The sequence below is a fragment of the Bactrocera tryoni genome, chromosome 4 (genome assembly GCF_016617805.1).
Source record: "Bactrocera tryoni isolate S06 chromosome 4, CSIRO_BtryS06_freeze2, whole genome shotgun sequence".
NCBI classification, from domain to species: domain Eukaryota; kingdom Metazoa; phylum Arthropoda; class Insecta; order Diptera; family Tephritidae; genus Bactrocera; species Bactrocera tryoni.
The window spans coordinates 63,455,495-63,527,583 of NC_052502.1; the positions used below are offsets into that span (position 1 = coordinate 63,455,495).

At 35.6% G+C, this 72,089-nt stretch overlaps 7 protein-coding genes, 1 long non-coding RNA gene and 1 pseudogene across 8 annotated transcripts; 6 read left to right on the forward strand and 3 right to left on the reverse strand.

The window, feature by feature from the left end:
* Positions 1 to 4,831: 4,831 nt before the first annotated feature.
* On the forward strand, positions 4,832 to 5,337 carry LOC120775854 (putative glycine-rich cell wall structural protein 1). Its single transcript, XM_040106223.1, has 2 exons — positions 4,832 to 4,933; positions 5,057 to 5,337. The coding sequence occupies exons 1-2, from the start codon at positions 4,879 to 4,881 to the stop codon at positions 5,209 to 5,211; spliced, it is 210 nt and encodes a 69-aa protein (XP_039962157.1). The 5' UTR covers positions 4,832 to 4,878; the 3' UTR covers positions 5,212 to 5,337.
* Positions 5,338 to 10,617: 5,280 nt separating this feature from the next.
* LOC120775190 lies at positions 10,618 to 10,962 on the forward strand. The gene is made up of 2 exons (XR_005705299.1): positions 10,618 to 10,696; positions 10,803 to 10,962. It is a non-coding gene; the product is annotated as an uncharacterized LOC120775190 (long non-coding RNA).
* Positions 10,963 to 23,911: 12,949 nt separating this feature from the next.
* Positions 23,912 to 24,769, forward strand: LOC120774727 (glycine-rich cell wall structural protein 1.8-like). The gene is made up of 2 exons (XM_040104478.1): positions 23,912 to 24,039; positions 24,329 to 24,769. Exons 1-2 carry the CDS (start codon positions 23,967 to 23,969, stop codon positions 24,730 to 24,732), a joined length of 477 nt encoding a protein of 158 aa, XP_039960412.1. The 5' UTR covers positions 23,912 to 23,966; the 3' UTR covers positions 24,733 to 24,769.
* Positions 24,770 to 29,252: 4,483 nt separating this feature from the next.
* LOC120774652 (putative glycine-rich cell wall structural protein 1) lies at positions 29,253 to 29,543 on the forward strand. The gene has a single exon (XM_040104376.1). The coding sequence runs from the start codon at positions 29,253 to 29,255 to the stop codon at positions 29,541 to 29,543; it is 291 nt and encodes a 96-aa protein (XP_039960310.1).
* A 5,574-nt stretch (positions 29,544 to 35,117) lies between these two features.
* On the forward strand, positions 35,118 to 36,085 carry LOC120775989 (glycine-rich protein 5-like). Its single transcript, XM_040106420.1, has 2 exons — positions 35,118 to 35,280; positions 35,383 to 36,085. Exons 1-2 carry the CDS (start codon positions 35,193 to 35,195, stop codon positions 35,973 to 35,975), a joined length of 681 nt encoding a protein of 226 aa, XP_039962354.1. The 5' UTR covers positions 35,118 to 35,192; the 3' UTR covers positions 35,976 to 36,085.
* A 3,612-nt stretch (positions 36,086 to 39,697) lies between these two features.
* Positions 39,698 to 40,230, forward strand: LOC120776089 (annotated as a pseudogene).
* A 15,933-nt stretch (positions 40,231 to 56,163) lies between these two features.
* Positions 56,164 to 56,673, reverse strand: LOC120775006 (rRNA 2'-O-methyltransferase fibrillarin-like). The gene is made up of 2 exons (XM_040104939.1): positions 56,565 to 56,673; positions 56,164 to 56,502 (listed from the first exon to the last, which is right to left on the reverse strand). The coding sequence occupies exons 1-2, from the start codon at positions 56,617 to 56,619 to the stop codon at positions 56,309 to 56,311; spliced, it is 249 nt and encodes an 82-aa protein (XP_039960873.1). The 5' UTR covers positions 56,620 to 56,673; the 3' UTR covers positions 56,164 to 56,308.
* A 3,552-nt stretch (positions 56,674 to 60,225) lies between these two features.
* Positions 60,226 to 60,696, reverse strand: LOC120775589 (calpain small subunit 1-like). The gene is made up of 2 exons (XM_040105825.1): positions 60,586 to 60,696; positions 60,226 to 60,474 (listed from the first exon to the last, which is right to left on the reverse strand). Exons 1-2 carry the CDS (start codon positions 60,638 to 60,640, stop codon positions 60,317 to 60,319), a joined length of 213 nt encoding a protein of 70 aa, XP_039961759.1. The 5' UTR covers positions 60,641 to 60,696; the 3' UTR covers positions 60,226 to 60,316.
* A 3,224-nt stretch (positions 60,697 to 63,920) lies between these two features.
* Positions 63,921 to 64,456, reverse strand: LOC120774926 (calpain small subunit 1-like). Its single transcript, XM_040104803.1, has 2 exons — positions 64,317 to 64,456; positions 63,921 to 64,194 (listed from the first exon to the last, which is right to left on the reverse strand). Exons 1-2 carry the CDS (start codon positions 64,369 to 64,371, stop codon positions 64,037 to 64,039), a joined length of 213 nt encoding a protein of 70 aa, XP_039960737.1. The 5' UTR covers positions 64,372 to 64,456; the 3' UTR covers positions 63,921 to 64,036.
* Between the last annotated feature and the right edge of the window lie 7,633 nt (positions 64,457 to 72,089).

Sequence of the window (72,089 nt, forward strand, 5' to 3'; positions counted from 1 at the left end):
AACGATGTGCTTCAGCGAGTGAATGGCTTCGAATTAGTTTATTTACATAACGAGCTATAAATTAAAATATTTGAGACTCTTGTTAGCATTGAAAGTAATTCCGAAAGTACAAATGGAGCCGAATGAAGGACAACTCGCCTCACAGCATAAAGCAGCAACTATCCATAACTCAGTAATTCCTAATTCGAATTGTTTATCGATTGTTTTCAAAAGGAGCATATTCTCGTGTTAAACCTAGTAAGTACAGGATAGGGCATGTAAATTAATGAGTCGATTGAAGGTTGTGTGCTAAGGCGCCAACCGTGTCCATAGAGCAGACGAGATATGGAATATTGTGGTTTCCTTAGCCGAGGAGGACAAAACATAATTAAATTTTCCAAATGTACTTGTTTATAAATTTCTTTTGACTCGTGAAAAGCTCATTTTTTGAAATGACTACTATTCTGGCTCAAAAAATAACTGGTGCAAGTGGTATTCTCTCTGAGGAACTATGAACAATGAATTGCTGTAAAATTTTACTGTGAACTTACTAATATCACAAAATTTTAAGGTATCGGTCGCTTATAATGGAGAATTGCTGACAGGGAGAGTCCTTATCCCATTTTTGGTGATAAAATGGAATTGCATGGAACTAAAATTCGTATAGGGATTGAAACTTAAGCACAAATGTAAAAAAAAAAAAACAAGAAAAAACGTTAACTTCGGTTGCACCGAAGCTAAATACCCTTCACAGGTGCATTTCTGTTAGTAACTATGTGTTCAGTTTGTATGGAAGCTATATGCTATAGTTAACCGATCTGATCAATTTCTTCGGAGATTACATTGTTACCTTAGAAAATAATATATTCCAAATTTTGTGAATATATCTTGTCAAATGTGAATGTTGTCTATACAAGAACTTGATTCCGATCGTTCAGTTTGTATGGCAGCTATATGTAATAGTGGTCCGATATCGGCCGTTCCGACAAATGAGCTGCTTCTTGAAGAGAAAATGCAAAATTTCAAAACGATATCTTAAAAACTGAGGGACTAGTTCGTATATATACAGACAGACAGACGAACAGACGAACAGACAGACGGACATGGCTAAATCGACTCAGCTCAACATACTAATCATTTGTATATGTATATACTTTATAGGGTCTCCGACGATTCCTTCTGGGACAAACTTAATATACCCTGTTCAGGGTATAAAAAACATAAATTGTAACTTGGAATAACTAACTAATTTAGCTAATATTGTGAATTCAGATATACCAAAGAAGCAGGAAAGTTTTATGTCTATGCAGTGCAAATATCGATAAATCACCACCTAATCCAAAATTATTAAATAAATAGCTATGTAAGTCTTTCTTATTGCTCAGATTATTTATTGTGTAAAATCAAGACATGACAATCATGACATTTAATAGAAGGTGAACCCCGGAATATAAATACGGTTATAATATGAGCTGCTTTTATCTATTATTTCACGATTTGGAAAACGACCATCGAAGAAACCGCGTTCAGTACTCTCCTCGCTGCTGCTGTCGTCGACCCTTAATATCATTTCACTATGTCCATTACGTGAGCCCCATTGAGCCGAAACCAAGCTGAATATCATCAGACAACCGAGAAGAACCATTAGGAATACGGAGAAGGTTCTCATCTTACTGCTATATGATGAATTTCCAGGCGTGTGATTAGTAGGCTTACTATGTATTTATTCAGGTAAAGCGTGTTGTTTTGGCTCCACGTCAGGTCCGACTATTCGCTATGCTGTAAGGTTGGCATTGAAGTTGTGCGGTTTTATAATCATCGATAAGTATTAACAAGGCACTATATACACTATACAAGGAAACTGTTACCATTACTTAGAGTGTTCAGAATGTTGTAAAGTGCCAGTAATTTGCACTGAGTACAGCAAATATGTGAAATTAAGGTTTTAATACGTGCTTGTATGCAGGTTTGCATGGTGGAGAACGAAATTTAAGTTGGTATGCTCGTCGATAATATTATTTACAACTGTGTTCGAAATAATAGCAGTGGTTTGTGAATAAAAGCAGTGGCTTGAAGCGCACCTGCATTGGTCAGTCGAAAAATGGGGCAACATATTGTTGTCCGATGAAACAAAAATTGTTTTATTTGGTTGTCGAGGACGACGACAGTATGTACGAAGGCCAGTAAACGCTTCATTTGATGCTAAATATGTTTCACGGACGGTAAAACATGAAGGTGCAAAAATCGATGTATGGGAGTGCTTGTCTTACTATGGTGCAGGTCCGTTATTTTGGATTAAAGAAAACATGAACGCCAAATTGTAGGTTGAAATATTATAGTCGACTATGCTATGAGTATCACACGCTGAATGGAAAATGCCGTTGAAATGGGTCAAGATAACGACCCCAAACATACAAGCAAGTTGGCAAAAAATTGATTTGCTCTAAATGGCGTTGAGGTTATGAGTTGGCCGGCTCAGTCACCGGACCTTAATCCAATTGAGAATCTTTGGGCAAAAGTCAAAGAAGCTGTCTTGAAAGAGAATTCGTCAAATACGAAGCAATTATGTGTGCTGTGAAGAAGGCGTGGAAGGCCATGCCCCTCGAGAAATGCAAGCGTTGAGTGGGCTCCATGCCTAGGAGATGCGCACCAACGTTCATTCGACGAAATACTAATTGTTTAAACTGTATTTTATGTTATTATAATGAATTAATTGATTTTTGATGTAATATCGTCAATTTTGCTATTATTTATCACAGCTGAAATTTTCATTTACAAACTTTTTTAATTATTTAAAGATGAACTTTATTTTATACTTAAAAGAAATCATATTTCTTTTAAGATTGAATATGAGCAAATCAAATACAATAATAATAACCCATAATAAAAACCAATTACACGTTTTTTTTGTTTCATTTGAATTCTTAGTTATGCCACTGCTATTATTTCGAACACAGTTGTATTTTTATTGAATTTCTCTGCTTCTTATTGCATTTCGTTTTTGCCGTTATTTGCTCCGATTTTGTGTGAAGCGCTTACAGTTAATTTTTCATGCTTTTTAAATTCTTGAATCAATTCAGAATTGAACTACATTACTAGCAGGGAATCTTCGAAACAACTTCATTTTTTCAACAACAACACTCAACTGGCATACTCACTTAAATCTGGCCATTACAACTGCCATAATAGCATTGTCAGACGGCAGCGATAAACCAGATTAATTGCATTTTTCGAGATTAATTCAGGAGTTACCACAGCTAACTCTGTTGCTGAATCCAAAAATAACTCTCAAAATTTTAGGAAGTTTGTGAGATTTTCGTTGGCAACATTGTTAAAAATGGCCAATTTTCATCTATTGCGAATGAAATACAAGCAACCCTGACAGCTGTTTATCAAATTCTCAATATAATATCAACAAAACTTCTATGTTATGATGCAGTTTTAAAAATAATGTGTTGATATGCTTTTGTAATAAAAAATGGTTGGGTAAAAATTGGTCGGCTAACAACCGTAATGTTTATCTTCTATCAATTTTCATTGAAAATACTATAAAAAGGACAATGAGCTGTTTATGAGAGTTTCAAACTCGCATAGCTGCCGTCTGTCACCTACAAATTTGGATCTGATTAAGTGCGCCGTTAATCCGGATTAACGCTGCCGTCTGTCAAGGCTATAAGAGAGTTGGTGAAGTTCGTGTTAGTAAAAATATACACTCGGCAGTTCAGGTTTATCAAAGAAGCAAGAAAGGATTGTATGAATCCCACAAATGTTAATGTCTTTTCCGCACGTTGTATAGCCTTAGTATACCTATTTACCTAATATCATTAAATATATACTAAGTCTTTCTTTTTGCATAAACATTTAATGTATAAAATGGAAAAGTATTTACATTATGTTATTGTTCGTGTTCTTGCTTCGGTTCATTAATATTTTAGTAGTAATTTGGACCACGTCCTCCGAATCCACCGCCACCGTTTCCAGGACGTCCACCGAAAATTCCACCGCCATTTCCACCGCGTTCGTGACTTTCCTCGCTGCTGCTGTCGCCGCCGCGTCCGCCACGACCTCCGCGTCCACCCCACTGTGCCGAAACCGGGCTAAAAAGCATTAGACAACCGAGCAGGACCATTAGGAATAAAGAGAAGGCTTTCATGCTGCTGCTATACAATGGGTCTCCAGGTGCAAGGTTAATACAATTACTATTTATGCAGTTAAAGCGTTTTGTTTGGCTGTGCGACAGGTGCGATTAAGTATTCGCTGTGTTGTAGGGTTGGCATTGGAGTTGGGTCTTTTATAGCAAACGGTTTGATCGATGTGTTGTGCATTCAACTGTTGTCATAAGTATTTACAAGGAAACTATTACCAGTATAGCACTTAGACCGTTCGAGCTGTCGTAATGTGCGGGAATTACTCGCTGATTATAGTGAAGATGTTAATTTGATTTTATTAATACATATGTACGTGCTTGTATGCAGGTTTTATGATAGAATTAATATGAACTTGATATGCTGGACGAGAATATTATTTAATTGATTTTCTCTGGGTCTTATTTCACTCGATTTTGCGCCGCGTTTTGCTTTGAGTTCATGCGAATCGCTTACAGTTAATTTATTTTTTTTTTGCTCAAGTCGGTTAAACCTGATGATAACACAACGAAGCCGGCAAAGTGAGGCAAAAACAACAATTGTAAAGTACAACGCAATACAAGCGCAGCAGCTGTAGCTACAACAACAAAAACGTTTGCACAAATTCGGATGTACGAAGTACGGTGGCAGCGCGAGGGCGCTAAACGTCAGCGATGGCGATCTTCCAGAACACCATACATTATCGAAATTTCGGTATAAATAGCTGATGTTGATTGCAAGCTGAAATTATACGACAACACACTACAGTCGAGAAATGAGAATCTTCGCTTTCGTGAGCTTCTTGTTGGGCCTACTGGTGGCCGTAAGCGGTGAGTTCGATTAGTCGTGATTAGCTGTTTGATTATAATAGCGATTTAAACCGCAAATAATCACTTTGCAAAGTATTACAAACGAATTAATTTTAAATGATTATTATCTTTGTATAATTCTAGCCCTACCATATCCCATGCCTGAGCCCTTACCAGGCGGTGGCGGCGGCGGTGGTGGCGGCGGTGGTCTCTGCGGCGGAGGTGGTGGAGGCGGCGGCGGCGGTGGCGGTGGTGGAGGCGGTGGCGGTGGTGGCGGTGGCGGCGGCGGCGGCTGCTAAATGGAATCATACACACACATACTTGCACAACCTCCAAGCTGAAACTGAGTTTCGGCCGTGACTGTACGCACTCATTCCCCTACACAAAATTACAATTCAATAAAAAAAACTTTTGGAAAACTCAAATCGCTTAAGGTGTTATTATTTAATTAATAATTAGGAAATGTGAGCAATAATCAATTAATTTCAGAGGCGTGCTTAGCCTGATACCGTTGCGAACATAGCGTAGTTAGGTGTGAAGAATATCACGCTGCTACTCGAAATGTTAAATACCGCTTTGGAAGCTTACTCAAAGTTATATGCAACAGTTTTTTCGGTACCAAATGTAATGTTCAGTAGATTTTACTTATACAGAGGAAAACTAAATATTATTTCAGTCAAGGGCCGCCAACTCGACATCATTCTTCTTCTTCTTAATTGGCGTAGACACCGCTTACGCGATTATAGCCGAGTTAACAACAGCGCGCCAGTCGTTTCTTCTTTTCGCTACGTGGCGCCAATTGGATATTTCAAGCGAAGCCAGGTCCTTCTCCACTTGGTCCTTCCAACGGAGTGGAGGTCTTCCTCTTCCTCTGCTTCCCCCGGCGGGTACAGCGTCGAATACTTTCAGAGCTGGAGTGTTTTCATCCATCCGGGCAACATGACCTAGCCAGCGTAGCCGCTGTTTTAATTCGCTGAACTATGTCAATGTCGTCATATATCTCGTACAGCTCATCGTTCCATCGAATGCGATATTCGCCGTGGCCAATGCGCAAAGGACCATAAATCTTTCGCAGAATTTTTCTCTCGAAAACTCGTAACGTCGACTCATCGGTTGCTGTCATCGCCCAAGCCTCTGCACCATATAGCAGGACGGGAATTATGAGCGACTTATAGAGTTTAGCTTTTGTTCGTCGAGAGAGGACTTTACTTCTCAATTGCCTACTCAGTCCGAAGTAACACCTGTTGGCAAGAGTTATTCTGCGTTGGATTTCTAGGCTGACATTGTTGGTGGTGTTAATGCTGGTTCCTAAATAGACGAAATTATCTACAGCTTCAAAGTTATGACTGTCAACAGTCGCGAGTGCGACGACTGTTTGTTTGATGACAGGAGATATTTCGTCTTGCCTTCGTTCACTGCCAGACCCATTTCTTTTGCTTCCTTGTCCAGCCTGGAGAAAGCAGAACTAACGGCGCGGGTGTTGAGGCCGATGATATCAATATCATCGGCATACGCCAGCAGCTGTACACTCTTATAGAAGATGGTACCTTCTCTATTTAGTTCTGCAGCTCGAACTATTTTCTCCAGAAGTAGGTTCAAGAAGTCACACGATAGGGAGTCGCCTTGTCTGAAACCTCATTTGGTGACTCGACATCATTCCTCAAAGTAATTCAGATAATGAATTATTATCATACAATAATATCAATCTATTTTATGAGTTTCATGAAAATCAAACAAGAAAAAACGATAACATCGTAAATATTTACGATTTCTTTCGATACTAAGCTACAGTAATCTAATTTGAATTGCACCATTGCTTAAAGCAAAAATCATTGAAAAACTCGTGAATATAACTCCTCGAATGATAAAGCTTTCCTTACAAGAATTCGATTCCGATCGTGCAGTTTGTATGACAGCTATATGCTTTTGTAGTCCGATATCGTGCGAAATTTCTCAAAAACTATTCGCGTATATAGAGACAGATGGAGATGGCTAAATCGCCTCAGCTCATCATGATGATCATTTACATATACATATGTAGGTATGTATTTTTGTAGGGTCTCCGACGTTTCCTTCTGCGTGATACAAACTTAGTGGGAAACTTTAATAAAAGAGGAGCCTTATTGATACTGTAAGAAGGTTAAAGGTATTTAAACATGGATGAAATAATCTAAAATACTGCATCTAGCATAAATTAGAACTGTTGACTTAGCATTACACCTTGATAAATATACTTGGTGCCTTCGCGGGTGGTCATTGCATATTCGTTTTAAGTTAAAATTAAAAAAATTAATTTCTCCTTTCACTGTTAACTTTGCACCGTTTTTTTGTAATATGTTACCATCCCAAATTAATGTAAAGCGCACAACATACATCCATAATTAATCCCTGTTTTTATTTTCTTCCACATAACAAGAGTTCCTCTAATCAATGTCGGCCATTAAGGTCATCCAAGAAAATCTGGTTTGGAAGATTTGCTCAGCTGCAATTTTATTTGAAACTGGCTTTTGTACAATACATTTTTTATACGCTCAATTACATACATATGTACAAAAATGAAGGAAGAGAACATTTATTGAAACAACCGGGTAAGCCTAAGAAGCTCAGTGAGAGAGAGCAGAAGGCAATCGAACGAAAAATAAAGGCAAACCCACTCTTAAGTGCACCAAAAATTGCCACAGAGATTGCGGAAGAGTTTGGTAAAGAGGTTTCGTCGTCTGCTATCAGAAGAACCCTTAATGCTAAGGGTTTTAATGGTCGAATTGCGCGACGTAAGCCTTTGGTGCAATCAAAAAACAGACAAGCACGTGTGAAATTCGCCAAGGAATATATTTCTAAACCAAAGAGTTGGTGGAATGACGTTTTTTTTTGTCGATGAGAGCAAATACAACGTCTTTGGTTCGAATGGACGCGTAAAAGTTTGGCGAAAACCTAATGAAGAGCTGCAACCGAAAAATTTGAAGCCCACAGTAAAGCATGGAAATGTTCACGTTATGGTGTGGGGGTGTATGGGCGCAAAAGGGGTCGGGAAACTAGTTTTTATTAATGGTATAATGAAAAAAGAGTCGTATCTCAATATCCTAAAAACCAATTTAAAATGTAGCGCAGAAAAACTTGGTATTTTATATTCGTTCAAATTTTACCAAGATAACTACCCGAAACATAAATCGCGGTTAGTGCAAGAGTGGCTTCTTTATAATTGTCCCAAAGTGCTCCATCCACCTCCCCAATCCCCGGACATTAACCCCATCGAAAACATGTGGGATGAATTAGATCGTCAAATTCGCAAACATATGATTTCTTCAGTCACCGAATTGAAAATTAGGCTGCAGCAGGAATGGGATAATATTATATATCGTCGGCATACACTGCTAAAATTGTTGAAAATATGCCAAATAGGTTGAATGAAGTGCTTAAACAAAAGGGATATCCTACCAAATATTAATGTTTTTCGGTATTAATTTTTTGAATAATTTTGTGCCTTAAATACCAAAAAACCGAATATTAATGAATGCTAGTTTTATGTGTACCTGAAGGTTTTTGCTTTTTTTTAGAATGGAATTCTGTATTGTTCTTTGCTTATGTGCACTACTTACTGCTGAATTATCCTAAATAATATAACAAACAAAACTAAATAATATTCTTTTTTACAATTTTTTTGTAGTTTGAATTGACGAGTTAGAGAAAACCGAATATTAATGACTCTGACTGTACATACTATACATATTTAGAATACCGAAAAAGACAAACATTTCTTTTCACAGTTCCTCTTTCCCTACTCCACCATACTATATTGTATAAACTATATTGAAAAAGTTGGATTTTTTCAGGGTTTTGGACTGTCCTAACTTCTTAAGAGTATGTTTACACTGATATATTTTCAATAAAGTTGTGGCCATGTGGGCTGAAAGCTATTGTTCTCTTAAAAACTGAGCAGTCCTTTTAGACTTATTTCTTCTTGTTACAAGCAACGTCGAATATCTAAAATTCAAATCGGAAAGTTGTGTTATTATATTTTAAACCTAAATTTTCTTACTTTTAATTGGAAATTTGCTATCTTCTTCTAAATTCTTCTTACTTACTACTCAAGGCCTAAACTTATTTTCTGATGAGATAAAAATATTGAAATCAAATACTTGTTTAACTCGACGATAACTGGTTTTGCTCCTCAAAATATATTCTATTTACTACAAGCATTTTGTGCAGTACCTTGAACTGAGATCAACGGACCAATAAGTGACAAATCAATTAAGGTACATATAGTATATAGAAACATGTTTCTTCATATTTCTTTGTAGTTACTAAAAACAGTTAACAAATAAATAAAAGTATTTATTTTCTAAATTCAAATATCTTAATTACAATTTCTAAAATGAAACAGAAGCTGCGTCAGAAATTCTGTGAACCGGTTAGATTAACCTTCATTGCAAATTTGCACCTATCAGCACGTGTAGATAATTTAGATAACTCTCATTTGTGCTAACGGATTTACAGTACGATGCATTAAAATTGCAAAGGAAGTATCTTTTGAATGTCAAAATGACCGCTAAATCCAATATTAACTCACAGCAGGTACATATGAAAAAAAATTATTATGAATGATGAAACACATAGTTTTGTAGGAAATTTACTGCTCTATAAAAATGGTCTACTATGATATTTCGATTAAGTTAAGCGTTTACGCGATATTCATCATCAAACATCAATGCATATTAGGGTGGATCAAAAAAAAATTTTTTTTTTCGTTTGGTACTCTGAAAAATAGGTTCCTAGACACCTCTAAGAAAGCCCTTCCAAAAATCTATTCATGATAATTTTTTTTCATTGAGTTATAAAATTATTAAGAAATAAAGAATTTTTCGAAAAATAGTCAAATTTCAACCATTAATATCTTTTAAACGGTTGGGTTTACGAAAAAATCATAAGGGACCATATTTTAGAGCATTCAATTTCCTACAAAACCTAATTAACAAGATATTTTTTCAAGTAGTTGGAAGCGAGATATAAATTTTTCTATCTGTTAATAAGAAAAAATAGAAAACCGTTAGGCGGAGGACCTTCCCGTTACAATTAAAAACTCATATTTGGAGAGGCTTTCTTAGAGGTGTCTAGGAACCTATTTTTGCGAGTAACAATTGAAAAAAAAAAAAAAAAAAATTTGACTCACCCTAGTATACATACATGCATATGTATGTATATAAAATTGCTTGGATTTCGATCCTCTGGTTGACGTTACACCTTAATTATTTCACTGGCAAAAGTATAAAATGTTCGGTTGCACCCGAACTTAACCCTATCTTACTTTTTAATCTTGATGTTGTGATTAAAATGAGATTTTTAGTTGTTCAAGATTAAAAATTTTGATTGGCATTGATTAGAATATCAATATTTATTTTGCTACTCCATACGTGTAATATATTAATCAAAGACTTCTAAAAAGGACGGACAGACGATTTATTTATTAACCTATCGCTTAAATACCAAATCTAAATTAGTTAATAAGTTGTAAAACATTAGTTTTATGCGAATACCAGCTCGAAGTTGATGGATTGTTATTGCGCTTTGAGTAAAAGTCTGGCAAGACGAGTCAAACGACTCTAGCTATGCGTTCATTATCCTCCCCCAACCCGACTGCCTGGCATTGTTTTTTTCCAGAACTTCAATATGACTCTTTCTATAAAAGCGACGGCTTATGAAGTGGAAATCATTGCAATTGCAATACTTTCAACATGAAGTTCACTCTTTTTTTCGGCTTTGTACTGGCTTTGATCGCGCTGGCTTTCGGTAAGTGTTGAACGGCTGATAACAGTTTGAAAGGACTCTTATACATATGTATGTGTATCACAATCATAAACTGATTTATTCATATTTTTCTTTTGTGTACTTATAGCCAATCCGAACCCCTTGCCTAATTCCAATCCTATTGCCGACTGCGGCGATGCCGGTCTGGAGCTCGAACATGGATGCGGTGGCGGTGGCAAGTAAACTGCTAAGCTGTGTGCAATGTATACTCGTCGACGTCTTGAACATTTTTAGTTTATATTTTAATATTTTAAGCAAAATACATTTTGTTGAAAATATCAGTTGAAAGGAGCTTATAGTAATCCTCTGTGCCATTCTATCAGAACTAAATATCGTTGCCATGATTCACCACATTACATTTTCGGTATCACTTGAAGAATAATGACAAAATTTGGGATTTTTGCTCTCTAGTTGATACCATTTTGCATGTTAGTTTAGATGATTTATCGAGACCTTTTTGAACTCTTCCAAGATCCTTGCTTATAGTAGTACCATTTTCTAAATGGAGAAGCTTTTTGGGTTCTCCACTATTAACACTACTCCAAAATACATTTTTTGTGTGCCCGAGCTACTTACATACATTCACACATCACGCTATATTTCGTGCAATCAAATATTCAAATCGAAATTTATTTAAAACAAGAAGACAAGAAACAAGAAGAAGAACTATGATCTTTATAACACAACTCCAAATAATGTACATACCTCATATTTTTGAATCTTTATAAGAATGTTAGTGTTCTTATAATTATCTTATTTGGGAAAACGGTACTCTTTCTTTTCAGATATTATAAGTTCCGCTAACATACATACGTTGATTGTATTTCGATTAGAAGTACTGGAATATCTAATTAATTTGACTTTTTTTGGCTGAAGCTTATCTGCAGTTGACGGGTAAGCGAAGCATAGCTGTTTTTGTTGTCTTTTAACTTTGAAAACCCGTCTCTTATCAGTGAAGACGTGATTTAAAACCAAAACAAATCTATTTAAATGCAGTTAAAGAGTATAAAATTAATCTCAATGTCAAAGTGCTTTCTTCACAACAATAACAAATAATAAAAATTAATTACCAAAGCTATTAATGCAATTACCATGTACAAATGTATAACTTTTTTTGTAAAGATTATTTTTCCTATATACGAGTATTGTACTTGTACATTGATAACGACATCTCATGGCAGGAGATCTTATAAGTAGTTGACTATAGGCAACTGATGCCAGGGTCCATGAACCAAGTCCAGGAAATACCAATCACACAATTTCACGTGCCATTTATTGTGAGATTTATCGCCGCTTTCAATCTCCCACGTACACATATACAAGCACAAACAACTCCAAGTGCTTATGTTATACCCTCAAAAGCCAAGGTGATAATAGTGGGCAATTCCCCTACGCATTAATTATCAATTTGAGGGTTTCCGTCGAAATTGTATTTCCCGTGAAACTGACACAAATGCACAAATATGTATGCTTTTGTAATCGCTGCTTTTATTTTGATTTGAATTTTCTAGACATTAATTAGAGATTTCCAATAATATTAGTCGCGCGTAAATAAAATGCATTGACTTGACCTCTTAGGACAGGCCTCTACCCGCTGATAGACATTTTCAGATTAGATTTCTGTTTCAACTTTCGTAAGCGTTGATATAAACATAAACAAAGAAAGTGGCGCAAAACAAACCTGTAAGAAATTGATTATAACAAAAAAAGCGAAATCAAATTTGTTGTTGTTTATTTAATACAGTTGTACAAATACATACTAATGAATGTATTCATTTCGAAAAAGTTGTTACGTTAATCTAAGACAGCTCTGTGATATTTTTTAGTGCTCTAGCGAAGAACGTTGATTTCTAATATACCGCTTATTATAATTTTTCTTATGTTTAAATTTATATATAATATAAATATATTTATATATACATATATATATACATATAAATTGGGACAAAAAAGTACCCGGAAATTGTAAATAAAACGCAAACTTAATTTGTCGCCTTCAAAGTAATCTTCACATTATGTAATACACTTATGCCAACAATTTTCCCTGTTCTCGAAACACTTTTCATAAGTACTTTTTGGAATTCCATTCACCTCCTTCAGCGAATTTTGTTTTATCTCCTCGATCGACTGAAAACGGGTTCCACCGAGCATCAATTTCTGTTTGGAGAGCAAGAAAAAATCACACGCAGCCAAATCTGGTGAATACGGTGGTTGATCGATGGTATTCATTGCGTTTTTGGGTTTATATTTGATCATAATTGTGGCTCGATGCGATTGTGCATTATAATCATGTAAAATCCATGAATGGTTCTTCAACAATTCCGGTCTCACGCAAACGCCTCAATACAGGCAAAAAGAACGTCTTATTAACCGCTTTTCCCTCCGAAAAAAAAATCCATGATGTACCAAACCACGAAGATTGTACAGATTTTACAATGAGCATCACCTTGATGGGTGGTTTTTTGGTTTCGGATCGTTTTTTCCCTCCATTCAGATGATTTGCGTTTTATACTCAAAATATCCATAAACATCATTCGAACATCACCTGCACAGACTCTCTTCCAGAGTCAAATCACTACACTAGACGAAGAGTTCGAGTTGCCGCAAGAAACGAGGGTGACCCTTGCGCAGCTTCGTTCTGCATATTGCAGCAGATTAAAATCCTACTTATCCAGAATAGACCCCGACATATCCTACATATGTCCAGAGTGCTATGAGTCTCCGAATGATATTGGCCACCTCTTTACATGCCCCGCCAACCTTACTCATCTACCGAGGTCGACCCCGTCGAAACAGCTCGTTTCTTGGGCCTCCCACTAGATGACCGCGACGACTTAGACAATCCTTACCATTCTAACTGGGATTATATAACCGTCAAAAGATCAGTATGTCAATCACGGATCCACGACCATTTTTTTCGAAAGTCTTTCTATATCCAGTATTTAATAGCACCACTTCGAGCGGTGAATAGGCCTTGAGAAGACAGTCTTCTTGTTTATACGTACTAATACTTCCCCATTCCATAGCCCATGCGTTAAAATCGCCTCCTCTCAAACGCGCTATGTGGGATGCTCAGTGGTATGCTATATAGAAGCTATACGAGTTGATTCCACAGATCCTGACTCGTGTGAAATAGGTCTTTCCTAATAGTGGCTTTTCCTGGAAAGCTTTGCCTCTACACGACCATATACCAGCTTCGCTGGTGGTGTTGGAGGCCCATGTTGCGTTGTCTAGGTTTTTATACTGTTCGCACAGTATTGCTACGTCCACCTTCTCTTCAAAACTGTTTGTTTAAGCAATTCTTGCGTAACATTTGGTGGTTTGAGTTTTCTTTACATCTGCTCTTGCAAGCCCCACAAGACAGAGTCTTGTCGCAAGTCTGGGCGAAGTGTCCTTTTTCGCCACATCTTAGACAGTTTGCTTATTTCGCTCTTTAGTTTGCTCGTACGTTCCTTTTGAGTTTCTTTTAGTTCCAGCAATATTGCACCTTTGGTTGTCTTCCTAATATGCGAAACATTTTCCCAGAGTTTCTACAGGTTTTCTTCTTTTCTGACTTTCATCAGGATATCCCTGTAGGACATATCTCTAGAACGCGCTATGGCTATAGCATCGGACCGTGGTGGTGGCCTACGGTCAATCTTCTTGTGGTTATGTGGCTTGCGCTTTACGTTTACCCAACCTTAATCTTTTTTGCAAATTTTTAAATATATGCTAGTGTATTTTCATCTGTTGTGCATTGTACCAAACCAATTATGGATACATTTTCACACACATACATACATACATATATTACTTATGAATTGTAAAAACCACTAGTAATGTTTTTAATTACTTTTGATTGTTAATTTCTTTGTAAATCTTTAAATAAAATACACCTTTTCTGCATGAGTTCAATAATGTGAAAAACCAAAATGACTGCCTAATTTAAGCTGTCAAATTCCCGAGAAAGCACGAACAAAGTAGAATAAATTAAACCCACTTGGCAATAACTGTATTGATCATGATAAATGTAGTGAACGCGAAAAGGTGTTCAATGCTAAAATACTGTGGATGGCGTAGCCGGTGTTGGACCGGCCAGGGTTATATTTTTAAAGCGCGGCCGAAGGCCGCCAATGCGGAAAGGAATGAAATGCTAAAATGCTGTGGAGGAAATCCTGGTGAAGCATTATTTTACAAATTTAAGTATAAAACAAATTAAGGCTTTATATTTCTTAACGATTTCAATAATTTCAATATACCATCTAATATGTGTACTGGGACGGTGGGATAATGGATAACGGGATATGGGATAACGGTACTTTTCATATGTTTACCCATATTTAAAAATTTGCCGTTATGCAAAATACGTTTTCGGTGTTATTCGGCGTTATTGAAAATAAAAATATTATTATAAAACAATGTGCGAAATTGCAAACGGTGAGTAATAATAATAAATAATAAGATATTCTAATATTGGAATATAGTATTGTTTTTAGGAACGCGGTCCACACGGTGTGAGTGGAGCCTTATGCGTGTTGGCACCGAGCTGCGCACGCATAAACAAGGAGTCCGTTTTGCGGAGGAAAACGGCCTAATACCGAGCGAGCAAATGTGCCCTGTACACAAGGTCCCAAAGACTATACGGAAAGGGGGCAAATTTGGGTATTTTGTGTGCTACCGGGGCACGTGCACAAAAAAGCCACGTGTTTCAGTAACCATCAGAACATGGTTTGAAAATGTCCGCATCAGTGTCTCTCAGGTTTACTTTTTGATGTACAGCTTTGCGTGTCGTATGTCCCGCGAAGAAATATTTGCGCGAAGACTATACAAATGACGGGAAAACTTTGTCATCTACAACAATAACAGACTGGTTTAGTTATTGCCGAGAGGCCGTGGTCTGGTATATTACCACGGACCACCAAAATGAACAAGGAAAAATTGGTGGTCCGGAAAAATTGTTCAGATCGACGAGAGTAAATTTGGGCGGCGGAAGTACAACAAAGGTAATACTATTTCCTTATACAATGAATTTAACTCTAATAAGGTTTTTTTTTTACATTTTAAGCAGGCGCGTAGAGGGACACTGGGTTCTTGGCGTGATTGAAGATGATAGCGAAGACATACGCCTCGAAGTATGTCCTGACAATCTTCGAAAGGCAGACATTTTAATTCCATTGATCCAGAAGCACGTGGCTGAAGGAAGCATAGTTCGGACGGACTGTTGACGGGCATATGACACATTACCAAATTTTGGGTACGTCCAGCAAAAAGTGAATTACAGTGACGACACCATTCCGAAGATGGTGTTCATACGCAGCGGATTGAGTCGCAATGGCGCGTAGTGAAACGTTTAAAAAGTTCGATCCTTCCTCTTTCCAATAAGGGGGTGTGAGAGGGTTATATGCCCCCCCCTTTTTTTTTCTCCATAAACAATACTTAACCGGCGCGATATTAAACAATCCCAGTTGTACGGATACATATACATATGTACATATAGGAAATTGCTTCACAATATCAGCTTTCATCACTATCTTTATTTTATGAAATAAATTTGTTTCTATTCCTGTTTTCAAATTTTTTTCAACACGAGCACCCTTTTTTTCAAGTTAAGTATTTTTAGCAAGTCTCATATTCATACATACATATGTATGTATATACAATTCAAAATTCGCGTTGTGTTTAGAAACCATATAATGATTAATGTTTGACTATTGTTTGGCTGTTGATGTCAATTAAACATGCTTCAATTTCACATAAGTACTTGTTTTCCTTTTTAAATTATTTAATGAGTCATACTTACATGGCTGTCAAATGCAGTCGCACAATATTTTGACGATATGTTGTTACTATTAAATTGTTATCCACATAAAAAACTTTTGCGGCTAGAATATGTACATACATACTGACTAGTCATATTCTAAATAATTATTCAAAATGACAAACGCCTTTAAATAGAATACGTTTACTTTACATACTTCATACATTATATTAGTTTCTTTCTATTATCTTTAAACTAAAATTACAAGTTGAACAAACAACTAGCATAAATCCAATATACCACCTGAAAACTCTCATTTAGATATTTTCCTCAGTGTTTCAAAATAGCTGTCAACTATTATGATTCTGTTAACGTTCCGCACCATAAGATGATTCGCTCTCAATATCAATTATGTTAGATTATAAATACTGTCTAAAATAGTAGTATACAAGATTTCCTGAAATTTTAAGTCTTCATTTTGTTTTTGAGTTGTCTGGAATTTTTTCAGTTTTAAGATCGAATAAAACACTAGCCTGGCCTTAAAAATTTAGTTCTTTGCTGTGATAGAAATTATCACGAAATCTTAAAAACTGACAAACTTTTGTTAAGGCAAAGTTTATACTCCCTAACAAAAAGAATGTACACGTAGAATGGAACAAGTAGTTTAGTTGATTTGCTGGTTGTGACGGCCCTCAAGTTTATTTTAATCATCTGGTTAATATCACAGCCTTAAAGGTAAAATATATTATTGCATTAAGATAGCGAGCTAATGAAGTAAAGCTTTTTGTATTACTTTGTTGTGGCCAATAAAATGAGTACGATGCTATATACATAGATCTCTATCTATCAACTCCAATTCTGAAAATGCCAATTACTCACGTTGCGTCGCGTATTTTTGACTGTATTGCAATATTTATCCTCCTCTGTATAATAATCGCACAGCCCTTTACCGCGTGAGATACCTTATTAAAGATCTATGCTTCTTTAATTAACCCACTAAAACTGAAAAATACCTAAAACCGTCTGTGTAAGAGAATATATAATAAACCAAACTATACGACGGTATACGGTATGTTATGCAATTAATTCTTATTTCAACATATTTGATTTAACGAACTTATACTTTAAAAAGTATATTGCCTTAAGGGGGTATTCTGGTCTAGAAATTAAAAAAAAATCGTTTATTTTTTATATTTTCAAAATTTAACTATTCAAGAATATGTGTACAAGAGGATTTTTAAAAATTCAAATTATTTTCGAAGATATAGGCATTTTTCTGACCCGGCATCCAAACTGGTTCGGCCGGAACTAATCGAACAGAAGACTTTACGCGAAACTTTAAACGCGTTTTTTTTCAAAACTGACTTTTTGGGAACGATACGCTCGATTTCTCAGGTTCTACTGGACCAATTTACTTGAATTTTTATAGAGTCTTCTTTATAGGCTTGTCTATAGTTGGAACTAGCCCCATCCCCACATTTTTATTTTTTAAAAATTCGAAATAGTCAGAAAAAGTGATCCAAAAAAACTTTTTTTTTTAGGCAGTCGCCATTTTGTAAAAAAAATTGTTTCCCACTTTTCCGTAGTTCCGGCCATTGCGACATTATTCTAGATTAATAATCTTTTTTTTTTTTGGTTTCAGATAACTAGGAGGGTTGACCCCCCACTTCGTCAGCTCATAATTTTTGAAATTTTTTTTTACTTTTTTAGCTTTTAATTTTTTTCTGAACTCTTCTAAAATTAACAAATAACTAATAAAAAAATGGCTAGTAAAAGTATTAATTGCCTTTTTTTACGACACTTTAAAAATTATCTGAAATTCATGCGTCTAGACCAGAAGACCCCTTAAGAGCGCAATTCTAAATTTCCGCTATTGGTTTTCTGTGGTTCAGCCGCTTTAAATCTCGACGATTAAGTAACTCTCTCACGTTTCTTGAGTGGTTAAATTTACCGCGTCATGCTTATCACGCCCCTTTAGTCCGTTGGATGAGAGGAGAGTTGTCAATGGATTTATGATTACAAATTATATTTTGATAATATAAAAATTTTAAGTGAATCATTACTTTTTTTTTGTTTTGGAAACTGAAAGCTTTTAAGATAAGCCAGAGGATAAGTTCGTAATAAGCCTGGGCTGGACACCTTTCAATGTCGTTTATGCTTGATATTTCGTTTTGCTCATTACAAAGTATGTATATTTCCATTATTATATTAGGTAGTATATGCCTCCATTTTTTCCGAAACAAAACATCAATTTTTATTCATGATTATTACTGATTTTCTTTGTTTCTAATCGTCAAATTACCAATAGAAGGCATTGAGTTGAGACAAGGGATCTGCGAGTATGTCAAGAAAAATGTAATTCGTTTATAATTTAATAATTGTCTATTTAAATGTTTAACGAATACGAAAAAAAACGTTTATCCGCAGAGCGATAATTTAATTTAATTTACTTTAGACTTAAAATACTGTGGTTCAAAGTCCATTTAGTTACGCAAAGTAATGTATATAATCTAAAAACAAGCTATGATGATTCATTGTCATGGTCATTCAGCAGAGAGTAGCATTGTACTGCGGGCATTACGGTACAATCGATGATTTTTTGACTGTTTGAATAAACGTGATGTCTTTAGTATTTTTCAAGAACCTGTTCATAATGCAGCTATGTTTTTACTTTGCAACACTTCGTTTCATTTTGTTAATTTTTCAGTGAACTTCTCTGAACTCTATCATATTTTATTTATTTTAACACGTGTTCTTTTGTCCCTCATTTGTAAGAGGTTCTTAATTTTGTAAGTAAGGCGCATAATTGGTTGACTACTGTGTTAGACTGCTGTGTTATGTGTATATGTGTTAGACATCATATGCGGGCGGAAATATGTATGAGTTGTATGTAAATGAGTTGCCAACGTTTTAATAATAAATCAACTTAACAAACAATCATTCGTCAGCCATTGTGAAGCATCTACTTAAGTAAATTATCTTTAGACATTAATAAATTAAAAAATATGAGTTGCATTTTTCTTCATGAAAAGTGCAATGTTCTGTAATCCCATGCGATTGTAACGAATATATGTACATAAGTATTCAGGTATTTGTTATTATGTACACAAGTGTGCAAACAATTTGGGGCTTGAAAATTGATTAGTGTGTAACCACAACATTCACTTTCAGAACTTTTTACTTTGTTCAAGATTTGCAAAATTAAAAAATATGACGCTTCACATTTAAAAAACCGTTTCCAAACATATTGTTATTGGATTTCACAAATTGTACTCGCATAATATGTAAAAATTTTGTTTAAAAAAGAACAATTATGATTAACAAGAGATTCTGCAGTCATCAAACTGATCTAAGTGAAATATTTGTAACATAAGATCTGAATAATCGGTTGTATGGGAGATATACATATGTTATAAAGTTTAAAGATTCCCTACTTTTTTAAAGAACGAACACAGAAACTTTAAATTTAATGTGGATTGTTTATTATCATTCGAAAGAATATTCTTTGGCATTTATTTTTTAAAGACTATCTCTTTCAAATGTTGGTCGTGGTTAAGGCTCAGATAGTCCATCCGTTGAGTCAAATCTTCGAGGACTCGTTCGAGCATTTTGATTGCTAACTGGCGAATGATACGTGTCATGTTTTCCTCCAAGGTCTGATTCAAAGCAGGATTATTTGCATAAACTTTAGACTCTGCATATCCCTACCTTGTAGGGATGTTTAAAAAGTCTAACTGTGTTATATCGCACGATCTTGGTGACAAATCGACCGGTCCAAGACGTGAAGTTATTTACCGAAATGTTGTCTAAATAAATCCATTGCTTGATGCGATCCTGTTAAAACTCAATGTCGACAAGATCAGTAGCCTCAATTTCAGGCGCCATTGACGGTTACGTTCTCACCAGCATGTTGATCATAAGTTGAGCGACGCGCGCGAAACACCTACTTTAAGGAATGTGAATTTTCGTAATGAAGTTGAGCGATCTGCACACTTTGTTCAGGCGTAGGTCTTTCCGTGACGAAATTTACTTGGATCACCCCTTATTTGTCGGATCTGCGCAACAAATTATTAATCGGATATCGAAACGCACCTACTACATATGTATTAAAATTGAAGCGAATATCTCAAAAACTGACGAACAAAAGTTTAGGTTTCTGTTTCTTATATTAGACCAAGTATCCTCTGGGTATCCAAAGAACATCCGTTTAAAGGCAAGCTAAAGTGAGATGTCGAAACATTCTCTCCAGAGGGTTGTGTCCTAGTTTTGAGACTCGTCACTTAAAAAGCAGTACCAATGAAAACTAATCGACAGCCTTGGGTGGGAAACATTTTTGATGACGGCATGGCAAACGCATTAAGAATAATGATTTCGGGGCATGCACCTGGAATGTCCGGTCCCTTAATTGGGAAGGTGCCGCTGCACATCTGGTTGATGTCCCCGTTAGAGTAAATTCTGACATCACCGCCGCCCACGAAATGCGATGGCATTTACTACATTGGCCATATAAAGGAGTGCAAATTCGGTGTTGGATTTGTGATGGGAGAGAGACTACGTACTGTAATTCATCACGGTGGATGAACGTTAACATATCGCTGACTTGCGCCCCTATGAGACCTGACCCCGACACGATGTCAAAATCGTGCTTGGCGACTTTAATGTCAGGCTGAGCACGGAAGGTAACTTTGGCACAACAGTCGGTAAATTCAGCCTTCAGGAGGAAACATTTGTCAACAACTCGGTATAAGGGAACTGTGGGACGTCATTTCAACCTCAGCTGTACGTTGCTATAACCGAAACCTCTTTGTCGATTTCAAAGCTGCTTTCGACAGCAAGAAAAGAGCTGCCTTTATGCCGCGATGTCTGAATTTGGTATCCCCACAAAACTAATACGTCTGTGTAAACTGACGTTGAGCAACACTTAAAGGGGCGTCATTATCGGGAAGAACCTCTCCGAGCTGTTTGATACCAAACGGCGACTTACTGCTGGAGAAAATAGTTCGAGTTGTAGAATTTAATCGAGCAGGTATAATCTTTTATAAGTGTGTACAGCTCCTGGCTTATGCCGATGATATTGATATCGTTGGCCTCAACACCCGCGTTGCTAAATTTGCTTTCACCAGACTGAATAAGGAAGCAAAGCAAAAGATTCTGGTGGTGAACGAGGGCAAGACGAAATATCTGCTGTCATCAAACAAACAGTCGTCGCACTTGCGGCATGCTCCCACGTCACTGTTGACAGTCGTATCTTCGAAGTTGTAGATAATTTCGTCTATCTTGGAATCAGCAACACACCACCAACAACGTCAGCCTCGAAATTTAACGCATCTTACCAACAGGTGCTACTTCGGACTAAGTAGGCCGTTCATATATATATGGTGCAGAGGCGTGGACGATGACAACATCTAATGAGTCGACGTTACGAGTTTTCGGGAAACAGGTTCTGCGAAAGATTTATGGTCCGATCCGATGTAACGATGAGCTGTATGAGATATACGACGCCATTGACATAGTTCAGTGAATTCAGAGGCAGCGGCTGACAGATGGTTGCTAACCTGATATTGAGAAAACCGCCCTTAAAGAATATTTGAAAATTAAAAATAGCCCAAAAAAGATATGACTAGTTAATGCTCACTTAGCTGATGGTAAGCTCTTATTTGAACAAAATATTACCAATTGGAATAATAAAATTCATAATATTTATAATCACAAGAACATATTGTAAATGAAATAAAAAAAAAATCAGAAGCTTATCAGAAATTTTAAATATGTATAACGTTAGAAATCAATAGTATAAAATTAAATTCTAAATTGTGTTCTATAATGAAGTAATGGCTTTTTTAGCTTAACTAACTGTTTTTATATCATTTGAAGATTGAAAAAAAATGTAGCATACTATAATATACTTAGTACTTACTAGAGGCAAAAAACTCATAGATCCATCCTTAGCCAGGAATCCAATTGGATATACACTTTGAGGCTCGATTTGAACTGTGATACTTATGCACAATCTGCTATTACTTGTAAGTGTTGCATTTTGTCAGGTTTTACTGTAGTCGTTATAGATATTTTATGCATTATTACTTCGCTTGTATTGCTTATACAAGGTCTGTCGCAAAAGAAACAGAACTTTTTAAATATAACTGTTTCTGGTGGCGCCAACTATTGGTGAGCATATGAAGTAAAAAGTTTGATCTCTTGTTGACATTTCGCAAAAATTTTAAGACAATTGAATAACTACAATCGATGTTATCGATCAAAAAGTGACAGCAGATTTTGGTCATCGGTCGTAAAATGCAAAGAGCAAATATTAAATTTTGTTTTAAACTTTAAAACGTTTACTGAAACATTTCAAATTATGGAAAAAGTTTATGGTGATCAGTGCCTATCCCGTAGTAATGTGCATGAATGGTTTAAGCGATTCCAAGAAGGTCGTGAGGACCTCTGTGACGACCAGAAGTCGGTCGTCTTCAGAAGTCAAAAATAAAGACAATGCTGAATTGTTTTTACGATTCCGAGGGTATTGTACACTGAGAGTTCGTCCCACCTGGCCAAACGATTGTGTTTTACCTTGGTGTTATGAAGCGTCTTTTGTCACGCATTCGTCGTGCTCATTGTGGTCGAGCAGGGTCCTGGCGCCTGTTGCACGTTATTGCGCCGTGTCATCGGTCGACGCTTGTCACTGATTTTTTGACAAAAAACTCCATATTAACCATTAATCACTCACCCTACTCACCTGATCTGGCACTCTGTGATTTTTACCTATTTGGAAAACTTCATTTGCCCATGAAAGCACACTGGTTTCAGGACATTTCAGCTATCCAAAAGGCGACGACCGATATTCTCAAGAGCATTCCGAAAAATGACCTTAAACACTCATTTGAAATGCTTATTGACCGGGCTAAACGCTGTATCGAAGCACAAGGAAACTACTTTGAATAAAAAAATATAACTTTTGAAAAATATTAATTTTTTGTTGTTTATTTTAACAGTCCTGTTTCTTTTGCGACAGACCTTGTATATAAAAATTTTTTCTCAGTGTGAAAAAGTGTGTTTCTAATTGACTTGTGAAAAAGTTTCAAGATATGCTAATACATATGTACACATTCATAGATAAACGTATGCATTCTGTATATAAGTGAGTAACTTAACATGTAAATTGTTAAGTCAAATGTAGGTACTATATATAAGATTTTACGCAAATTACACTTACATATACGTATATATACATAGCTATGCAGGTGTCTTATATGCTTATATATATATGTAAGTATGTTTGTATGAATTTCTAGTACTACGTTAATCACCTATACTATGTATTTATCTAACAAAAGTAAACAACATAATTTTTAGCAACCAAATTAAGTTGTGAAAAAAGAGCGGAAGAGAAGTTACAAACTGAATCACTTGAATTGCAAAGTTTGCCTGCTGCCTGGCGATTTGTAAAATCAAAGCAAAAATAGCCCGACTTGGGCCGGCTTTGTTTAGTCGACTAGTGACAGTGTTAGCGGGAAGATGAAGTCAAGTTTAAAGCTCAAACACGCAGGCGTGATTTTGCTGGCATTGAATTGCGTCTTACTTTGCTCAGGTGATTTGCTGATCTACTTACATACATATATACAAATACAAGTAAATGACATGTGAGAAATGTTTTGTTTATGAGCTATCCAATAGCCAGCGTATCTATTGGCATTAGTGACTTTGCACTTTGTGACATGTAGTGGATAGTCACTGCACCCATGCAAATGTGACATATTTGCAATGCAAATGCTACAATGACTGTCTATAATGTTTGCTAGCGATTTCTAAGAAACTGTTAAGATGAAAACATAATTGATTATACTCGTAAACCATACATGATGCTATTTTTATTGCAGCGCAAGGTGGCAATGGCGGCGCCGGCGGCTGGGGTGGCGCGGCAGGCTCGCCTGGGGCACCGGGTGCACCGGGCAGTAGTGATTTTGGCTACGGCTATGCTGGCGTAGACAGTCGTGGTCATGCGTATGGGGGCGCTGGTGGCAATGGCGGCTATTATGTTGGCGGCCTGGACGACCAAGGCAGACGCTTTTCATACAGTGGCGGCGCGGGTGGTATGCCGGGTATGCCAGGCATGCCGGGCGGCTACCCGGGTGCGCCTGGTGCACCGTTAGGACCAGTTGGACCAGGCAACTACCCTGGCTACTATGATCAGCGCTACCGATCGTCAGCGAATGCTAAGTTTGCGCAGACGCACTGCTGGTTGCTGCTAATATCGTTCGCTGTGCTTTCGCGATTTTTGTAGACATTTTTGTAAATACAAAAATCTTTTTTAAACTTTAGTTGTAATGTTTTTATTACATTCATTTTCCCTTCCAACACTCGCATAAAGCACTAGTTTATAATTAAATAATTAAACTTGTATCTAAAATTAGTCACCGTATTTTATGTTTGTTATTTTTGTTTTTGTAATCTAAAATAGAAACAATAAAATATATTTAATTGCACTGTAAATCAGTTGCGGTCTGCTGTTATTCCGATTGTCGGCACTTCTCAAGGGCGGCAGCGATGACATCACGCGGCACAGTGCTACGCCCTGCTCACGTACGGAACGCCGCTGGGATTTATGTACCTCAAATGTGTTCAATACAATTATTTGCATTTGGCGTGACAATTCAACGGGCTGGTATTTGTGTCGGCGTGTGCACTGGCTGTCAAACGCTGATCGCGCGGGTTGCGACGATACTTGACTTTATTGTATTTTCTTACCTTAAACGCTAATTGGCGTGCACACAGAGGCGTGCGCATTTTGCGCCATGGGGGGGTTAACGTACATTCATACTTGTTTGTATGTGTATTATGTATCAATGAAGTTGTTTGTAAGATGTTAGAGGCGTGAACGCTATCGTTTTCACTTCAAAGATTTGCCTGCGAATTATATCACTTTCTCAAAAGCTATAGCATTTCAAGCAATAAAAAATTATGTGTTGTAATATTGGTTAGTCGAAAAGGTCTTTTCGTATATCTAAACAAACTTCAACTTATTATTCTCTTGCAACCAGTTGCTTGGTGTGTGGGGTCCTTAGTACAAAAAAAAATCGAGTTCGTAGATGGACAAGGGGCACCTACGGGCAAAAACTTTTGAAAAAGTGGAGTGGCCCTACCTTCTAACAAGTTTAATGTACCTATTCCCTAAACCACTTAAGCTACAACAACCAAATTTCTCAGCAAATCTTCTGATAACTACTACCGACCGTGTGAAAATGGAGACAATCGGAGGATAACCCCGCTCAGTCCCCATATAACTGTACTATTAAAAACTACTAAAAGCGAGATAAATCAATACTTAAATACGCCAGAAATATTAAATTTTACCATCGAGATGGTATGAGACCGCTTTATGGGAGCCGGTGTGAAAATTGAACGTTGGGCGTGGCACCGCCCACATTCAGGTGAGTTCACATATCTCGAAATTCGCCCCACCCTCTGCAGCGAACTTTGGTACGTGACATTCTTATTATATTACAGTGTGGAAATGGGCGGATTCGGGCTACAACAACGCCTACTTTCCATATCACACAATTTTAAATTACATTTGAAGCTTTTACTTTCCAGTATACAAATCAAGAATGAATTAATATAACGGGGTTAAACTTTGCATGAATAATACCTTTAAAGTATGCCACCTTAGGGCCGAAAATTGTGTGAGATATATAATTAAAAACAAAGATATTACTTCTCTGACAACGATATATCTGTATGTCAAAAATCAATACTTCCTTAGCCATTATACCTAATATATAAATAATCGAACTTCTGGCTGACTTTGTACCGTATATATAAATTTTAGCGGAAACTTGGCCTAGCCCCTATATAACTTATATCAGGATTTTCAAACAACCGGCTGACTTTACTCTACATTATTGCTTTTACGCCTTAAAGTATTTCCCAGGCTTTGATTCTTGCAAGTTGCAAGTGTATGAAATGTTCGGTTGCATCCGAACTTAGCCTCTCCTTACATGTATCATTTTGGTCGACCACTTTTTACCATTTTTCCGCTAGAGACATTATGCCATCAGTGTAAATTTCGAAATTTCCAGAACGGAAGCGAGCAAACCATTGCTTGTATATTAGACAAATAAGAAGAAATAGAAATAGCAAAAATATATAAAAAACATTTGGTTGAAGTATGCAGTGGTTCGCAATCGGTGACCTAACAAACAGTTTCCGGTAATAGATTATTTCATCAACCTTCCTTGAACACTTTCATCCACGTCTCTTACCCGGATATGAGCGCATAGAAAATACCATCAGAACTTGGCTTAGCATGGATCCGGTGACGACTTGGCGCATTTTACGTAGGGAACTTAAATTGAAAGCGCATCGCTTCGTTCTATGTATGAGATCTTGAAAAGTTCACAAAAGATCCAACGTTTTCGAGCCAATTTTTGTACAGTGATGAGCTCAATGGGTATGTTTTATTCAGAAAAGCAACGGTTTGGTGCGGTTTGTGGGTCGATGGAATCATCTGTCTATATGGTATTTCTTCAAAAATGATACCCATGAGAACGCAACCGACGATAGCGACCGTTATCGCGCCGTGATAACCGACTATTTGATGCCTGAAATTGAAGATCGGGATCTCGGCGACATTTGGTTTCAACAAGACAATCAATGAATGGAGAACACTTCGGTGACCAAATAATTTCATATTTTGGGCTTTTCGATTGGCCACCAAAATCGTGGTCATCGTGATATCACACCGTTAGACTTTTACTGTGGGAATATATAAAATGTAAAGTCTTTGTGGGCAATTTCGTTTTGATTCAGGCCTTGGAGCAAAACATCACTTGTGTCATTCTCCAATTACCAGTCGAAATGCTAGAACAAGTGGTCGAAAATTGAACTCAACGGATGGACCATCTGAGACGTAGCCGCGGCCAACATTTGAAAGAGATAATCTTCCAAAAATAAATCTCAAAGAATGTACTTCCGAATGGTAATAAACATTCCCCATTAAATTTGAAGTTTCTGTGTTTTTTCTTTAAAAAAGTAGAGAACATTTAAATGTATCACCCTGTATTTATACATATACCAAATAATAAATAATAATAATAATACGTAATAAAATTTTTCATTTTCTTTCATGATAAAACAATTAACTTTATAAATTAAAATATATTTTATTTTTGGCCCACTGATTTGAAAAATTATTCTTCGAAGAAGTACATTTTAAGTTAAAACTTGCCTACAAAACTTCATGTGAATATTATTTGTAAAACAGAGGGAAACATACTAATAGATAAATGATTGGTGCGCCCTTTGTGTTCTTAAATCCCAAATTTTGATTTTCGTAGGCAGAAAAAACTACAATTTCTTAAAAACAAGATTTCATATATTTTGCTTTCAAAACTTTCTGTATTTTTTGATATTTTCTACTCACAAGACATGTTACACATTATACATATGTCGTATTCACCGGGTTTTGGAAAAAAAAACTGATTTAGGCTTATTAACATTTCAGAGTGCGGCCACTAATTGATATTTTTCGAAGGTTTTGAAACTGAATTTTCAATTAGATTAGCGGTTCGTAGCAGTTTTAAACGTCGTTGTTTAACCAACCTCTAATTAACTTGAGCTTTTCGTATATTCAAGTACGGAAATAACATTACATTTCGTCATTAAAAAAATGGACTAATAATTATTCTGCTATATAGTGCAGAGGCTTGGACGATGACCACAACTGATGAGTCGACGTTGCGAGTTTTCGAGAGAAATGTTCTGCGAAAAATTTATAGTCCTTTGCGCATTGGCCACGGCGAATATCGCACTCGATGGAACGATGAGCTGTACGAGATATACGACGACATTGACATAGTTCAGCGAATTAAAAGACAGCGGCTACGCTGGCTAGGTCATGTTGTCCGGATGGACGAAAAGACTCCAGCTCTGAAAGTATTCGACGCAGTACCCGCCGTGGAAGCAGAGGAAGAGGAAGACCTCCACTCCGTTGGAAGGACCAAGTGGAGAAGGACCTAGCTTCGCTTGGTATCTTCAATTGGCGCCACATAGCGAAAAGAAGAAACGACTGGCGCGCTGTTGTTAACTCCTCTATTATCGCGTAGGCGGTGTCTACGCCAATTAAGAGAATATATATAATGATTTCAGGTTTTCCGGTTGATATATCAGTTAATAAAAGAGATAACTCAACACAACTTGACGGGTATATGATACTTAGCATAATGAGGTTTGGCGCCCCAACTTCCCTGGTCTTTCATATGCTTAATATACCGGTTCAATATGCATATATTAGATAAACATATATAGCGTTTTAAAAGTATAACCTAGAAGTTAGAATATCTGGTAGAGGAACAAATCCCATTAGCTTTGTAATTCATTACTACATATTCACGCCTTAATATTGTACAAAACAAGACAATATTTTATGCAATTTTTTCTATCTAAGTGTTTAATCGCTAATTTTTTCGGGTTGGTTTCACAAAATTAATTTACGAGAAATTACAGAATGCCTTTGCGTATAAAATCAATTGCTGTTTCGAGTATAAATATTATAACATATAAGTACATATATAAGTATGTATATTATATAGTATATTTGTATTTTAGAGGGGCTCAACATTTACTCAATGAGTAAGTTATAAGCACGGAACATCACAGCAACTGATCAGCGCAATTCGTCACATAAATAATATTTTCGTTAACTTTCAAAACAACTCAATTAATAATCGTATTACTGATAATTCTCGCCAGCCTTCCAATATAAAAGTTAGCGAGTTCGTCTGAAAGGTGTGAGCACTTTTGAAAATGAAGTTCTTACTACTCACCATTTGCATCGCGTTAATTTCGTTTTGTCAAGCGCAATACGGTGGAGGAGGTGGAGGCGGCGGTGGTGCTAACGGCGGATATGGTTATGGCGGCTATGGACCTGATGGACCCTATGGTGGATCAGTTGGAAATGGTGGTTATGGCTATTTTGGACCTGGCGGTAGTGGCGGCGGCAGTAGTGGCAATGGTTTCGGCGGTGTCGGACCAAATGGTGCAGGCGGTGGTGGTGGCGACGAAAGCGGTGGAGGCTATGGTTATTCTTATGGCTAATTTTCGACAAAACAAACAAAGACGCGTGTGAAATGAGTATTTTAAAACGTAAATCAATTGTTAATAAAATTATCAGCAAAATTTAAAATTGCCCAACATGCATTGAAAAGTTACTATCGTGATTTTGGAGAGGAAAATGTATAACATTTTGCGGCGTTTGAAATTGTCGTATTGAGGTTAACATGTGTTTCTTTAAACAATCAAAGCTAATGTGTTTTTCTCACAAATTTTTTACAATATTTACAACGACGTCTTTACGATATTTTTTCATGAGGTTCATCGTTATATATTAATGTTGTCTGATAAGATCTTTAATTTTCCACAAAACTTGATTGATTTAATGACATTCTGATATACATACATTTCTCTTAACATAAAAACGTTGTGAAATACTATGGAGTGATATATAATTTTAAATATTTGAGTTTCCATATATTTATTGCTTGTGTGTCGCAAAAGAATATTAAATAATTAATAATTGCTAGTTAGCAGAAATACAACACGCTAATGACTTTCTTATCAGAGTTGGCTTTGGGTGCTCATTGCAAAAATATTCGAAACAACATGTTTACATTTTGAAAGCAAGTTACATTTTTAATGATTCACTACAAATTTTTTAAACAAGTGCTTTATGACTCAGCTAGTTAATATTGCTGGATATTTGACGATTTACTCTAATTTTATATACAAAAATTAGTAGAAGAATTTTTCAGATTCCCTGGGTTTTTTGTAGTTCATTTAAATAACAAAAAAATAAAAATTTATTCAGTAATTCATGAACTTATCTTTTGCTCGATGTGTTCACGAAATTGACTCAACACTTACGATGGCAGTCCGTTGAGAACTTAGCCTGTCAAAATTACCGCCGAATCGAAATCCTAGTTTCGTTTTGATCGCGTAGAGAAGATTTTTGTGCGAAAGAAAGTCGGGGTAATACTTCTCCTTTGAAAGCGGCTGACGATTTTTGATGAGTCACTCCCAGACGACCCATTACGATGTCAAATAGCTGAAAAAGGGTTCTATTTATCAAGAAAAACGCAACGGAGGAGACTTCCACCGTCGCCGCGATTACATTACATTAGGGGTATTCAGACCGAACTTGTTAATCTGGTAGTTCGTTAGTTGATACTTCGTTAAAACACTAAACTGTGAACATAATTTTTGCTGTACATCAGTAGTGGGTGTAAATTTTGTTTCAAAACAGCTGATTCAATTATATTATTTGCTTACTATTGAAAAATCTGTCAGAAACTAATTTGTACTAGACAGCAAATGTATTTTTTCGCAATAAATTAAGTTGACTTTTGAGGCAACAACGCAAACAAAACAGCTGAGTGATGTTACCAAGTAACGAAAAAACTATCAAGCTTGCCAGTCTGCTACTTCGTTATTCGGTAAAACGATGGATCTGTTAATTTTACAAAAACAAAACCCACTTAAAAAACTACCGAGTAACGACTAACGAATTAACAAAGCTGGTCTGAATACCCCTATTATTAAGTACTGCTGACACATCCACCGTATACTCCAAACCACCGTGTGACTTCTTTTTGTTTCCAAACTTGAAAAGGCGTACTCCGGACAGAAACTTGTGTCGAATGTTCACACTATCGCCGACACGGAGGTGTTCTTTACGGACTTCCTGAAAACATATTTTAAAAACAAATTAAAGATTTTATAGTCATTATTGCTGAATCATATATATCGAAATCAAAATAGACTATTTTAATAAATAAATCGCAATTTTTTCAAAATTTCGATTAATTGAGATATGTAGATATAGAGCAATATATATGTAAATGTATGTATATATAAATTATCTGGATGACGTGAAACACGAGTTTAATTACGAAATCTTGATGAAACTTGCTATATGTTGCTCTTAATAAAGGTTGGCATTGTACTTAGACGACGACTAGCTATCGCCACGGTCACAAAATTGCGTTTATGGAATACTTATATAGTGCTATAACTAAGATTCAAGTTAAGATAGACAACTGTAATTTGGTACAAGGCATCGTGTTATGAAGCAGTGATCAAAATATATTTAAAGTGGGCGTGGTCGTGCTATATCTTTCAAGCATTTCATATCGTGTTACGGACAAGTCTTTCGCGCTTCTCCTCACGAAGTCAGATTAAAGCAACGCCCACACTTCGTATAATTGTTATGATGAAAACTACTAAATGTGTGATAACTTACTAAATAAACACTTCAAAGCAATAAATTACAATGGGGATAGTATAAAAGAGATTTCAACTAAATTTGGTGTAGTATTGTAAGCAAAAAAAATATAAAACTTTTTAATTTAAATAATCATTAGCGCTTTTGTATACGCTTGTCTTTCTAAAATTTATAAAGTGCACTCAGCGATTTTCACGAGTAGGGAAATTCAGACTGTATATTGTTTACAAAGTCATTGATAAAAATATTAAAAAGTAGTGGTCCTAAATGCGATCCCTGAGGTACTCCAGATGTGACCTCATATTCTCTAGACAGATATCCGTCAACCCTGACTTGTAAGAACCTGTCACTTAAATATGAGTTAAGCCAAACCAGTGCGGTGCCATTGACGCCATAGTTATTGAGTTTTGAGACGAGTATCATATGGTCAGCACGATAAAAAGCTTTACTGAAGTCAGTGTAGATTGAATGTACCTTTTGTCCTTCATTCAGTGCATTGAGTATATACTTAGTTGACATACAGGTAGAGATTTGACACGGTTGATCTGCCACCAACAAATCCATGTTGTTTTGTAGTGATAATATCCTTGAAGGTTAGAGATAGTTGAGCAAAACCCAATTTCTCGAAGAGCTTGGCTAATGAAGATTGGATGCAGATGGGCCTGTAGTTAGTTACTTCAGATCTTGGGCCACTTTTATGTATTGGACTCACATAAGACAGTTTCCAGGTACGAGGGAAACTACCTGATTGAAGTGAGTAGTTAAAAATATGTGTGAGGGGCTCAAAAAGCTCGATGGCGCAGTTTTTTAAGAAAACGTTTGGTATCCCATCGGGTCCGGCACCCTTATTTGGATTTAATTTGAGTAGCTGCTTGAGAACATCATTGTATTGGACCTCTAAGCTGTGTACGTTGACGATCAATTTGAGCAAGCATCAACGAGCTGATTGCCGTTAGTATCTGTGGGAAATGAAGTCTTGAAGTATGAGGCGAAAAGATTGCTAATATCCGGGCAGGTGTCAGCTATTTGGTTCATCCAGGACATTGCGGATGGTATATCAATGTTATTTTGTTTTTTATCCTTTATAAACTTCCAAAAAGCGTTGGTGTCAGACTGGATCATGTTCTCAACTTTGTATACGTAATTACTGTAACATTTCGCACTGAGTATTTTGCAGTACCGCCTTAGAGTACTAAAAAGGGTTGTAATTGTGTTGGTTTTCCTTTTTCTTGTATTGAGTGTGTGCTGATTATTATACTGACATTTTTATCTTACAGGTCTGCAACCACCCTTACTTCCCATACTATATAGCACAACTTAAAATTCCATTTGATTATTTCACTTTCCATTATACTAATCAAGACACTATTAATATAACGAATTCAACTTTGCATGAATGGTGCCTTTGAAGTATGCCGCCTATGACCAAAAATTGTTCAAACTGAACTGTAAACTGTTCAAGCCAAGAATATGCCGACCCACCCACTACTTATAGTTGACTTTTTACCGAAAATATCGATCAATGTGTGAGATGTATAATTAAAATTCAGAGAGAATTGTCGCCATATATTAGTATGTCTCTGTGTCAAAAATGGATGGAATCAGATCAATAGTTAGTCCGCATATAACTAATATAAAGATTATCGAACTTCCGGCTGACTTTATACCGCATGTATCGGGCAATTTATGTGTTATCTCAATGAAAATGAAGGAGTGTGTTTTACTCATAACAGTGAAAAAATTGACCTAGACTTTACTCCTTACGATTGGTGATTGTATATGAGGTACCTTTATAAGTCCCTGGGAGCATTTTATTAGTCAATGGCGTGTTAATTGTATGTAACTGCCCCCCAACTTTAACAAGTTTTATGCGAAATATGTCAGTCAATGAGAATTACTTATATAAATATATACAATTGCTTAAAAATACCAGATGTGCTTGAATATAACTTAGCAGTATCAAAATTAATCCGACCAGCCCGTCCCTTTCTCTGCTGGCCCAGTTTTCTAAAAAAAGTATCTGGTTCCGCGCTGAATTGGAATGGAATTGGTCTATAACTTGGTCTAAACCTTATATCCCTAATATAATGAATTCCTATCCTCTGGTTGACGTTTTCCACATCAAATAATCATTAATTCAATTTAGCATCTTCGGTCGGGCTTATGCTATATCACATGATTGTCATTTAATCACAATTTCTTCGAATAACGATGATTGTCATTTAATCACAATTTCTTCAAATAACGAATGTTGAATTCTTTAAAAAATTAAAAAAAAATTTGTCAGCACCTGAGGGAATTTATCGGAATTTGATTCTTGCAAGTTACAAGAGTATAAAATTTTCGGTTGCACCCGAACTTAGCGCTTTCTTACTTGTTATTTTGAATGATACTTCTTTCCATTCATCTGTATTATTTCATACTAAATTATTGATTGATTGAAGAATGTAACTTTTAAAGACTCAATTAGTACATATATTTTTGATTAATGATAGAGAATTGGCGTATTCACATATGTATGTACATACATATGTATATTTTATTATATTTGTAGACGTTTATATTCTGCCTTTTCTACAATCATACCTTCACACATGGTAAGCACGTCAGCCGTCTAGGAAACTCATATGTTCGCCTCAATGTTATCAGGCAATTTCCTATAAAAATGTCAGAAGAAATTTTCATCGAGAGATCAGAAAAAGTTTGTACTAATTCTCTGTTCATCATCATCAGCTAATCGGAACAGTACTTCATAACACAATATTTTAACCGATATTTTAAATATTCACCGGATATGTTCTTTCTTATAGCGTATAATGATAAATAAAGTTGATTAGACGTTAGGTGTAACCAACAGAAATATCGGTAAAAGTATCTATATGAAAACGTTATGGAACAGATTGATTTCATGAAGTGTATAAAAATAGAGCGACTCGACTAGTTTTGCCATATCGGGTACTTAGTGATATTACCGTTATTAAAACGTCTGTAAACTGTAAAATTATGTACAGATGGACCAATTGCATTTTCGTTGATTAATTTTTCTTTTTTTAGAGGGAAGCAGCTCGCGAAACTTATTGCCAACCGTTAACAACTTTTGCACATATTCCCTATAGGGGTTGAAAATGCTTTAAGTACGAGCCAATACTGTATACTAAATGCATTACTGCTGCGCTTACTTGGTTCACAAAAAGCAAGCAAAAGATTGAGCAGAACCTGATCCATATTCTAAATATACTAATTGCCTCGGATCAATTTCGTATGCTTCACTAACCATCTCGCCAGTTTTTTACTGAACAAATATGCTTGTGTGTACCGAAACACTTAAAACTGGTGGACTTTGAGGGAGGTGGGATGACAAATATGTCAGAATATATAAAACAAGTACGCGAAACGTTCACCGCTTAATAGTCGTTCGTATTTAGTTGAAGGCAGAACTTCGATTTACTACAGAAACGAGTCGGAAGATGCGGCGTTGGAGAAACACGTGTTTGTCGGCGGTGGCGGTGGGGAGTGCGCTGTTGGCGTTAGTCATTTGTTGTGATGCCGTGAATGGTAATGCACATTGTGCATTTTAGATTTATGTACTTCGATACTTTTACAATATTTTTACACGACAATTATTTTTAATTACTTCGTGTTGTATTTTAATTACAGAAAATCAAGTGGAAAGTGCAAAGGAGCGTCAAGCTATAAATTATGAATCGCCTGCACTAGGTCCAGTCGGACCGCCACGCGATAAGCGTTCGCCTGGCGGAGGTGGAGGTGGTGGTGGCTATGACGGTCAACCGGGTCAACCCGGTTATGGTAGTTACGGGGGTGCTGGTGGACTCGGTGGTGGATATCGTGGCGGCGCGGGTGGTTATGGTGGTGGTGCCGGCCAGCCTGGACAGCCCGGTTATGCTGGCGGAGCGGGTTATGATGGCTTTGGTGGTTCAATCGGTGGTGGTGGAGGTATGGGTTATAATGGCTATGGCGGCGGAGCCGGGCAGCCCGGACAACCTGGTTTTGGCGGTTATGGTGGCGCTGGTGGACTGGGCGGTGGCGGCTATGGTGGCCCTGGTGGGCGAGGAGGTGGCTACGGTGGAGCAGAAGGACCCGGCGGTGGGGGTTACGGAGGATACGGTGGTCTACCTGGGCAGCCCGGTCAACCTGGTGGAAATGGTGGAGGGGGCGGCGGAGGTGGAGGTGGAGGCGGAGGTGGCGGTGCTCCGGGTTATCCTGGTTCACCTGGTGGCTATGGCAAATGAAATGTTTTTGTTTATTTAGATAATTAAAGTAAAATGGAAAAAAAATAATACTTTTGTTCATTGAATTCACAAAAATTAATAATTTCCATAAATTAATTGATTGATGAGCTATACAATGTTCACATGTGTGATAATATGGATACGACTTTTGAAAATTAAAAGTTGTTTTTAAGTTTTCAGTATATACAAATGTAACAATTAAGGAAAGGCTACGTTCGGGTATAACCGAACATTTCATACTTACTAACTTGCAAGGATTAAAGTTGCGGTAATACTTTCAGGTACATGCGGCTTTTTATATTAGAAAAACACCATCTTTCAATTATAAAGTCACCCGAAATCTTTACATTATGTAAATTGGAGGTTAAGAGAAAGTATTGACCCAATTCAAACTATTTTTGATACACGGAGGATGGAGTCATGTGTAGAAGTTCACGCAAGAGGAAATCGCCATTCACTTGGGCGTGGCCAGAAACGATTCTTTTACATACATATGTATGACTCAAGCAGCTGACGACATCCGTCTTTGACCAAGTATCCTCTGGGTAGCCTAAGAACTTCCTTTTAAGACGAGCTAAAGTGAGAAGGCGAAACAATCCCTCCGCAGGGTTGTGCGCTGGGTTCGGGACCCGCCACGTAAAAAATCATACCAATGAAAAGGAACAACAAGCCTCGAATGAGTGACCCCCCTTTTGATACGCAGTAATAATATTATCATGAACGGATTCTCTCAAATTTTCAATTATATGGTATACCTCACACATTGACTGATATATTCGGTAAAAAGTCAACTATAGGTACTAGGCTCCACATATTCGGTACTCAGGGGCTTACAGTTTTGGTTCCACACATACAACCTTTGGTAGTAAGGTGGCACACTTCTGAGGCATTATTCGTGCAAAGTTCTATCCCGTTATACTCGTATTAATTGCTTTCTAACGTATACACAGGAAAGGAAAGAATCAGATGTAATTTAAAATTGTGTTATATGGGAAGTAGACGTGTGTAGTGTGATTTCTCCCATTTTTGCACTGTGACATAAGACAAGAAAAAACGTTTACTTCGGCTGCACCGAAGCTAATATACCCTGCACAGGTGCATTTCTTTTAGATACCATGTCAAATGCAAAAGTTTTCCGTACCTGCACTAGATTCCGATCGTTCAGTTTGTATGGCAGCTATATGCTATAGTGAGCCGATCTGAACAATTTCTTCGTATATTACTTTATTATTGTAGAAAGTAACCTGTGCCAACTTTTGTGAAGATACATTGTCAAATGTGGAAGTTTTCCATACAAGAACTTGATTACGATCGTTCAGTTTATATGGCAGCTATAAGTTATAATGGTCCGATATCAGTAGCACCTTCTTGAAGAAAAAATGACGTTCATAAAATTTCAATACGATATCTTAAAAATTTAGGGACTAGTTCGCATATATACAGACAGACGGACATGGCTAAATCGACTCAGCTCAACATACTGATCATTTATATATAATATATACATACTTTATAGGGTCTTCGACGCTTCCTTCTGGGTGTTACAAACTTCGTGGCAAACTTATGAGAATAATGTTAAAGGGGGGCGGTGCCACGCCCTTCGTACAATTATCACACTTGCTGCCATAAATTCCTCTCATACCATCTCTGAACTAAAATTTAATGCCCTTGGCGTAATAAGTTATTGATTTATTGCGCTTTTAGTAGTATATAACAGTACTCTTATACTTGTATACGGTGTGAGCGGCGTTATCTTCCGATTTTTTGCCCACAGATGCCCCTTGCTCCTGCGATCTTCTGTGCCAAATTTGAATTTTATGTCTTAATTTAGTGCTTAGTTATGGCACTTTATGGGTTTTCGGTTAAAGGCGTATTGTGGGCGTGGCAGTGTTCCGATTATACCCATCCACGACTTCATACTCTTGTTGTTGACAAGGAACGCGAATACAATCATCATCGAAATTACTAAATTATTACTCAAGTTACCGCTTGTACGGACGGTCAGACGGACAGACAAACAGTCACCCGGATATCTCGTCATCCTGATCGTTTATATGTACATATCTCGATTAGTTTTAGGTGATACCTACAACCGTTAGGTGAACAAAATTATTTTACTTTGTTGAGTTTATAAATACTGTATTGGAGGGGTAAAAAAATTGTATGCTGAGACAGATGAAATGCGGAAATTACTCTTTTTATGATAATAATTTTTACCCATTTATAAGTATATGTGTCTTATATGTCGCCCTATATCTATCTCGATTTTTTATAGTCGTTGGGTACAAGATACTAAATTCTCTATGCAGCATTAATGGTTAAAATCGGTTTACAATTTGAACCCATTTTGGGGCATGATATTTATTTGACTCGTATATATTACAGTATGAAAATGAAAAAAATAATTTCACAGCCACGCCTAATTCCTACTGGGTTTGTCCGGAAAGTAATAGTACTGATTTTCTTCCTTCGTGACTCTACTTCGGATCATGCGCGCAACGACTTTGTTAGAGCAAAGATATGTGATTAAATTCTGTGTGACACTCGGTAATTCTGCAACAGAGACGTTTGATATGATCAAGCAGGCTTAACCCAGATGTTGCTTTAGCAAGAAGTGGTCTGTTCCCGGAGAGCCGGGAAGAGGTCGCTGATGAATGAGCAAATCCAAAGTGAAAACGATGCTCATCGTCTTTTTTGACATCAAAGGTATCGTCCATCATAAACTTGTTCCTCCTGGACAAACCGTCAACGCTAAGTTTTACGTTGAAGTCCTCAAGAGAGTAAACGATGGTTCAATCGATTGGAAGTTGCACTACGACAACGCCCAGACTCACACCGCCTTTCTTGTGAACAGCTACCTAACGAAGGCCGGTATCTCAACGCTTCCGCAGCCGCCCTACGGTCCAGATATGGCTCCCCCCGGACTTTTTTGTTTCCTTGCCTAAAGAGGCCAATGAAAGGCAAGCACTTTGAGACGACAGAGGGGATCCAAGCAGCATGCACCTCGGCTCTCAAAGCTGTCGCGGAGAATGCCTTCCGTGACGCCTGCAATGCTTGAAAATCGCGCTGACAGCGCTGCATCGACGCAGAAGGAGTCTATTTTGAAAGTTTTTAAATAATTGTAACAATTGGTTCAATACACTTGTTTAAATTGACTCAGTCTATCCCTTCAGATATCAATCTGATGCACATGTCCTTTTCTCCGCAAGAAGCTGCTTATTGGCTGGAACCACCGATACAATAACAACAGAAGCCTCGGCAGTTGTCGTCGAACACAAATAGATTTGGATATTTTCCCAAATAATTATTTAATATTTATTAAAAACGCAAACATTAAGATACTTGTGTATGTAAGGGTGTATGTGTGGAGCTATGCAAATAAAAGTTCATCTGAGAAAACAGAATATAGGACATTTAATAAGTGCACTTACGTAGTTATTAATGTGTGCAGGTATGTACATATGTACAACCTGCTCAAAGATCAAATATCTCGATCATTCAACCAAGAATAAAAATGGAAGATCCATACCGTTACCTACAAACATACATATACTGAGCTACATATATACACATGTTTGCTTCCCGACCACAATGCTATATACTCATAAAGTGACACTTATCTGTACATAAATACTTATGTGTGTACATTTGTATGCATGGACCGAATCAAGTGCATCGGATTGGGGAACTCCCTATACACATATGTATGTACATATGTATGTATGCAGACATCCAATCATGTGAAAGCGATAACGCAGTGGCTACTCGTGTTGTCCAAATACTTTTATTTTGGTTTTTCCAGAAGATTTCTTTGTATGTGGGTAGGGCCAGATAGGAATCTGTCGCATATAAAAACACAAGCGGCCTCAAGTGGAATCATTGTCTTCGCATCGTCTTGAAGATGAAGTTGTACGCATTTTTCGCTGTTATATTGGCCTTGTTTGCTTTGGCTTTTGGTGAGTATGCCTTTACTGGAGCGCTGAAGACATTTTCTTTGAGAACTTTTTTATTTGTCTGTACTTTTTTTAAATTACAGCAAGCCCTAAGCCCATGCCGAATCCTGAACCCTTACCTGGTGGCGGCGGCGGCGGAGGTGGCGGTGGTGGTCGCTCTGGAGGCGGGGGCGGTGGCGGTGGTGGTGGTGGCAAGTGAACTCATCGCAGATCAAGCAGATCAAAATACCAAAATAAATGTAAACTTATTTGGCGACGCTCTGAGTACTAAGATAAAAAATAAATAAATTATGAAAAAAAAAATTTCTCAGGACTTTTAATTAAGCGATATGCAAATGTACATGTGACTAAGAGCAAGAGGTGTATAGAAGCCGTAACTGCATACGATTCTGGAAACTTGAAATTTTATCTTGTATTTGCGGTGTAAATATACAACATATACAGGGACTGATTTAGTAGAGACATAATAATATAGTTATGGTTGTTTCGTCGTGTAAATATTTACTTAATAAGAAATACATACATATACACACATATGTGTTAGAAGACATTATGCTATTTGATTTTATTTTCCCAACGTTTTAGATGTGCTAACTCTTAAGCTTGGTTTAAAAGTTTCATTCCTGTACGATGTTTCTCTGTAGACCGACCGTGCTAAACACATCATTAGTATAACATACACCGTGATTATAAAAGAGTTAGGATTGCTCGTATTATTGTTCGGATTTCTTATTATACCTTGAACAGGGTATATTAAGTTTGTCATGAAGTTTGTAACACCCAGAAGGAAGCGTCGGAGACCCTATAAAGTGTATATCGTCACCTGAAATGCAAAATAACGTAACAACATTTTCGGAAATTTACAGCGGCATGAAATAAAATGGAACCTGAGTGAAAAAAAAACTTAATATTGGTTAAAATTGGTTTATATCTGATCGCAGAACCTGAAAATGTTGGACATACATACATGTGTAATATTATGTGTGTAATTTGAAGTAGTGAATCGTAATCAATAAGACACTCAATTTCCAATTTTTTGATGATACGTTATTTTTCATTTCAGGTGACGATATATACATAAATGATCAGTATGTTGAGCTGAGTCGTTTCAGCCATGTCCGTCTGTCTATGTATATACGAACTATTCCCTCAGTTTTTAAGATATCGTTTTGAAATTTTGCAAACATCATTTTCTCTTCAAGAAGCTGCTCATTTGTTGGAACTGCCGATAACGGACCACTATAACATATAGCTGCCATACAAACTGAATGATCGGAATTAAGTTCTTGTATGGAAAATTTTCACATTTGAGGCAACAATGTAATCTCCGAAGAAATTGTTCAGATCGGTTAACTATAGCATATAGCTGCCAAGCAAACCGAACGTTCGGAATCAAATGCTTGCATGGGAAACTTCCTCATTTGACGATATATATCCACGAAATTTGGTATGAGTTATTGTTTATAGAAATAATATAATCTCCGAAAGAATTGTTCAGATCGGATTATTACAGCATATAGCTTCCATACAAACTGAACTTAGTTATTAACAGAAATGAAGCTGTGAAGGGTATTTAGTTTCGGTGCAACCGAAGTTAACGTTTTTTATTGTTTTTTTATTGTTTTATTTTAACGTTTTTTTATTGTAGAGTTTACTCAATCATTTAAGTAGAAACTATTTTTCTGGAGTGTACGAATTTCGACTCTTATGATGATTTCGAATAGGTGAGCATTGCTCTTGGGAAGCATAAGTTATTTGTGTATTTGGTGTGATAATACCGGCACATGTACCGGTTTTTATAGATGTCAAGTTGTATAACGTAAACTTCGCTCAACTTCATCTTCTTCTTAGTGAGATCTTTGTGCATTATACGAATACGAAGCTTCTTCAATATACATACATATGTATGTACGTAAGTTGCTATTATATTTCGGGGTTAGAGAACAAAATCAAATATTAATCATCGAAAATCAAAATATTCTCAATCAAGATCAAATTGTCAAATCACTTTTGCCACTAAGACTCTGGTAATGCTGAAAAGTGATTCGTCTTCGATAGTTAGTTTTCTTGATTACTTGAAAGAAAACTGAAAAAAATGTTGTGTTCCATATCCATACAGGCATTACTGCTATATTTTAATGAAATTCAATATTTAACTAATAAAAATAAGTTTGTGATTTTAATTACTACTTCTTTAATTTTTTTTTTTTTTTTTTGTTGAAACGTAATAAAGTGATGGTTTTACATTTCATTGAAATTGCAACTAGTGATAAATGTAAACTAGCAAGCAATATTTCTCTCAATTTATGAAGTAAAGCAATAAAAGCTGTAATAACGAGCTTTATTTTTTTTAAACGAAATTTAATAACTAAATATAATGATATTTGTTATTTTCTTATGTTCTTAATAGATCATCAAACGTTGTTCTTTTCAGTCTGCGCCTGCTGATTCTAGCATCTCCTAGTTGTCAGGTTTCAGTGTTTATATGTCACCTGGTCTACGGAAAGGTTACTTAGGTGTCGAAAAATCAATTTTCACTTTTTAGTTGATTCGGATGGAAGATGAGATGCTTTTTCACGTGATAGAATCCAAAAAGTCATAACTTGTTTGAAAGTTCCCTAAAAAGAAAGAAGACATCTCTAAACAATTGTTCCGCGTACTCTCGATCATTTCCCGTGGCATCAGTGTATGACATTTATTATTACAATAATCTTTTGACAGAAATTTTGTTACCAGCTCCTCCTCCTTTACTTCAACAACTGACGGGTCAATCACAGATACACATACTTTGTCTTCATTATAATCCTTTTCATGGAAATATTGTCCGTATACGGCACTGAACTCCTCATCAACACTCATGTTTCATTTCATGCGAAATGCGAAGCCGATAATCAACAGAAATACTAACACAAATGTGATAACAGAACATCCGGAAAGAAAGACGAATGAAAACAAGACAACTGCAGCTGCGCGATATTAGAGTAAACGTCACTTCTTCAGTGTTACTTTTTTAAATGTTCCACACTTGCAACTTACACGATGAATTATAATAATATTCCGACCAAAAACAACACTTACTGGACGTCCTTGAAGCCTCTGGAAAGGAGAACAATTAATGAGATAACGAGAAACTAACGACACGAGTTGTTTATTTTTAACAGCTGTTTCCCAGAAACTAGTATGTATGATTTTGTAACCTTTTTACATGTTTCGATGCTGTTATCGCAGAACTTTGTTTTGGAATCTTTGCACCGCTTCGATGCATAGAGTTGAATTCCATACATATGTACATATGCCCAAATAGGCTTCACAGTTTGTTTGTAGACAAGGATTTTATTTGCTGTTGTTAAGGGCGATTTCTTGCCGATCAACCAGTTTATTTTGTGGTATTTTAGTTTTAGTTCTGAATGTACATATGTATGCATATGCTTCTTCCAATTCAACTTTGCATCCAGCGTCATATTATTATATGTACTTATATGTATATCGCCGAGGTGGAGTACAGAATTACTTCATTTCCAATATGTAATTGGATAGACTTCAACTCGTTTAAAGTAATGTACCATTTCTGTGTCCATTCTAGAATTTGATTTAGTGAAGATTGCATTCAGTGCGACGACTCAACTTTATTTTTGCCGGACAATGTGATGCATGTATCATCTGCAAATGTGGCGATTGGGCGGTTCGGTGGCGTAGGCATGTCGCTAGTAAACAAAATGTATAAGATTGGTCCCAGCACACTTCCTTGGGGTACACCTGTTTTTATCGGCTGTAACGTAGTATATGATTGTCCCTGCTTGATTCTGCAGTAGCGGTTGCTCAGGTAAGAGTCAACTAGATCGGTTAGATACTGTGGAAAGTGAAGTCTTAATTTATGGAGTAAGCCATGGAGTCTTATTCTATCGAACGCCTGGGATATGTCAAGAAAAACAGCTGTGCAATTGTGCCTTTTTTTCATCGCATCTTCAATTATGCTCGTTATACGCTGAACTTGATCGATTGTGGAATGTTCAGATCTAAATTCAAATTGATGAATTGATATAAGTCCACTTTCTTCAATTATGCTCTGAAGTCTTCTTATGATTACAGCTTCAAGTAGTTTGGACAAAAGAGGCAACAGTGAGATTGGACGATATGACGAGGCATAATTTTTTTTTCATTTTTAATATTACTTGTACATAATTATACCCTGAAAAGGGAAGTTAAGTTTGCCATGTCTTTTGTATCACCAAAAAGAAAATGCCGAAGTATGTATGAACATAGCATGCATATCCTATACACATACATTGGGTAGTCGAAAAAGTCTTTTCGTATTTTGCCAATAGATGTTATTGCAGTCGTACTTGTATATCTCCAGTGCTGCCAATAATATTGTGTCATACCATATAGTGGTAGAAAGAAGAGCTTTTAAGCTTCATTTAACCAAAAAAAAAAAATTTTTTAAACTCGGGGAAGTTGAAAAAAAGGTACAGCTGTTCAAAAATTAGTGAAAATAATTAAGAAATTCGCTATATTTTGAAATTTTTTTATAAAAAAGGGAAGAATGCAAGCAAGCCACCAATGAAATTTATCAAGTTTACAGAGACGATGCTGTATCAGTTCGTGTATCACAATAATGGTTCGTTCGCTTCCGTTCTGAAAATTTCGAAATCTCAATTTACACTGATGGAATAATGTCTAGCGGAAAAATGGCATAAAGTGGTCGACCAAAATGGTACATAATTGTATATTTATTTATACTATAAGACCAGTCCACGCTTCACTGTGGCTGATACATAGATGATACTACTACTACCACTATATGATTTCTATTAGTTGGATTATAACTATTAGTTAATGAGATATAGCATTTTTGTGAAGCAACTTGTGTTAGTTTTAAAAAAAATGGATCATAAAGCATTGCTTTTTGTGGAAAATACTGTTGAATTTGGGCTCAGTGAAATACACCGTTGAAAAGATATTTGCTAAGATGGAAACAGGTGAAATGAGCACCGAGAACAAAAATGCTCTAAAGAGACGAAAGCTCTGTGCAAAGTGGGTGCCTCGCAAGTTCAAAATCCAATAAAAACAACAATTAACTGATTCTGAGAAGTGCTTGAGTGCTCCTTAATCGTAATAAAACCGAATTTTTGCGTCGGTGTGTAACAATAAAAACATAGCTCCATCATTTCCCACTGGAGTCCAAACGACAGTCATTCTAGTGGACTCCACATGATGAACCGGCTCTCAAGCGTGAAAAGACGAAAAAGTCGGCTGGAAAGGTTATGACACGTGGTATAATACATACTCAACGCCTGATTACTGAGCCTGTTATAATCTATTTCACTGCGTATTTGGTTGTAGTTCCTTTATACTATTCCAAATACTTAGCAATTGTTTTATTTTTGAAGAAGAATCTGTCTAAAATTATACGCATATATTTTGAACAAATGCTTATGATTTGAAATATAATTTTTGCATGTATGAATTGTATTAAATTGTGACATAAAGAGACAAAAGGTATCCTATGTCCTTACCCTGGTTCTAAGCTACCTCCCCACCAATTTTCAGCCAAATCGGTTCAGCCGTTCTTGAGTTATAAATAAATAAACTTTCTTTTATATATAGTATATACATAGATTATAAAACTAAAAAAAGTTGAAGTTTTAATAGAAATACGAAAAGACTTTTTCGACCACGCAAAATAATAGGTTGTCAAAAAAGTCTTGCGGTATTTTCGCTAGTTGGCGCTGAAAGCGCGTACTTCTAGTCTTATTTGTCGCATCGGGTCATGCTTTTCCTTTTTGGAAAGCTCATTTCACGCGCCAACATGCGTTTGATTGATTGTCGTTTCTTTTAAGTCGTTCGTGAGTTATAGCGTCGCAAACATGGAGCAAAATAAAGAGAAAATACGGCATATTTTACAGTACTACTACGATAAAGGCAAAAATGCATCTCAAGCCGCCAATAAAATATGTGCAGTTTATGGACCCGATACAGTTTCCATTTCCACCGCACAACGATGGTTTCAACGTTTTCGTTCTGGTGTAGAGGTGGTCGAAAATGAGCCACGCTCTGGAAAGCCTCTCGTCGAAAATTGCGATAAAATCGCTGAATTGGTCGAAAGAGACCGGCATAGTAGCAGCCGTAGCATCGGTCAAGAGCAGGGCATGAGTCATCAAAAATTCATTTCAATTTCACTAAAAAAAAATAAAAATACCGCAAGACTTTTTTGACATCCCATTATGTAGTATGTACTTATATAGGTTATAAAACTAAAAAAAGTTGAAGTTTTATTAGAAATACGAAAAGACTTTTTCGACTACCCAAAATATAAAAGATCGGCCTGATAAACTCAGTCGATTTAGCAATAAGAGTCTGTCATATTAACGCGAAAAAGTACCTCAGTTTATGAGATATCGACCAAATGCACATGTCGTTTTCTCGATAAGAAGCTGCTTATTTATCGGAACCGCAGAAACCGAACCACTATAGCATATAATCGATTTTTCAGAATTGATCTTCAGTAGTCGAAGTCGATTATGAATCGATTCTTGACATTCGAAAAATCGATTATTTTACGAGAAAACTAGAAGAATCCTAATCGAGTTTACCATCCCAACTGACAACCATCGCACAAAAGTATAATAACCTCCGCAGAATAACCACCCCAAAAAAAAACGATTTTTTTTCATGTAATTTATATGGAAAACAGAAAATTTGAAAGAGGCACCTCTGAATATTAATATTAAGAGCTCATCTTTGGAGTGACTCTTTTTTTACACATTTCGAAAGTTTTGAGCCTGTTTTTCAGTTGAAAAAAAGGTACATATATTCGCATCATTTTATGTTTTTTTTTTTGTAGGTTGTAATCGCATTACAAATTAGGAAGTGGCGCATTTGCACGCCCTACTTATTCTAATAAATAATTTCTGCATATTTACTGCATATGTACTCTGCGATCAAATTGAAAGGTGAATTTTGTACATTTTTTCTTCTTTAAAGTAATCCCTTCCCGCTACAATACACTTATGCCAACGAATTTTCCAATCTTCATAGCACTTGGAAAAATTCTCCGCCGTGATGGCCATCAGAGCCTTCTTCGATTCAGCTTTTATATTCTCAATTGAGTCGAAATGGTGTCCTCGGAGTGGTCATGAGAATTTGCAGAATAGCCAGAAGTAACGCGAAGGCAAATCAGGCAAATGCGGTGGTTGCGGCACGATATTATTTGAAAAGTGATCCTTAGCCAAGAGTTCAAGGAAGTTAAAAAGTTAAGTTTTCAACTTTTAAGCATATCCACACATTAATTACACTGTGGAACATTTTTGGGATTGTCTAGGGGGTGAGAAATTCCAAGTCAGGGTGATGGTACTAGATCAGTATAGTAAAACCCTCAAAGGGTTTGGCGTTCGTATGTATCAGTTTTTTTATGACCTTTTAAATTTTTTCCTTATCTTGATGTTTTTTCGCTTAGTTGTAACATTTTGGCAAAAACGTAGTTTAACATAACTCGATATGTCTCAACACATAAAAAAAGGGGAAATTTCAGTACTGATTCTGTTCAAACATACGAGATGTACTTCAACCAAAATGTTATAGTGAACGAAAATTGGGTACCAAATATAGTGTGTAAAAGCTGTTACAACCGTCTAATGGATTGGAAAAACAGAAGACATGAAAGTATGCCATTCAGTATCCCAATGACTTGGACTAATCCTAGCGAAGGTCACAATCCATTGAATTGTTACTCATGTGCGCTTAAAGGAGCCGCAAAAAGGAAAAGAAAAAAATTTAAAAGGTCATAAAAAAACTGACACATACGAACGCCAAACCCTTTGAGGGTTTTACTATACTGACCTAGTACCATCACCCTGACTTGGAATTTCTCACCCCCAGATTAGCTGTTTTACTGTGTTATTACTGTAACGAACAGTTAGGCGACCTAGAAAACAAAGCTAATAAATATGTATGTATGTACATCCATACATACGTATGTATGTATGTATTTCTGCGGGTAGGTATTTATATTACCTGAAAATATTGAACAGGTGCGTTTGTATCTTCATATTTTCTTAACATTAACATCGTTTAAAATTCCTTATTGCTTGAATTTACAAACATTTGCTTGTACTATATGTACATATGTATGTATATATGTATATACATACAATGTACATACCCCAGACAATGTACATACATATGTATGTATGTATGTACATAATTATTAACCGTTTACGGATAAACTCACATTTATAGTAAGTGGTAAACAGAGAAATAAAACACAGCATAACAGTATTCCACGAAACAATTCGTATCAGTAGCTTTTAAATCAATTAACAGTAAATGTTTATTATTTCTCATTGCGAAATTGTATTCTATTTCATCGGTATGAGGTGAAAAACCGACTTCCGAGCAATAAACTCGATATGGCAACTGGGAAAAATGATAAATTAATGCAAACAGCAAATTGTCTAAGATTTCATGTTATGAGTTTAAGTGTTCCAGGTAAAAAATACTTGTTTGCAGTAAAAAACATTATGCAGCAATTAACTGTACTTATATTGACTAATAAATAATCGTTTAATATTTACGATAAATATTTACTTTTGGTTGTAAACATAATCGGCGTTAAAGTGACTATTTTGTTTATATTGTAAACAAAAGGCACAAGTCTATACTAACTACACATGGTATATAAATATTAGCAGATACGTATGTATGTGCATATAGTATGTACATACATACATACATACATATGTATGTATACAAGAAATAAAAACTCAAACTTTTATAGAGAGTTTGCTTGTTGCTCTAAATATTAACTGGCAAGGAAACACTAGGAACTAGAACATACATAAGTATGTATGTATGTACATATTCTGGTCCAGAAATTAAAAAAAATCGAAATCTTTTTTTTATATTTTCAAAGTTTAACTATACAAGACTTTGTGTACAAGAGAATTTTTCAAAATTCAAATTATTTTCGGAGATATAGGTATTTTTCTGACCCGGCATCCAAACTGGTTCGGCCGGAACTAATCGAACAAAAGACTTTACGCGAAACTTTAAACGCGTTTTTCTCAAAACTGACTTTTTCGGAACGATACCCACGATTTCTCAGGTTCTACTGGACCGATTTACTTGAAATTTTTATAGAGTCTTCTTTATAGGCTTGTCTATGGTTGGAACTAGCCCAATCGCCAAATTTTTATTTTTATTATTTTTAAAAAATTCGAAATAGTCAGAAAAAGTGATCCAAAAAACCTTTTTTTTTAGGCAGTCGCCATTTTGTGAAAAAAAAATTTCCCACTTTTCCGTAGTTCCGGCCATTGCGACATTATTCTAGATTGATAATCTTTGTTTTTGGTTTCAGATAACTAGGAAGGTTGAATTAATGGGTATGGTCACGTGGCAATTTTTAGAGACCCCCCACTTCGTCAGCTCATAATATTTAAATTTTTTTAGTTTTTAATTTTTTTCTGGACTCTTCTAAAATTAACAAATAACTAATAAAAAAAAATGGATAGTAAAAATATTAATTGCCTTTTTTTACGACACTTTAAAAATTACCTGAAATTCATGCTTCTACATAGACCAGAATACACCCTTAAAGGAACTATTAGTGCAAAATTTTATCCCGTTATATTAATTGCGTGTTTATTTTCATACATACTTATAGCCTTGACAGACGGCAGCGTTAATCCGGATTAACTGCGCACTTAATCAGATCCAAATTTGTAGGTGACAGACGGCCGCTATGCGAGTTTGAAACTCTCATAAACAGCTCATTGTCCTTTTTATAATATTTTCAATGAAAATTGATAGAAGATAAACATTACGGTTGTTAGCCGACCAATTTTACCAAACCATTTTTTATTACAAAAGCATATCGACACATTATTTTTAAAACTGCATCATAACATAGAAGTTTTATTGATATTATATTGAGAATTTGATAAACAGCTGTCAGGGTTGCTTGTATTTCATTCACAATAGATGAAAATTGGCCATTTTTAACAATGTTGCCAACGAAAATCTCACAAACTCCCTAAAATTTTGAGAGTTATTTTTGGATTCAGCAACGGAGTTAGCTGTGGTAACTCCTGAGTTAATCCCGAAAAATGCAATTAATCTGGTTTAACGCTGCCGTCTGTCAATTTTATTACTGTGACAAAGGAATATGAGAAGAGTGCTACGTACTAATTTTAGTCGAAATCGTTAAGGGGGTCCCCAAGATGTGAGATTTCACCAGAGAGTGGGCGAAGCCCCGCCCATCGTTCAAACTTTTACATTCTTAAATACGTATAAGTACTTAAGTATATGTATGTATGTATATATGTATGTATGTATTACTAGAACCAAATAGATCATGTGCTTAACAGCGGAAATGATATCTGCAAGGTAAAAACCTGTAAATTTTTTTTTTTCATTTTGATCTTTTGCTATTATTATACCAAAAAAGCTTTTATTATGTAACAATCACTTAATATAATATGTTGCTTTATTTAAACTTACATACATACATACATACATCAAAAGAACAGTTGATTAAACGCGTTTAAATCGAAATGAGTAACAACAATGCTCACAATGAAATGTTCTGTGCCTGTGGGAATCTTTTGTTGCAAAACAAGTCTCTTCTGTGTGAAATTGTTTGTATGATTAATTACCCGCTGGAAGAGGGCATTTAAGTGTTTATTCGTTTACAGTTATACCAATAGCATTTAACTTTTTGCTTACATATGTACATAAGTAGGTATGTATGTCTGGTAAGTAGATGTCACTTGCATGAAATCAATAATATTATTACCGGTTTAATGCGAAGCAACGCGCCTGAGCGCATGTGCGCATGTTTAGCCGTTGCATCAGCATCAACATGTTTACCAGTTCAGCTCAGTGAATAGCCGCTTGTGTCAGCATATACTAAGTAATAAGTGTGGGCCGGTTCATTCACACCTCTCAGCAGTTTTGTTATTGTTGTTTAAACCAAATCAGGAAGGTAACAACAGTCGCAAGAAGCATTGCTTTAAATACTCAGCATATTGAGTTTTGAGTCGCAATTGTTTTTCATATAAACAAAATTTTATGTGGAAACATATGCGAGCATGTTGATGTGCTTCGGAGAATACGCAGTAAGACTTTTATTTATACAAATGCTAATTATTGTTTACAACTTTCTTGCGATTGGTTTTTGTAGTTCCCCAGAGGTGGGCTCAGATAAACAAAATCAGGCAAAGCCTGGTTAGCCCACTGACCGCAATGCCCTCACTGTTGCATTTATACATACATACATACATACATATGTAGTATATATACTCACATTTGTAGATATGTATAACCATACTATATGTATGTATGTACATGTACTTGTACATACATACATATATGTAAATATGTATGTTGGGCGGAAAACCAGTTACAATTTAATTGCTGGACAGTTCGGAGAATCTGATTTCATGACCCATATACTAAAGCTTAATTTACACTTAAGCTGTAATGAAATAGATATGTAAGTATGTATGCATGCATGGATATTAATTAAACTAACCACAAATTCTGGGTATTTCAGTTTAAATATGCCGGTTTTTGATAAACTAATGTTTAGTAGAGTAATAGCCTTGACAGACGGCAGTGTTAATCCGGATTAACTGCGCACTTAATCAGATCCAAATTTGTAGGTGACAGACGGCAGCTATGCGAGTTTGAAACTCTCATAAACAGCTCATTGTCCTTTTTATAATATTTTCAATGAAAATTGATAGAAGATAAACATTACGGTTGTTAGCCGACCAATTTTTACCAAACCATTTTTTATTACAAAAGCATATCGACACATTATTTTTAAAACTGCATCATAACATAGAAGTTTTATTGATATTATATTGAGAATTTGATAAACAGCTGTCAGGGTTGCTCGTATTTCATTCACAATAGATGAAAATTGGCCATTTTTAACAATGTTGCCAACGAAAATCTCACAAACTCCCTAAAATTTTGAGAGTTATTTTTGGATTTAGCAACGGAGTTAGCTGTGGTAGCTCCTGAGTTAATCCCGAAAAATGCAATTAATCTGGTTTAACGCTGCCGTCTGTCAATGCTATAAACAATATACATACCTACATAATTATTACGTTAATACAATTAAGTAACCACGATTTTTAGCTCGCACTGTTACCAACCGCATCAGTTAAAGAGTTAAGGGTAGCTAGTGAAAAACATGTTTGCATTTGCCTAAAGAATAAGAATAAAAACTACAAGTAAGGAAGGGCTCTGTTCGGGTGTAACGGACAGTTGCAACTTGTCAGGACCAAAGCCAGTCAAATACATACCTTAAGATGCCAAGCGTCAACGAGAGGTTCGAAATCCAATATCACTGACCACCATATTTGGCATAAGGTTTGTTAGAGTAATGAAAATAATTACATATATGTAAGTACATATGTATGTATGTATGTACATACATATACATATACATACATACTTATCTATGTACTACTACATAGGAATTATGTAAGTAGGTAATTCGTAGTCCAATTTCTCATATTTTTGGCATTAAAATATAGTATATTCAATTTGAAAGTTTGAAGTATAAAGGAGATAATATTAACACGATTTTATTTATTTATTTGGCAATATTACTTGCAGTTAAAAGGCCATAGACAAATAAACTATTCCCAAGAGTTCATCAGGGAGGAATCAGAGTTACAATTGTCAAGAAAGGATTCACTCTGAATTTCATTTGTATATCCAATGCATTGACCGATATTTGTGGTAAAAAGTCAACTATACAAAGTGCGTTCCAAGTAAACAGGAATTTATGAATCTAGCGTCCCCTTGTGGCTACATCTATACATATGTCGACTGGTGTGTTCGAATCTGCTATCTTTATCGATTGTCCAGTGAGTATGGCATGACATTTCATTGATTGGAAGTGAAGTTATTGCGTTTTAAACGTCAGTATGTTTGTGTTATCGGTGCGAAAACGAGCTTCGAACAAAGAGCCAACATTAAATTTTGTTTTAAAATAGCTAAAACTTTTACCGAAACGTTTCAATTAATGAAATAAGCTTATGGCGATGATTGCCTATCCCGTATCAGAGTGCACGAGTAGTTTCAACGTTTTCAAAGTGGTCGTGAGGACATAAATGACGATCAACATGTGGGCCAATCAATATCGGTGATCACCGGAAATGCCATCGAAACTGTGCGTGAATTCATCAAAAATCAGCCGAAATCATTAAATGGAATTGAACATCGATGTATCGCATTTTGACCGAACGTTTGGGGTTACGAAAGGTGTGTGCACGGTTTGTTCAGCACAAATTGACTGACGACCAAAAATTGCTCAGAATCCAACATTCGAAGGACATCATGTGACCGATTATTTGCCCAAAAATCACTTTTTAAACATTAACCACTCCCCGTATTCACCTGATATGGCACCGTGCGACTTCTTTCTTTTCGGAAAAATGCATTTGCCCATGAAAGGAAAGCGTTATGCAGACGTAGGGGCCATTCAAAAGGCTTGCGACCGGCATACTGCCGCCCATACCAGCCAACAAGCTAAAACACTCGTTCGACATGCTTTTGAACCGTGCAAAAAGCTGTGTTGAAGCAGAAGAAGACTATTTTGAATAAAATAAATTGATTTTGCCGAAAAAACCATTTGTTCTGTTTACTTTGGAACGCACCTTGTAGATACTGGGGTTTGCATATTCGGTACCTAGAGGATGTGATTTCATCTAAAAACCATTATCCAATTTTGACCCTGCTCTTGTAAAGCTGTCGAGTACCATCTCTATAGTAAAATCCAATGTTTCTGGAGTTTTTTCTTACTGACTAATCGCGCTTTTAGCAGTTTTTAACAGTACCATTATGTGGGTAGTGAGCGGGGTTATGATCCGATTTTATTCATTTTCACACTGTCGATAGGTGTTCTTATAAAATTTACCTTCGGCGAATTTGGTTATTTTAGCTTGAACGGTTTGAGAAATATTTATTTAAGGTCTATTAGAGGGCTGGGTCACTCTCACTTTTTTTAATTTTTAGCCCACAGGTGTCACTTGCTACTGCGATCCTTCGTGCTAAACTACAGTTGTCCGTTGCCCTTTTTCCATGTCTCTAAATATTGTTCCAAAATACCCTCTGAAAGACACGCCCGTTTTATAGGTTTTGCAAATGCCTTTCGATTTTAATTAAATTCCCAACAACACATCCATTTTATATCCCTTCACTACTTGAACATATAGTACAAGGAGGTTTCTTACCTCAAGAATAGCTAACGGATTGTAAACAATTGGTAGTTTCACTCTACAGGGTCAACAGTTACTACACTATATTGTCATCGGCCGCTCTTATTCACGATACATATGTACATATGTATGTAAGTACTTATAATTAGAAAGAAAATAATTACAAAGATTGGGATAATTACGGTGAACTAAGTTGCCAAGAAAAAGATGTCGGAGACTCCATAATGTATGTGTAAGAATATATTTATATTATATACATATATATATACATATGTGTGTTAATTTAGAAATATTTGTCTACATACTTATACATATACAAATATCTTCTCAGTTTTGGGTATATCGATATGGTATTTTGAGGTATACATAAGTACATATGTATGTAGCTGAGGATACAAATTGATAGATAAAAATCAAGTTAAGCCAATCCTTACGAAATTTGTATCAAATTTTTGTTCAAGGCAACGATACAATTTCCAAACAAATAATTCAGATCCGATTAAAATCAAGATTTAATCTTTTTTACAGCTGTACATATACATACATATATAGAAATGTACCTGTGAAGGATATAATAGCTTCAGTTCTTTTTGAACCTAGATGTGCTCTGCAATCCACAAAAAGATGACCCCACAATCTATGGGGATATCGAGGGTTAAGCCTCCTCAACATACATATAGCATATAGCTGCCATACAAACTGAGTAATTGAAATAAGGGGGTATTCTGGTCTAGAAATTTAAAGAAATTGAAATTGTTTTTATATTTCAAAGTTTAACAATTCAAGAATATGTGTACGAGGTGATTTTTCAAAATTCAAATTATTTTCCGAGATATAGGCATTTTTCTGACCCGCCAACCAAACTGTTTCGGCCGGAACTAATCGAACAAAAGACTTTAAGCGAAACTTTAAACGCGTTTTTCTCAAAACTCATTTTTTCGGAACGATACCCACAATTTCTCAGGTTCTACTTTACCGATTTACTTGAAATTTTTATAGAGTCTTCTTTATAGGCTTGTCTATGGTTGGAACTAGCCCCATCCCCAAATTTTTATTTTTATTATTTTTAAAAAATTCGAAATAGTCAGAAAAAGTGAGTCTAAACTAATAATCTTTTTTTTTTGGTTTCAGATAACTAGGAGGGTTGAAATCATGGTTATAGTCACGTGGAAATTTTTAGAAACCCCTCACTTCGTCAGCTCATAATTTTTGAAATTTTTTACTTTTTTTAGTTTTTAATTTTTTTCTGTACTCTTCTTAAATTAACAAATAACTAATAAAAACTGGATATTAAAAATATATAAAATATGCTTTTCTTTACGACACTTTAAAAATTACCTGAAATTCATGCTTCTAGACCAAAATACACCCATAAAGTTCTTGTAAGGAATTTTTTTGTATCTGTCAAGGGTATTATTGCTTCGGCGTAGACGACGTTTACGTTTTTTCTTCTTTTAGTACAAGTTTAAAGGGTTCACAGGACCGGTCGATGTCCTTTACCTGTATTTTGGTAGCAGATGATGTAACACCAACACCTTGATATTTTTTAAGTTCAGGAATTTTGGGAATATAACGTACTACTAACAACTACGACTGCTCTCCTACATTACCTAATGAACGAAATGCCTTAAAACTTCAGCAAATTGCATCCATGAAGCAGCGCTGGTTCAAATACAGGAAGAGCAACCATTAAAATTGTTCAACTGTATGATAAAAAGCTTAATCTCATTCGACTTGAATGTGGAGCTCGAAAAACAGACCTCACACGTTACGATAAATTTAAAGTGTGTTAAATATGGCTTATGCTATTTCAATAAAATGAAGACATATAAGTTTTCGTTTGGGTAAAAAGTCAACCTGAACCGTGCATCTTTATCACTTCTTCTTGGAAAGCTACAAAAATCTTATCACGTTTTGAAATAAGTAAGTATGTATAGTGAAAAAGCAATAACCGGAAGATTACAATCTACATTTTGATTTATTTTTAAATAAAATTAAAGCTTTTGGTTTACATTTCTATATATATGTATACTATATGTACAGAGGTGGAAGGTCCTTATACTAAATGTGTCTTTAATTAGGACTGATTGGGAGGTATAACAGCGCTATATTAATTTCTTTGGATTAAGTTTTACGAACGATGAATTTATGGCGGACACGGAGGCATCCAAGAAGGTCTTACGCAATCTGGACCACCTGCACCACCTGGACCGCCAGGCCCATTACCCCAACCACCACCACCGCCGCCGCCGCCTCCTCCACCGCCTCCACGTTCACAATTGCAACCTCGACCACCACCGCCGCCGCCGCCACCGCCACCGCCTCCTGGCACTGGTACGCCTATATGAAATTGCAACAAATCGTTTATAAAAGGTGATTTAGAATTTAATTGGAAATATTACCTATAACCAACGCCAACACAGCGATTAAAACAATTAACAGTAACTGGATCTTCATTTGCACTTGTTAATTTTGCGTTACCCTGGCTGAAGTGATACGATGTTTTATATAGCGCCGGCCCTTTATATACAACCACAGATGAGCATCGGTTTTCATTATGGAAAACACATGAGTTCAATGAGATCGGGGAATTTTCGTAGGGTTATTCAATTGCGGTAAACGCTCCGAAGCGGTGCAATGTGCTACAATAACAAAATACGAACACATCCATACATACATATGTATGTATGCAAGTAGATTCATACTCGTGGCGATCAATTGACGCTGCGGCACAAGATGGGCGAGGCAAGCGGAAAACTTGTGATAAGACATGTGTGCAATTATCACCTCACTGCTCTTTAGTGTCACTGGAAAATCCAAAACAATCTCGACAATAAACAACTAAAATTCAAAGTACGAATATTCATATACGAGTACAGTACGTTGCAATAATACGAGTTCATAGTAGAAATATGCCTAAGTCAACTGAGTATTTACGCCGAAAAGGTCGTTGCTGATAAGAAATTAACACTAAATTGCACGATTAATTAATTAGCTTAATCTCCGTTGTGCAAATCTAAATGACGCGCATTCTAAGAACGCAATTATGTAATAACTATGCGCAATTATACTTCAAAACATTTATTAATAAAATATAAATACATACATGCATATGTACTTATGTATGTATATGTATGTACATACAAATGTTGAAACTGGGTCAACGATCTTGTTGTATTTACGCAGAATTTTGAACTGAAAACAAAATGCGAAATTTCAATGGAAAAAATATTGTATATAAACACATGATATTAATAAATTGCGACTTCAATGTTTACACAATTTTACAGCCGATTCATATTATTACATATGTATGTATGTATATCGCTATAAGATATAAACTTAGAAAACGGCCGAAGAAAATTTCAAAAACATTTCGTCGTATTACCGTCATTTACACAGCGTTAGGCTTTCTCTATCATGATTTTTTTTAAGTTTTATTTGGATTTTAAATCAATCTGTAAGTAATATAGTTAAATAATTTTTAAATGTACTTACATACATACATACATAAGTACATCTTCTTCTTCTTAATTTGCGTAGACTCCGCTTACGCGATTATAGCCGAAATTCTTCAACAACAGCGCGCCAGTCGTTTCTTCTTTTCGCTACGTGGCGCCAATTGATATTCCAAGCGAAGTCAGGTCCTTCTCCCACTTGGTCCTTCCAACGGAGTTGGAGGTCTTCCTCTTCCTCTGCTTTCCCGGCGGGTACTGCGTCGAATACTTTCAGAGCTGGAGTGTTTTCGTCCATTCGGACAACATGACCTCCAGCCAGCGTAGCCGATGCCTTTTAATTCGCTGAACTATGTCAATGTCGTCATATATCTCGTACAGCTCATCGTTCAATCGGTTGCGATATTCGCCGTGGCCAATGCGCAAAGGACCATAAAGCTTTCGCAGAATTTTTCTCTCGAAAACTCGTAACGTCGACTCATCGGTTGTTGTCATCGCCCAAGCCTCTGCACCATACAGCAGGACGGGAATTATGAGCGACTTATAGAGTTTAGCTTTTGTTCGTCGAGAGAGGACTTTACTTTTCAATTGCCTACTCAGTCTGAAGTAGCATCTGTTGGCAAGAGCAATCCTGCGTTGGATTTCCCGGCTGACATTTTTCGTGGTGTTAATACTGGTTCCAAAGTAGACGAAATTATCTACAACTTCAAAGTTATGACTGTCAACAGTGACGTGAGAGCCAAGTCGCGAGTGCGACGACTGTTTGTTTGATGACAGGAGATATTTCGTTTTGCCCTCGTTCACTGCCAGACCCATTTTCTGTGCTTCCTTGTCTAGCCTGGAGAAAGCAGAACTACATATGTAAGTATATATACATATGAATATTGTTAAAAACTGTTTATTGTCTTACTACTGAGTTCTACTAGTTGTATGTACGAAAGAGACTTTAATATCTACAGGTTTTTTAATGTTGAGTTATATTTCCGAATGGGTAGATATAGAAAGGTAATTTACAATTTTCGAGTCCCGTTTTGTATAGTATATCTACCTAACATCATTTGATGCGACGCGTTCTTCAGAAGCATCTCATAAATCCTTCGGTAAACTATTTTTGGAACACAGTATTTAAACATTTAGCCATACTCATCTCATTTCAGTGATTTTTAACATTGAAATCTATCTTATCTGTTAAAACGTTAACAAACTTTTTCATCTTCCTAGTACCAATTTATTTCATTATTTCAATTATTTTCAATTTTACTTTTTTGGAAAATATGAGATTCTACGAACACACTTAATAAATGTACTATAAAATAAGATTCGAATTATAATTCCATTTTCTATAATGAGTTTGCGGCAACGTTAATTTTCATATTGGAGATTACTGACACTATGGACTGGAGATTCTTGTCATTACAAACTCTGGACTAGAACAGATCCGTTTAAAAAGCGACTGCTCCTAACTCACATAACGATTATTTTTTTATCTGGTAGTTATGTAAACCCTTTGAAATTCATTTGAAGGAAGTAAGAAAATGTTGCCATCATCAACATATTTATTTATCTCAAAGAATATAGTACTTTCAAGGGATGCGCTTTGAGTCGATTAAGGTTATGATTGACATTATGAAAGTTTAGTTAATCATTCGGGTCATTTATGCAAATATATGGTAATCGTTAAATAACGTGTATTTATATAAGTTTGCACAATATATGAATAAATATATTTTTTAAATACACAGGAAAATGTTCCTCTGTTCGAAAAGCAATGAAGATTGCAATAGCGTTTGCCTCCTGAAGGGCAACAGCAATAACCCCGGTTTATTCTCTAAAACCACTTGGGAAGGCTGCATAAAGTGTTTAGGATCTTCATTTCCGGTATACATATTTCATTTGCAGACCGCAAATAAAAATAAAAAAAACGAAAAACCTTAACTTCGGCTGCATTGAACCTTGAAAGCTCCATGAACTATCTTTGACAATAATGTCGGCCGATAGTTTTGTAGGAAATTTACTGTCTATAAAAATGGTCTCCTATGATTTTTCGATTAAGTTAAGCGTTTACGAGATATTCATCGTCAAACATCAATGCATGTTAAGGTGGATCAAAAAAAAAAAAAATTTTTTTCGTTTGATACTCTGAAAAATAGATTCCTAGACATCTCTAAGAAAGCCTCTCCAAAAATCTATTCATAATAATTTTTTTTCATTGAGTTATAAAAATTAATAAGAAATAAAATATTTTCCCAAAAATAATCAAATTTCAACCGTTAATATCTTTTAAACGGTTGGGTTTACGAAAAAATCGTGGAGACCTTTTTTGTAGAGCATTCAATTTCCTACAAAATCTAAGAAACAAGATATTTTTTCAAGTAGTTGGAAGCGAGATATAAATTTTTCTCTCTGATAATAAGAAAAAATAGAAAACTGTATGTAGGAGGACCTTCCCGTTACAATTAAGACCTATTTTTCCGAGTACCAAATGAAAAAAGAAAATTGTTTTTTGAATCACCCTAATATATATCAAAATAGGCTTAACATATCCTCATATCCTTTTTATGGAGTAATAAAAAAATTCAAATATTTTTTGTGTCTCAAATTGGATTTATTATAATATTTTAAAAATTGTTCCAAACACTGCTCCAAACCATCAAAACAATAAACAATATATTAAATTATGTCCTTAATGGCTTCACGTTTTACTTGCCACCGCCGCCGCCACCACCACCGCCTCCGCCGAGCTCAAGGTTGAGGCCACCACCACCACCGCCGCCGCCGCCTCCACCGAGTTCTTCAAAGGTGAGACCACCACCGCCACCGCCGCCGCCGCCACCACCGGGCAGAGGTTCAGGCATGGCTGTAAAGCAAATAAGAAATATTTGTAATTAAACGAAAAGTTTATTATTTCAGTGTATGTATGTGAATGTATTGTTGCTTCGTTAATTTGTAACCGAATCCTGTAACTCACCCATAGCCATCGCCACTAAGGCCAGGACAAAAGCAAAGAGAGCGTAGAACTTCATGTTGCAAATATTGAAACTGCAATGTTCGAAACCAAAGTTAGGGCCAATATTTATACTCGGCAGAATGCCGCTCAGCTTCGTACCAAAAGTAGCTGACGCAATAAACTTGACCCGGTGTTTTGATGCGCTCTTAAATGCGTAGCGATAACTGCAGATACATACATATGCACATGTCCGTATGGAAAAGTATGTATGGATATGTATGAACATACATAAGTATACGCATACGTGATTTTTTTTTTTGCTTTTCTATTTTCACCGGAAAGATGTACCAGCAAAATAACAATGTTAGAAAGGGCTATGAGGAGATCAAATATTATATTTGTTCAATAAACTTTATAATAATTTATTTAAAATTTCACACTTATGCGCCGACATACATAAGTGGTTTTAAGTCAGGTGGTAAGTACAAAATATTATATCGGATATTTTATAAGTAAGTCTTTACCGATTGCATTAATGCTTGGTATTACTCAAGTATACTTACTCGAGAACATTACTGACAAATTGAGCATAAAGTCTGCTAGATTAACTAAAAGCATTATATGTGGTGTATATAGAGCTTTTCGATATTAAATAACCGATATATACGGTATTAAGCCAACAGAAATTTCAGATTCATATATTGGGTAAATGAGGGGTAGCATTGATCAAATGTTATTACCAGAAAGGATGCCTTATGAATTTCAATTGAAAGTTTAAAAATCATTATAATAGGTGTGGCTTGCAGAAGTATTCACCCGATTTTATCTACTTTGGGTACAAGAAAACACCGATTTTATCTATCTTTAACACAAGACACATTATTAACAGAAAACAAAGTTTTTTGGAATTTGAATAACATATTTTACGGATTTATCGATAATTTTGGCAAAAAATTAAGCTTATGCAAATGGGTCCACATCCTGGATATATGGGAGGTTGAATGCTATAAGCCGATTTGGACAATTTTTAAAGTTGAGATGACATACCTTAAAAACACTATTTATGCATAGTATCATCCCGATATATTCATTGGTTTTTGAATTGTACATATACCGAAACGTGAAAAAATCAGATGGAATGAAAAGCACTAGAACATACGACTGAAATTTGGTTGTTTTTGCCTTTTTGGTTTAGGAGTTGCTATATATATGAACATTACCTATTAGAGAGCAGAGCCCCGCCAACATTAAAAAATCTTCTGTTTTGCATCTTATTGTGGTGCTTAGGTGAATCGCTTTATTTGTTTTCGATTAATGACGTTTTTTAGAATTGGCAATGGTTCGATTATGCTAATCTACATTACCAAGTTCCAGGTTTCATCAACATACCAGGTTGTTCAATAATCCAATCCAAACTGTAGATCCCATGCCTGAAGTGAGAATATGGTATGTTGTCTTAATTTTTACTCTACTTTTAGCAAACGTATCGTCACCCCAATCATTTATACAACTCAAACTCCTCGATTAGTTTTAGATGTTACAAAGAATCGTTAGCTCCACAAAACAGTAATATACATATGTACATACCAGAGTACTTAATGTACTATGTTAATCATGTTGAGAGAGTATAAACCGATAACTAAGTCATACATTAATCTGAAAACATGAACTTGGTACACAGGATCGTATTAAAATATGTAATTAAACAGTTTAATGCAGCGGTCTTAACTACGTTTAATTCCGTATTTTGCAACAATTTCATTTGTGCTTCTAAGACCTAGGCGTAGGGCGCCTTCATTTAGGAGAAATCTAGCAAATACTTACCTTTAAATCGTTCAGTCAAAGTTTGAAAAGAGATGCCTGCTTCTTATATGGCACTGCTTCAAATTCCATCAATCTCTTACTTTATGCCATATAAATAAAACATGAATAAAGCTATGTAAAAGTAACTTAGGAAAAATAATTGTTTAAATATTTCAACTAATAATGGTCGCAATATTTTGCAAGTCCCCTTGTATATGGGTATATATCGTCACCTGAAATGCAAAATAACGTATCATCAAAAAATTCAAGAAATTGAGTGTTAACTTCGGTTGCACCGAAGCTAAATACCCTTCACAGGTGCATTTCTGTTAGTAACTATGTGTTCAGTTTGTATGGAAGCTATATGCTATAGCCATAGTTAACCGATCTGATCAATTTCTTCGGAGATTACATTGTTGCCTTAGAAAATAACATATACCAAATTTCGTGAATATATCTTGTCAAATGTGAAAGTTTTCCATACAAGCATTTGATTCCGATCGTTCAGTTTGTATGGCAGCTATATGTTATAGTGGTCCGATATCGGCCGTTCCGACAAATGAGCAGCTTCTGAGGGACTAGTTCGTATATATACAGACAGACAGACGGACGGACAGACAGACAGACGTTTATGGCTAAATTGACTCAGCTCAACATACTTATCATTTATATACTTGTATACTTTATAGGGTCTCCGACGCTTCCTTCTGGGTGTTACAAACTTCGTGACAAACTTAATATACCATGTTCAGGGTATAAATATGAAATATACGAATGAGAAATGAAGTGGACTTCTTTCCCTGATTAAAAATTAATGCATTAATTTTTTGTACCTTGAATATGGTGCTCCCGACAAACTCATTGATCGTATAATACAAAGTAGTTGGGTGCCAAAAAGGCTATATCTGCCTAAAAATTACCCATTTTTTAGTTGAACCTTAGTTGTTTTTATTTGCAAAGAAGACACCGAATTTGCCATTTAATCTACAATTAAGGTAACCAAACATGTCAACTTCAATTGCGATAACAATGACAATGTTGACTATCTCTAAAATGCTACCACACTTAATATACATATGTAAGTATAATAATATAGAAATGACCACTGTTTCCATTGGTATGATTACATATTTCAGTGGAATGAAAGAACCCCACATAAAGGTATTTAAGTTGTTATTCTATTACCCCACTGAAACTTAATCAGTGAACCCTCTCGAGAAAAAATATCTTCAAATGTTTTCGCTTTATTCAAAATCAGGAAAATATTCTGTTATAATAATGGATTTATTAAAAGCATACGGCCAATAGCTGAAATACTTCAGGCATCATCTTTATACTGATATCCTTTCTAGTTGATCCGTAAATCTGGTCCTTGCTGAGATTATTTTAGAATAGTTCATTTTATTGCTTGTAATTGTTTTAATTAGAATTAATCTCCTTCAAAGTAAAGGAACTCTGGAATGCTTCTACTTTTACGAAATATGTAGCATTTTAACTGCTCAACAGCAAATTACTTAATAACAACAAAAGCAACAACAAAAGCACACATTATATTTTGTTTATCAAATTAGATTTATTAATGTAATAATTTGTTCTAAATCCTTGCGCCAAACAGTAAAATCAATTAACAATGTGTTAAACTATGTATGTCGGTTGATGGCTGAGCGATTTACTTGCCACCGCCGCCGCCACCACCACCGCCTCCGCCAAGTTCAAGGTTGAGACCACCGCCACCACCGCCGCCGCCGCCTCCACCGAGCTCTTCAAAGGTGAGACCACCACCGCCACCGCCGCCGCCGCCACCACCGGGCAGAGGTTCAGGCATGGCTGTAAAGAGAAGAAAAAGTATTTGTAATTATTCGGAAAGTCGATAGCATGAATATATGTACATATATGTACGTGATTTTATGCATTGCTTCTTTAATTTTTAACCGAATCCTGTCACTCACCCATAGCCATCGCCACTAAGGCCAGGACAAAAGCAAAGAGAGCGTAGAACTTCATGTTGCAAATACTGAAACTGCAATGTCTGAAACAACATTTAGGGCTGTTATTTATACTCGGTATAATGTTGTCAGCTTCGTCGCAAAAGCAGCTGAGACAATAAACTTGACCCGGTGTTTTGATGCGCTCTTAAACGCACAGCGATAACAACAGTCTAGACATACACACGTCCATATAGAGAAGTATATATACATATAAGTATGTAAGTTATTGGTTTTTTACATAAATAATTGAAAACAAATGCATATGTAGTATATACTTATATATGGACATATACATATGTCTAAGTGATTGATGAAGCATGCTCTCCTATTTTCACCGGAAAGAGGTACAAAGGTGGTGCATATTGATTGACAGCGAAAATGCAAAATAACGACTAAGAAAGCGCTATGTGGGGGTGCATCTGAATACATTTTATTCTCGGTTTGTAATGATCAAAAGCGTCAGCTAAACTTTATAGCAAACAAATAGGTAAGTCGGGTGCAACCGAAGTCTCATTTGATTAGAATTTAAGGTGAGGAAATATTTGCACGTGTCTGCAAATCTTTATAAGGAAAAATTTATAAATTTATAAATAGAACATTCATTATTAAATTATACAAACATAAATCATTATAAGTTCTAAGGGGCTATTCTTGTCTAGGATTTTGAAAAAATCGATTTTTTTTGCATGTCTCGAAAGTGTAGACTTTCAAAAATATGACCTTGGAAGGATTTTTCAAAATTCGACTTATTGTCGGAGATACAGCCGATTTTGTGACGTGGCGTCCGTGTTCACTAGAATTGTCTCCTAAATTTTAAACGCGTTTTTCTCAAAACTCTCACGATTTCTCAGGTTCTACTGGACCGATTTACTTGAAATACTTTTATAGAGTCTTCTTTATAGGCTTGTCTATGGTTGGAACTAGCCCCATTCCCAAATTTTTATTTTTATTACTTTTAAAAAATTCGAAATAGTCAGAAAATGTGATCCAAAAAAACTTTTATTTTCAGGCAGTCGCCATTTTGCGAAAAAAAAATTTTACCACTTTTCCGTATTCCGGCTATTGCGGTATTATTCTAGATTAATAATCTTTTTTTTGGTTTCAGATAACTAGGAGGGTTGAAATCATGGGTCCGGTCACGTGGAAATTTTTAATGACCCCCCACATCGTCAGCTCATAATTTTTATTTTTTTTTACTTTTTTTAGTTGTTAATTTTTTTCTGTACTCTTCTAAAATTAGCAAATAACTAATAAAAAAATGGATACTAAAAATATTAACTGCCTTGTTTTTACGACACTTTAAAAATTACCTGAAATTCATGCTCCTAGACCAGAATACCCCCCTAACAGTAACAATAAAATAAGTCCTCTATTATCCATAGAGTGGTATATTGACACAATTATTCGGCATAAAGTCAAACAGAGATTCCGATTTCTCTGATTTTTGGCACCAAACTACAGTAAGGGTTGACTCAATGTTTAAGATAAGTAAGTATATCTACTTTATACCGTATAAAAACGATTAGAATTTCTAAAATCATTACATTATATTAAGCACATGGGAACTCGAGGAAGTAGTCAGCCGACTTTTCGGTTTAAAGTGAAACAGTGTAATTCTCACTATTGTAAAACACATACTACAGTTCACTAATAATCATTTCTTTTCCCTCGGCAATAAGTTCAAATATATTGAACAGGCTTATCTTCGCCAATGCCGAGGCGATACAATACAGAATGAAATATTTCTCACTCGACGAAAGACGGTTTCATTTCCCCCACCAGAGGTAAGGAATGATAAATCTTTGTTGAGTTTAAACATAGCAATAGTCTAATACTATCCACCTGCAATAACAACTTCTTCAGACTGAAAGGAATATGTTTATCAAGCTTCATCCAGATATGTGCAATAGGTAGGTAAAAGTGCTGCCACCTTGGGGTAAATTATATTTAACCTTTATAATATTGCAATCTCGTTTCATCGTTGAGCTCAAAGCATTTGTCGCTCTCAGTGAGACAACTTACTTACTTTATCCATTAACGCATGTTCTCCAAAAGCCAGTCCCCCGTTATAGTAGCCTTGAGACCGTAAATACTATTCCTCTACTTATGTAATAATCATGGCTAGGTAGGTAGAGTGGCTGTCTGATGACGCATCCAGGCTCTTAGAAGGCCCATTGTGATTATTGTTTTCTATCTGCCCTGAATTAGATTGAATATAAATCCTCTTCCGATTGTTCCTAGTGGGCACGGTAGTAACTATGCCTCGGATTCATCGATAGAAGTTCCTAGGTTGTCTAACTGCTCTACCCGGGAATCCAAATTGTGGACTAGTAGTGACCTGCGTGTGAGCTTAAAGCCTTCCTGCAATTGTCCAGATATCTCACTTTTTTATTAAAATTAAATATAAAATTAACTTAACTGTGCCCAAAAAATGAGGTGACATTTTATTTATTTTGAAAATTCTTCATTTATTCTTCCAAATCTATTTCATCCCCTTCAAAGTAATCCCCTCCCGATGCAATGCACTTATGCCAACGGATTTTCCAATCTTCGAAACACTGGTTGTAGTCACTTTCCGGGATGGCCTTCAGTTCCGTCTTCGCTGCGGCTTGAATCTCCTCGATCGTATAAAAACGGTGTCCCCGGAACGGTCTTTTGAGCTTGGTGAACAGCCAGAATTCGCACGGCGCCAGATCAGGTGAATACGGTGGTTGCGGAACGATATGGCTTGAGTTTTTGGCGAAATGATCATGAATTACTAGGGCAGTATGGGATGGTGCATTATCGTGGTGTAAAAACCAAAAATTGCCTTTCCACAATTCCGGCCTTTTTGGGCGGATAGCGTTACGCACACGACGCATAACGTTCAAATAATATTCCTTGTTGACTGTTTGACCGGTTGGAAGGAATTCATAATGCACAACACCACGATAATCGAAGAAAACAGTCAACATAACCTTCATTTGTGAGCGACTTTGGCGCGATTTTTTTGGTCTCGGCTATCTTTTGGCTCGATTGATCAGCTGTTTCGGGGTCGTCAGCATAGATTCAAGTCTCATCGCCAGTTATAATGCGTTTCATGACACCCTGGTAGTCGGAAAGCATCGTTTCACACACTTCAACGCGACGTCTTTTTTCCAAAAAATTCGAGGTTTTCGGTACCAGTCTGTATTTGATGCGCTTGAGGCCCAAAACATCCTTCTCTAATTGTCAATCTACGGTTTTTCAACACCAAATATTTTCTTCGCCCTGGACGCTCTTCGTCTTCGACACGTTCACGGCCGGCTTGGAACTCACTATACCACTTGTAAAAATTTTTTTTAGACATAACCTCATCACCAAAGGCTTTCTGCACTATCCTCAACGTATCCGCAGCAGAAAATTGATTCTGTAAATAAATTCTTTGCTCAACAAATTTCGACATCGCGAAAAACGAAAAACTCACTTTTAGCAGCTCACAAAACGACACGTATCTCAAACACTAATGAACCTAACCTGCCTAAAAGAAATAATTCTCCAAATCCTTCGACGCGCGAATTACGATTTAATGAAACTCCGGTTTACCGTACTGAGCGGCTTGCCGTCCAGTTTATTAATCATCATTTTATTCTTTACCAAAAATCTTATTTCCTAAATTTACCTGAAACCTTTATAAAAATCTTACTTGCTAAATTTACCTGAAGCCGTTGTGCTGACTTGACATTCCTCAGCATCAACGACCCGGCATATCTTATATTACAATTTTATATGTACATATGTATGTAGTTGAATCTGAAGATTCAACTTACATTTCAGACAAATACAAATATTTAAAAAATACTTGTCTTTTTTTGTGTGTCGACGAGTTTGACAGTGGTGGAGTCGTTTGACGACGCAACTCCCCCAGCGTTACTGTTTGAACTCTCCTGAGTTCTTGTATTTACAATTTTTATTTTTGTTGTTTTTTTCTTTAATATTATTACTAGGATTGCTACTACTACCATTACAATGATTATCAATGATATATTAATACCATATGATACATTTTTATGGTATTTTAATTCTGCAATTTCTTTTATGTTTTCTATATTTTTTATTGCAATATCATTGAATGTTAATTTTGGTGTGTAACTTTGGTTTAATTTTTCGGCAGGGTATATAATTGTATGAATATATTCTGTTTTATTATTTTTAAATTCTTGTTTTAAAATTTCCATTTTACAATTTACAAATTTGATTATATAGTTATTTTTTAATACAATTTTTCTGTCATCGCAGTTTTGTTTTATTACATCATTTTTTGCATTTCTTATTAATATTGTGTCATCGCTTATTTCTTGTATTGATGTTTTGTTATTATATTTAAATTCGCAAGTATTTGAAAATATGCAGCTTTTACTCAATTTTAGATTTTTAAATGCTTTATTTTCTACATAATCAAAATAGTTTTCGCCAATTTTTATAACGAATTTTTCTTTTTCAATAATTTGTAATTTATTTCTATTTGGCATTGGGGTTATTTATTGAATCTTAGTTTGAAAAAATGTTCTTGGTATCTGAATTGCAAATATTATTGTATCGTTTCTGTATACTACTATTCCTACTTTTGATAATTTTAGTTTGTAAAAATCAATCTCGTATTTTTCAATTTCTTCCCTAGTTAACATACTTGGATGTACCATATTGTATTTAGCCGCCGCTATATTATTTTGTATTTCTTGAACTTTACTTTCTATGAATTTTAGTTTATTCATTTCATCATTATACAAAATTTTACTTTCAATTCTATTTTCCTCTTTGTTTATTATATTTAAAGTTTCTATTATTTGTTTCCTATCTGATTCTATAGTTCCTTTTAATAAGTTTAGTGATCTATTTAAATGTTCATTAATTACTATTTGTTTATTTAAATTTACAATGGCATTATGGCCATTTTCTTCAATAATTTTTAAATGGTTCAAAATGTCTTGTCTGTCATCATCATCCATGACTCCAAACATCCATTTATATGCTATTCCTCCTATATTTATCAAGCCTCTTTTATTTCTCTTTTTGATATTCGGTGTTATTGATGTGATTTTTGCTTTTATATTTTTTATTTCATCAAACAACATTTCTTTATTTTCAATATTTAGTTTTTCAATATTTTCTTTAACCTGATCAACTATGTCTGCTATCTTGTTCGGATTTATAGTATGTATAACTGTACTTATTTCGTTAACTATTTCTATGTCCGCTGTTTGTATAATTGTATACCCCGCATCTTCTATTATTGGTGTAATTTGCAAAAGTGCTGTCACCAATGATATGATTATTGTTCAAAAAATAATTATTATCGTCATCTGTAAAAGTAAAAATGTATAACCGTTTTAGGTTTTGATTTAAAAAAACTTAAATTGGATTTTAGTCGCCTCTTACGACAGGCATCTCTTACCATGGGTATATTCTAGAAAGACCCCTTACCCACTGGGGTAAAAAAAATCATGTATATATATGTAAAAAAAAAAATTAAATGTTATTATCTCCATTAAATGCCCTTAGACTGAATGAATCGTCATCATCCTCATTTGGATTTTCTATGTTTGCTAATTTCATTGGTCTTTTTATATTTGCCGGATGGACGTTTTGTAAGGGAAATATTCTGAAATATGGTTGATCCTTATGCCGTACTCTTTTGTAGTTTTTAATTGGTCCTGTTTGTCTGTTTTCTATATATTCTTCTCTGTTTTGATTTAATTTGGCTATTGTTTTCTGTTTTACTGTATTTATTCTATCTTGTAATATGGATGGACAAATGTTTTCTTTGGCGTCCCTTGGAGAACATTTGATAGTTGAGTGGTACCTATCGTTATAGTTGCATATAACAATTTGTATCCTCATTTCTGTTGAAAGACTAGAGTCCTCAATTCCTGTTAGTTTTTCCAACAAGGTTGAGTGCAGTCTCTCAATGTCTGCATTTCCTGTATGGCTATTTGGTTTTGTGTGATGGACTTCTACATTTTCGGCATTTAAATATTGTATTAATTGTTCTACTCTAAACTCATTATCCATAATAAATTTTTTAGGTTTACCGAATTTCACAAAATGTTCCATAATTATTGTCTTTTTAGCTCTCCAGTTTCTGTCTGTTATTCTGTAAGCTGCTGCGAATTTTGTTAATTTGTCAATTACTGTTACAAATGATTGCTTATTGAAATGAAATATATCTACATGAAGTATGTATCTCATTTTTATTGGTTGGAGTTTCAGTTAGGTGAAATTTAGGTTTAATGGGTTTCCTATCGTATTTGATTTGTTGGCATTTTTGGCAATTATTTATTATCAATTGTATTTCTTCTTTGAATTTTGGAAAATATATTTTATCTTTTAATGTATTATAGGTTTCATTTATGCCACTATGCATAGATTCTTTTGTATGGTATAGTGATATTTGCTTATGTAGTTCTTCTTCTTCTTCTATTTCTGATGCTCTTTTTGTGCATTTTATAAATTTTAAACTTCTATCTTGAGCAAACATTTCAATAAGTAGTTTTTGTATTTTATGGTAATCTGCTTCAGATACTTCTGAAAATATTCCTACAATTCCGTTTCCTTTTATATATTTTTTTAATGTTTCCTTGTTCTCTTCTTTTTCATCCATTGGGTTTATTTCAATTATTTTTCTTCCATGGAGTCTTTGCATTTGCTGTTTGTGTCTATATGTTAATATAATTTGAATTTTATATTTATTAACAATTTCTTCTTTAATTGGAAAGTGTTCAAACAGTTCTTCATCTGCTGAATGAATTGTTTCTGACAATTCTAAGTTTGATTCATTGTCGTTACCTTCTTTTATTTTTGGTGAGTTTTCAATTCGACTCAAGAAATCAGCTACAACATTATTTTTTCCATTTAAATATTCTATTTCAAAGTTGTATTCTTGCAATTTCAATAACCATCTCTGATGGCGTTGAGAAAATTCTTTTCCTTTATATTTATTAACAAGATATTTGATTGGACAGTGATCGGTTATTATTTTAAATTTATTGCCATATATATATGGTCGAAAATATGTAATAGAGAAAATTACCGCTAAAAATTCTTTGTCTGTCGTTGAATATTTTTGCTCATGATTGTTTAGAGTTCTTGAAATATAGCATACTGGTTGGCCTTGCTGTGAAAGCACTGCTCCAATAGCATAATCACTAGCATCAGTTGTGATACTGAATTCTTTGTCGTACTCTGGGAATTTGAGAGTTGGGTGAGATGAAATGAGTGCTTTTAAATTTTCAAAGCTTTCAATATATTGTGGATCTTTAGAGTTTATTTTATTGCCCTTTTTCAAATATTTTATCATGGGGTAAGCTATTTTAGAATAATCTTTTATGAATTTTCGATAATATCCTGTTGCTCCTAAAAATCCTTTTAACTGTTTCTCAGTTTTTGGTATTGGTAGCTTTTGAATTGCTATAATTTTATCAGTATTAGGCTTGATGCCTTCTTTTGTTAAAATGTGTCCTAGGAATGTAGTTTCTCTTTGAAGAAAACTGCATTTATCTGCCTGTATTTTTAATTTATTCTCTTGTAGTTTCAAAAAAATTTTTTTTTAATGAGTTTATGTGCTCTTCTAATGAAGTTGAAAAAATTAATATGTCATCTAAATATACGACACATATTTTATTTATATATTCCCTCAATATGTCATTCATAAATCTCTGAAAAGTAGCTGGGGCATTTTTCAACCCGAAAGGCATTCGGACGTATTCATATAGTCCT

Excerpts from the sequence above, each read along its gene's own strand:
- LOC120775854 (XM_040106223.1), top strand. The coding sequence starts at position 4,879 with ATGAGAATCTTCGCTTTCGTGAGCTTCTTGTTGGGCCTACTGGTGGCC. Across the intron at positions 4,934-5,056 it reads CCTACTGGTGGCCGTAAGCG|CCCTACCATATCCCATGCCT; the intron begins GTGAGTTCGATT and ends GTATAATTCTAG.
- LOC120774926 (XM_040104803.1), bottom strand. The coding sequence starts at position 64,371 with ATGAAGTTCTACGCTCTCTTTGCTTTTGTCCTGGCCTTAGTGGCGATG. Across the intron at positions 64,195-64,316 it reads CTTAGTGGCGATGGCTATGG|CCATGCCTGAACCTCTGCCC; the intron begins GTGAGTGACAGG and ends TTCTCTTTACAG.
- LOC120775589 (XM_040105825.1), bottom strand. The coding sequence starts at position 60,640 with ATGAAGTTCTACGCTCTCTTTGCTTTTGTCCTGGCCTTAGTGGCGATG. Across the intron at positions 60,475-60,585 it reads CTTAGTGGCGATGGCTATGG|CCATGCCTGAACCTCTGCCC; the intron begins GTGAGTTACAGG and ends TTTGCTTTACAG.
- LOC120774727 (XM_040104478.1), top strand. The coding sequence starts at position 23,967 with ATGAAGTCAAGTTTAAAGCTCAAACACGCAGGCGTGATTTTGCTGGCA. Across the intron at positions 24,040-24,328 it reads TTGCGTCTTACTTTGCTCAG|CGCAAGGTGGCAATGGCGGC; the intron begins GTGATTTGCTGA and ends TTTTTATTGCAG.
- LOC120775989 (XM_040106420.1), top strand. The coding sequence starts at position 35,193 with ATGCGGCGTTGGAGAAACACGTGTTTGTCGGCGGTGGCGGTGGGGAGT. Across the intron at positions 35,281-35,382 it reads TTGTTGTGATGCCGTGAATG|AAAATCAAGTGGAAAGTGCA; the intron begins GTAATGCACATT and ends TTTTAATTACAG.
- LOC120775006 (XM_040104939.1), bottom strand. The coding sequence starts at position 56,619 with ATGAAGATCCAGTTACTGTTAATTGTTTTAATCGCTGTGTTGGCGTTG. Across the intron at positions 56,503-56,564 it reads TGTGTTGGCGTTGGTTATAG|GCGTACCAGTGCCAGGAGGC; the intron begins GTAATATTTCCA and ends AATTTCATATAG.
- LOC120774652 (XM_040104376.1), top strand. The coding sequence starts at position 29,253 with ATGAAGTTCTTACTACTCACCATTTGCATCGCGTTAATTTCGTTTTGT.